At 38.6% G+C, this 50,887-nt stretch overlaps 2 protein-coding genes across 3 annotated transcripts; one reads left to right on the plus strand and one right to left on the minus strand.

Annotated features, from left to right (window-relative positions):
* Positions 1–13,104: 13,104 nt before the first annotated feature.
* CCDC15 (coiled-coil domain containing 15) lies at positions 13,105–26,762 on the minus strand. The gene is made up of 11 exons (XM_081961483.1): positions 26,643–26,762; positions 24,773–24,977; positions 24,001–24,150; positions 23,305–23,487; positions 23,080–23,196; positions 21,992–22,132; positions 20,532–20,633; positions 19,328–19,431; positions 17,049–17,249; positions 15,342–15,490; positions 13,105–14,118 (listed from the first exon to the last, which is right to left on the minus strand). Exons 2-11 carry the CDS (start codon positions 24,944–24,946, stop codon positions 14,000–14,002), a joined length of 1,440 nt encoding a protein of 479 aa, XP_081817609.1. The 5' UTR covers positions 24,947–24,977; positions 26,643–26,762; the 3' UTR covers positions 13,105–13,999.
* A 3,166-nt stretch (positions 26,763–29,928) lies between these two features.
* HEPACAM (hepatic and glial cell adhesion molecule) lies at positions 29,929–50,123 on the plus strand. Of its 2 annotated transcripts, none has more exons than XM_081961404.1 (7): positions 29,929–30,069; positions 38,388–38,729; positions 40,960–41,241; positions 44,840–44,933; positions 47,019–47,092; positions 47,743–47,813; positions 48,960–50,123. In XM_081961404.1, the coding sequence occupies exons 1-7, from the start codon at positions 29,982–29,984 to the stop codon at positions 49,263–49,265; spliced, it is 1,257 nt and encodes a 418-aa protein (XP_081817530.1). In that variant the 5' UTR covers positions 29,929–29,981; the 3' UTR covers positions 49,266–50,123. The 2 variants fall into 2 exon arrangements, with proteins under 2 accessions (XP_081817530.1, XP_081817531.1); XM_081961405.1 differs by lacking the exon at positions 29,929–30,069 and adding an exon at positions 30,334–30,411.
* The last annotated feature ends 764 nt before the right edge of the window (positions 50,124–50,887 follow it).

Raw genomic sequence — 50,887 nt, forward strand, 5'->3', positions numbered from 1 at the left:
CCATGAAAGGCCCTCCCCAAAGAACCCCAGATGGGGGTTTGATTTCAGCACTAGCAGAAGCCATTTGATTCATCCAAGCCATTTCAGTCATTCGTGCAAGTCTTTTTTTTTTTTTTTTGGTTTAATTATGTCGTTGCATTTTTTTAAAATTTGGAGAAACAGGGTGAGACCAACTCAGCACTGGTGCCATTCATGCTACAGGAAGGGGTCACTTTTGTGGTTTCTGTGGTAGCCCCATAGCCCTTTGAAAAAAATTGCTCTGGAATCCTAAAGGACCCTTGAGAGAAGCCTGTGAGATAATTTGGGTGCTGAAGGAGTAGGAAATGTATTGGTGACAATGACTTCTCTGCTTCTTTTCTCCATAAGTGAGCTTCTAATGAAATACGGAGATTTCTGTGATGTGGGGTCTTTGGTGCTCTCTGAGCTTGATGGTTTTCTTGCAGATGTTTCATTACCAAAGTAGATAATATCATCATTGCCATAAGAGAGAGGGGTTTGATTTTATTTTTATATACTAACTAATGGCTTGCCCTTTTAGTGTTGGTGGGACTGTTCTTGGTGGTTCCTTGATTGGCTCTTTTGAATGGTCTATAGGTGTTTCTCTCTTTGTGCCTGTGGATGGCTGATTTGTCTGAATGTCAAGTCTCCAGGAATTCTCTGTGGTTTTGGAACGTGGCTTGATCTAAGATGCTCACAAAAAGTTAGAATATTTTGGACATGTGATGCGACACCCGGAAAAATACGCCATACTTCACTTAATCCTCCAAGGAAAGATTGAAGGCAAATGAGCTCCAAGCAGAAGGAGAATACCGTGGCTTCAAAATTTAAGGGACTGGTTTGGACAAAACTCAGCAACACTTTTTGTGCGGTTGTTGACAAAAAGAGGATTGCCAACATGATCGCCAATGTCCAATGATGGATACAGCAGAAGAAGTAGTTTCCCAATTGAAAATATGGTTGAGTCTGTCCATGTGTTATGAAATTAAAGAGTTTAACAGTGAAGGACTTCTGTGATGGGAAGCAATCCTTTAAATTCTTGCAATGTCCAATCTGGACAGTACCAATATATTTTAACTTTTGTGTGTGCTGCTAAGTTCCCTAGGAAGAGATATTGTGTACCCTGCCTGAATTCAGCAAATGTGAATACCATCACATACTAAGTATCTACACAACATAGTTTTTTTTCCCCCTGGCTCCATACTGAACATTTTCAGTTTTTCTAACTTCTTTCACTATCACGTTTTGTTTATAATTCTAATGCACATGCTGTCTTCCATGTCCTAACTTCTTCTCCAATAGCCTAGAAGCATTCCATTCAAATCTTGATAAAGCTACCTGGAGATAAAGGAACTGCACTTCATTCTGTTCCTGATAAGCTATCTGCAAATATTTAGTCAGTCCTGCAGAAAGGTGGGAATAAAGGACAGGTTTAATACATCTGACCACCTTGGAGGACCTTGGTGCATTCCTTAGTTTTCCATAGGAGCACTCATCAGAAGGTGAATTGGCAGATTAATTAGCTAACATTAATTTGTCCCTCAAGCAATTGAATATGCTTTTGTCATCTCGTGATTGGATTACTGTCATGTGGTCTACATGGGGCTGCCCTTGAAGTCCACTCAGAAGTTATGTGGTCTACAGTACAGTAATGAGAACAGCGAGATGTTGTATTGCACCCAGAACAGAACTTTATGAGATGTACTCAATACCAACTTCTGGGTGCAATCAAAGGTGCTGCTAATCATCGATAACTTCTTTGCAGAATCTGATATGACTTTGAGGGACCACTTGTTACTAGTTTGCCACTCATCAGTGAGGTCAGAGTGGACACACTTTCTGTCCTATTAATCAAACACTGTCTTCTGGTAGCCAAGAGCTTAGTAGCAGCTCCTGCCCTCTGGGATGACATCCTCTGCCAGAGGTTGTACTGCTCCTTCTTTATTGACTATCTGTAAACTTTAAAAAAAATCGCTCTCCCAAATCTTGGGATGATCAAATCTGTATAGTGGGTTGTGTTTTGGAGGCGGGAGGGATTTAATTGCAAGCTATCTAGAGTAATTAATTAGCCTCAAAGCTGAATGAAATAAATTCACACAAAGGTTTCTTATTTAGAAGCAACACACCCACACATACACACGGATGCGTATGCAATTGTACTAACAATTCTTTATATTTTTATAACAAGGGTTTTATGACTGTTTTTGTTGTGATTTTATTTGACTGTTGCACACTGCCCAGAATCACTTTTGCAGAGATAGGAAGCTATATGCATTTGATTAATTAAGAAATAAAAATGAATAAAATGTGGATGTTACCCCAGGTGCAATTGGTTTTAGTTTCTTGTTTGTTTGTTTGTTTTATTGGATATATATGCCGCCCTTCTCCCAAAGGACTTGTTGATTTGATCAATTTGTTCGTCTCCACCCAGAGTTGTAGGTCAAGGGGATAGCCATACAACTTGAATTAATACAGGTGGTCCTCGACATACAAGTTTGTTTAATGACTGCTTGAATGTTATAATGGCACTGAAAAAAGTGACATGACCACTTATGTCCATTGCAGCATCCTCAGGATCACATGCCCAAAATTAGGATGCTTGGCAAATGATTCATATTTAGGATGGTCGCAATGTCCTGAGGTCATGCAATCCTCTTTTGTGACCTTCTGACAAGCAAAGTCAATGGGGAAACCATTTTAGTAACTTAAAACCAAATGACTAACTAATTTCATTTAATAACTGTGGCAAGAAAGGTTATAAAGTGAGGCAAAATTCACATAACAAATGTTTTGGTTAGCCACAGAAATTTTGGGCTCAATTGTGGTCATAAGTCAAAGACTACCTGTAAAGTAGTCACATTTCCATTAGGCATGTTTATTTTCAAAATGAATCATGGGGGGAAAGTTAAGCAGAATTCCCATACTTGGACAGAATGGTTCCTTCTCTTTTTACAGATAAAGTTCTGCAGACTGGTTTATTTTTGTCCCAGTTTTTTTCAACAAGTGCAGACATCAGCAGAATAAGTCAAAGAGCTTAAAAGAGTCTTGAGAAAGTTCTTGTTTTTTTGTTCAAGTGTAGAGTAAATAACTCAAATGCTCGTGAAGCAAAGTAATCCAGGATTATTATGTAAACATGCCTCTCAAAGTTGACTTATGTTTTTACTTGCTGAAAAAAACCTGGACTTTTAATTGGATATATTTAAAATTCCATCAAAAACTGCAATATAGCATTTGAAAAGTCGCAATTTGAAAAAAAAAAAAGGTCCTCACAGAGTTACCTTTGGGGGAAAAAAAAGAAAGTATTTTCTTCTGGAGAACAAACAAAGAAACCACAGCTCACTGAACTGTCTTTTTAAAATTAAAAATTGAATACAAATCTATGCATTGGGTCTGTTCATAAACATGCTTAGGGATGTTCTGAGCATTTAAAGATATACAAATTGATCACAATCTAAGTTAAGACAGTTCTCTCTTTCAAATAAGTGAAATCGATGAATTAGCCCACCCCTCAGATTTCGCAATTGATTCTAGAATGACTTGCTGGATGGCAGTTCCCAGCTAACCTTGGCCAAATGACTTACAATTTTTGAGATTCTTTCCAATCAATATTCCACAACCTGGTGTTTTCTACAGGCTGTTGTGTGGCTGGTGATTCTGGAAGGTAGTGTAGGAGATAACCAGGCTGAGCCTTAGAGAGGGGTCAAATGTGTCATCAGTCATGAATCTCTTTGCGCCCACAAGAGATCTAAGTCTATCCCACCTTGAATTCCTTTCTATTCTTAGCCCCTACTATTTTCCCTTGACCGTTATTAGGTCAGATTCTTGTAGAGAACTTAAGTTGGCAACAAAACTTTATACACATCTGAACTGCCTGAATCTACTGATTTCCCTGGTGCTTGATATTAATTTGAACTATTAATGGTCAAAGCAAATTGGTGGTAGATAAGAGTCAATGGAATTCAAACTGGGCTGGATTTATAATCTCTTGTGGGCATGAAGGGATTTATGATTAATGATGTGCTTGATCCCGCCCTTGAGCTCAGCCTGGTCATCTACAGGTAGATCAATAAATCTGCCAAAAATTGAACTTGGGAGGGCACAGCTGGGGGTTGCAGCCCAATATTATTTCTTGCAGAAAAGGGGATGATCACACCAGAAAAGAAATCAGTCCTCTTCTGGCGTGAAATCAGTAAAATGATTTCTCATCATCCCTGAAGCTGGGTCCTTTTGACCTTGACGAAATTGTTTTTGAGTGATGAGGATGCTATCCATTTAATTCTAAGGGATTCTATAACCAGTTATCTCTACATTTTCCGATCTTGTACGGCTTCTTTCAGTTGCTTTATGCTCTGGCTGGTGTTGGCTTTGATGGTGTCTAGTGACTATTGCTTTTGGTGGCCTTATTCCCTTTTACTAACCCAAATAAGTCAGAAATTTGTGATTTTGCTTCCCTATGATATGTCTGGTTTTATATGCTCCGGTACTTTCTTGTTTGTCACCTTAGCTGTCCAATAAATATGCAAAAGCCTTCTCCAACATCATAGCTCAAATAAATTGATTTTCCTCCTATTTTTTTTTCTGGTTCAACTTTTGCAACATAGGTAGCTATGGGAAACATGGACTAATCTGTATATAATTGCCAGGCTATTTTTCTTCCTTTTCCATATTTCATTCATCCTTATCAATGTTGAGGTTCCTTTTTGATTTTGAGTAGAAATGCATTAATTGATAGACTACATCTATCAATATCACTGAGAATTAAGAACCTGTGTTTACTTTTTGCAGCTAGATTCAGGAATTTTGGAGATATTATAGAAAAATAAAATGTAGAAGTTGAACTGATGAGAATTTGATCAAATGTTCTTAACATGAATAGAAAAAAGAGAAGTAATTGCACAATATTTTACAAATCTTCACCTGCCTAGAAATCTAATTGAATGATCCAGATATAATATAGGAAAGTATAAAGTGAATAAAAGCAATCATTTTCCCCTTATACCTAGCTGACAGGAAACATTACTAAGTGGAGAATTACTAAAATTCTACAGTTTGTAGCTAATAAAGTGATATTCAGTAACCTTGAGAATTTATAAAACTAACGAATATGTCTCTTAAGCAAAGACTATACAAATACATGTTCTATGTATTAATACTGAAGAGAAAAAAGGGAAGAATAACTAAAAGGGCTTAGATTCCTTGGGAACACCAGTTCTGCAGCAAGCTTATAGAACATTTCTTATCTGTGCAAAATTGATGAGTACATATATATGTGTAAATAACCTGTTTTTCTCTCCAACTTTCAATAGATATGTTTGTTTGCAAGCTGATTCAACAAAGAAAAGGAAAGTATAACTCTCCTGTTTTAACCAAATGGCAATTTCCCTTTTTACTGATAATAATTATTTTGCAGACTGGTTTATTTTATCTCTGAGTTTTCAAGAAATAAACCCAGTAGCAGATTATAGAGGCTTGAGGGATTTTCCATTTTATTTAAGTGGCGATTAAAGAATCAGGTGCACAGCAGAACAAAGTAATTAGAGTTGTGCAGACACTTCAAAAACTTCATAAACATTTTTTTCTTATTTCAGAAATGAATGTTTAGCTCACGGGTACTGAGGATAAAAAAACAATTAATGTGAGGAGGTTTAAAATTCCATCAAGATTGGCAACACAGATGTTGAGATTAAACGATTCAGTATCATTTGATTCAACACCATGCAGTGAAGCACTAGCCCATCTGCCATTGTAGAAAAATATATTTTGAATGTTTTGCCATTCAAAAAGTTTTGCTAATTTTGAAAATACCAGAATTCTCATCAGGAAAGTTTTATTTCAGCTATGTGTTTGTAAAATATTAACAGCACTTGTATTTTAAGCTGATCTCTTACGACTAGTTGTTCATCAAGTACCAGTCAATAGCATTTCTGAAGGTTCTTAGAGTATCTTAATATACATTTAATTCTAAAAAAAACATTTGCTCTGGATGTTGAGGTTACCTTTTTTTGATGCTTCCTTTACATGTGTGAAAGAGCTGATTAGTACAACATTCAACACAGAAATTATTTTGTTTGGTTCCTATGAACCCTTTTCTGTGGCATTTTATGTAGTATTTAATTTTGGTTAACGTGCGTTAAGTACTCCATGTTTCTTTGCTAATTATCAAAATTAATTTGGACCTTTGACTATTGTTCAGAATTAGAAACTATCCTGTAGGAAGTCAGCACCTACCGCCATTCTAGAAGAATGAACCATTCTAGGAAATATTAAAAAGGCAGAATATTATACTTCCCTGGATAAGAAAAGGAGAAACATGTTTTTAAAGACAAAGCAGCTCCCTGCTCCACACTTCAGCTCCAGGGTGATGGGATTAAGACATGGCCCTCAGGACATGATGGGATTAGCCCTCTACCCATTTCACTACATGGCACCTGGGAAGATTACATCACCTGGCAAACCAAAAAGCTACCCCATGGGAGTCTGGCAATCAATCAGGATACATTTCTTACACAAGAACAGGAAGCTCCAAGGCAGGGCCCAAGAGAGGGTATAAATCTATCTCCCTCTCTCTCATGTGCTTTTTCTTTTGCCCAGGATCTCAAACCATGTGGTCCTGTCCACCATTAAACCATCTTTCCAAGCGGTCTCCATGTTTCCAGTGTCTTTCTTTCCACTTGGAACGGAACCCAGAAGGACATTCTTCCAACAATCCTATTAGAAAGCTTCCTAATTATAAGTAGACAGTTCAAAGTCCAGATAGGGTAGTAACAGTAAGTAAATGAAATATTTCATATTAGAAATTTCATTGATGGTGTTTCTTGCAAAAAGTGGCAAAAATGGGATTTGATTTTAGTAAGTCTGAAGCACTTTGTCATTAGAAATCAAGGAATGCATTAATTTTTTTCTAGGCTACTATATTATATTATGTTTTCAATTCAGTAAGATAATTCTTTTTTTCCAAACATTTCAGAGAGGCGTTATGCCAGAAATTTATAATTAACCATGAATGCTACTTTTCTCATTCTAGGAAACCTAGTCAATGACCCTTGACTTAGATTGCCCAGTAAGTCATTAAATGATAATTTTCAATACTGCTGATAAAAATAGTTTGGTTCTAAAGATACATTAGATTTATATTACCAATAGCTATGGCAACATTAAAGCAACATCAGCTAACTGTCAACAAATTAAAAAGTCATCTTCTAGTTCCAGTTTCTAATTTACTATATTCTTGTCACCCCAGGAGTTAAATCAGTTGATTTGATAATGAATGCTTTACCACCGACATTTGTTTAAAGAAGATATACAAGAAAAATAACTCTCAAACTTATCTGGAATCATAATTTGTTATTTTTTTAAAAAGTTATTTATACGCAATTATTAAAAAATAAATAGAACACCTCATAATAGTAACTGTTTTTGGAAGAGTATTAGAGATTTCTTGGAATTCAAGAAAAGATGAAATTGTGATTTTTACTACGTAGTTAGACAACAGATTTTTGCAATTTTTTATAAACACACAAACAAGCACACACATGTAAGGAGAAGAGATGCTTTTTCACCTTCAAAAATATGCAGAAAAAAACAATTGTATGTTCATTGCCTGTTAAAATATACCCTCTGGTATAAAGGCTTTGAATATTAGAACTGGTGAAAAAAATGTAATTTTATAGTGTTTATTCAGTCAAATAAAATTATGTGCATTGCATTTTGTAACTATACTTTCCTCCAGCTCTGCAACTCTTTAAATAAACCAGTTGTTGTGATGGCAAAAAGTTATATAATGCAATGAAACTTGTTACTCATTGCCCCTGAGATCTAAAAGAATCACGGTCATAAAATCCATTCGCATAAATCTCAGTAACATTATGAAGATAATATAATTTGGCCATGGGTTTTTCTTCCCACCAGCGCAGGTATTCAGAGTTTCTTCAAATTGGAGCTACTGCACAATTTGATTAATGTTTATTCCCTCTCCTGCCATGTCTGAATCAAAGAAAACAGTACATGTTAAAAGATTTATATGAAACGTTGCAGAAGATGGCTTCACAAGCACCTTCCTTATATTTTAAGCCTTGTATTGGTGATATGAACGTGCAATCCAACCCTTTGTATTGAATGTGTAAATGTCACAGAAAATGTACAGTAAAATCACAGTAAATGTGATTATACCTCATAGAGAAAACTAATGATTTCCTTCTGTCTGGATCAGGACCTGGTCAGTATTATGGTGAAAGATGAATCTTTGGTCTACCAATTGTAAATGGTCAACAAGTTTCAAGTAAGGCCTTTTGTTTTTTCCTATGAGCAAAACAAAGAGTATAATTACTGCCTGTAGGACAGCAGATGGTTTCTAAGATTGGGTAAGTCTAGGAGTAATCACTCTTATTTAGCCCTGGCAAGTTTAAAATGGATGGCCTTCAGCTCCTGTTGGAAGCCATGTTTCATGTTGGGATTTGAAGTTCACCCATCTTAAACTTTCCAAGAAAAATGCAACACAAAGTCAGGGGGGGAAGCTGGATTTGCTTAATGAGTGCATGATTTACTTAACAACTTCAGTGAATTGGGCTGTTAAATAGGGCACAGCTCATTTAACTGCCTTGCTTAACAATGGAAATTCTACTCCCAGTTGTGATCATAAGTCAAGGACAACTATTAGATGTGCCAAACAACACTGTATACAACATACAACACCGTATATACTCTTTTTCCCTCGTGCCATCACTCTGCTGAACATCTAACTCCCACAGGACTGTTTTATGTCTAAGGATACTTACCCTTGTAATATAGCTGTATCTGTTATCATTCTCACCTTTTCTAAAACTTTCTCTTATTGATATCATTATTATTTATATTACTTTGTTGTTTTTTATGTACACTGAGTTTCTGCACCTGAGACAAATTCCTTGCGTGTCTAATCACACTTGGCCAATAAAGTATTATGTTGTTCTGTTCTGCATTGGAAATATGAATTCATTATTTTTCCCTTCTTGTGTAAGTCCGCAGCCATAGTAAAAATCATCCGTCGATTGTACAGTCTCTGATTTGTCTAACTATGCCTCCTGGTGGCTAATAGGTGGTTATCTTAAAAAGAAACCAGAGAAAAAGAGTGGGGCAACATTTGAGGAGCTGTTTGCCCCACGACCCTTGATTTATGGTGTCAAAGTCAGCGAGAACCCACTTACTCACTCCCACTCAGAAAGGTCTGTAGGACCAATTACTGGGATATCTTACGCCAAACTTATGCTAATGATGGTGACCTCTTAGAACATTATAGATTCCTCATTACTTTTCATTAAAAGTTGAGCCTGTTCCAATCCGCAGCAAAGGTCATTTTCTTTTGTTATCTAGGTATTGGTTACTACTCTAGAAAGAAGTGTATGACTTGCAAAGGGCGAGACCCTATGTAAAAAGTATCATGACATGCCTTAAATGCTTTATTGGGGGTTTGTTGTTTTTGCTGACGCAAATAACTCATGTGTTATCAGGTAATAATTAGCATTAAAGAATACCATTAGAGTTACAAATGCTTTTTTGGTTTGCGTTGGGCAAGACACAGGTACAAGTCAACAGAACATCAGTTTCATAAAGCCGTGGGGGAAAACTTGCATTGTAATTGTTTTTTTTAAAAAAAAAAAATTAGATGCAGTTAGTTAAAGGAGTATTTTCCCAATATTATGCAAAGGCGAACAAATTTTAGATTCCTGCTTCCTGGACTAACAATGAACACAGGGTTGCATTAGGGTAATGGGATGTACAAGTGAAACTTGAAAAATTAGAATACCATGCAAAAGTTCATTTATTTCAGTAATGCACCTTAAAAGGTGAAACTAATATATGAGATAAGACTCATTACATGCAAAGCAAGATAGTCCAAGCCGTGATTTGTCATAGCAAATGACAGAGCAACTTCTGCATCTCATTTGGAAACCAAGGACCCAGAGTATGGAGGAAGAATGGAGAGGCCAATCAAGCACAGTAATCCCACGGTCATTGAACCAGTTTTTGGTGCTTTTGGCAAAAGTTGCTCTCATCAGAAAAGAGGACTTTGGATCACTGCTTCATTAAGACCAGGGTCAAGGCAGCAGTCTACCAGGAGATTTTGGAGCACTTCATGCTTCCTTCCGCAGACGAGCTTTATGGGGATGCTGACTTCATTTTCCAGCTGCCCACACTGCCAAAAGGACCAAAACCTGGTTCAATGACTGTGGGATTACTGGGCTTGATTGGCCAGCAAACTCGCCTGACCTGAACCCCATAGAAAATTTATGGGGCATTGCCAAGAGAAAGATGAGAGACATGAACAATGCAGAAGAGCTGAAGGTCTCTATTGAAGTATCCTGGTCTTCCATAACCACCTCAGCAGTGCCACAGGCTGATAGCTTCCAAGCCATGCTGCATTGAGGCAGTAATTGCTGCAAAAGGGGCCCAAACCAAGTACTGAGTATATATGCATGCTTATACTTTTCAGACATCCGATATTGTTCTATGTACAATCCTTGTTTTATTGATTGCATGTAATATTCTAATTTTCTGAGATGGTGGATTTGGGGTTTTCATGAGTTGTACGTCATAATCATCACAATTATGACAAATCATGGCTTGAACTATCTTGCTTTGCATGTAATGAGTCTTATCTCATATATTACTTTCACCTTTTAAGTTGCATTACTGAAATAAATGAACTTTTGCACACTATTCTAATTTTTCGAGTTTCACCTGTATTCTTACCCCTATGGAACATTTCTATAGATGTATGGCTGCACTTCATTCTCATTAGCAAATTAAAACCTAACTTTTATCAGCAGCAGCATACAATTCAGTGACCCTCTGCACAGTTGGAGAAAAATGCAGGTTGCTATGGCCCTACCTAGCAAGGTTACTTCAGGTGAGACACAGAAGAGGCCCATTTACTTGCGGTGGGGGGGTGGGGACACCAACCAGCCAATAAATTCCACACTTTATAGCATAAACTCTGCAGATCCAATATAGTATTATTGGCATAATCCATTATGTTGTACAGGCAGTGGATTTTTCAGTATGGCTTTGAGCCAAACCTAAGAGTATATTTATTTAACAGTTCTTCCATTTCTTGAATTCTGGGATTTTATTTTTCTTACCCTTGCTACTACCTGTATCCATCTAATAGCATGCAACCAACATTTAAACCTGTTATTTATATGGAAACCCATCTCACGAAAGTGTCACTGAGTGGCTGACCAAGATAAAAATACAATGTGGATACATTTTTAAAAAGTTCATCCAAAACATACCATTAAAAAAAATGTCTGGATTCACAGAACACATCCAACCCTATTGTTTTGCTTCCTGTGTCAACCAGCTCATGTTTTCAAGGCAGTTTAGCATTATGGTTGGCCTTATCTGAATTCATATTGCACATTCTGGGTCAGAATGAGTGGTGCATTGAAGTTCAATCCTAGGTAGAGGGGATATTTCTCTCTCTGGGCACACTGAGAATTCTGTATATCTGCTAAACAAAACTCTGCATTGGTGACAGGAAGGGCATCCGGCCTTTAAAACACTTTGCTAGCTCCATTCAGTTGCCCAGACTCCAACCTGCAAGGGATTATGGGATCATTATGATTCTGGGTTCAGGCTCCATAGCAGTCTGAATGAAATTGGATCCCAGGTGTAGAATTTATTGCCTTGTTGACCAGGCAGAGAAACACTAGCAATACAATTGGCAAACCTGGCATATCGTGATTACCAAGGTCTATAGCCGGGGACAGAGTTGCTTTAGCACAACACACTCTTGCTCTCCAGTTCCACAAAATCTCTAGTAAAATGATAGTAATAACATTAGAAAAGTCATTGCTCTTTCTTTCACTTACCATTTCTTAAATGGAAATTCAGATAAAGGGGAAAATTTGCTTATTAAATAAGCAGTTTCTAAGAGCCAGTTTTTAAAAAGATTTTTTTTTACATATATAAAAATCAAACTTAATAACTCATCTCCCTCACAGAGAGGCTATGGGCAGTGTACAATTTAATTAATAAATTAAAATATTAAAACCTGAATAATTTAGGATTAAAAAAATTAAAAAATGTAAATAATAAAATTACAAAAAAAAAAAAATGAAGAGTTCCGAATGGGGAGACTAGGAGTCTCAGCTAATATCACATTCTTGTTTTACCTTGTCTTTGCTTGTTATTGCACCTAAAATGTAGTTGTTTCATAATTTTTTACACCCTTACTCTCTAACATACAAAGAATGCAATTTAGAGAAATGACACAGCAGACTAATTCTATGATAGAAATATAGGTGAAGATAAGTTTCCAATACAGCTTTGTAAAATACTAATGTATACCAGAGTGGAGACTTTTAGTAGGAAAAAGCCAAGATAATTAAGTACAGATGTAATTTTTTTCCACCCATTTAGAAAGTTATTGAGCTTTAAAATGGTGCTAAAGTTACAAGACAAGACTGTCCTTGGAAATGAACTATCAGAAAATACGTAAAGACTTGCTATAACCATTAACTAGACTCAAGCAAGATTTTTAACTTCTATATTTACATGTTTAAGAATCCTGTTTAATGCTACCCTTTAAAGAAAATCCAAGGATAAAGTTTATATGCCCAGATTCATAGGGATTTAAAAATTTACATCATTTTCCTATTCTGTCAGTGGAAAATGTTCTGAATATTTAAGAAATCATAAGCCTGCATAGTAACACTACTACATCTGCTGAAGAAAAAAGAACAGCAACAAGCATTTTCTCTATTGAGGATTTAATACTTATTTTGTTTCTTCAAGAGTCTAGTAACCAACATTACCAACCTTAGTGGTAATTAGAGTATAATGGGACCAGTTTACTCACCTGTAATGCAACTTGGAACACACTTAGGTCAATATCATTTTGTTATTTAAAAATCTTGGTTAAAGAGTGAACGAATATACTATCATGTGTTGCAGGGAAGACACATAAACATTAAAAATGTAATTATGTTATAATCTCCTCACTTTCTATTGCAACATTTTTATAACCAATTTAAAAGAAGCAGACATGGTTTAGTAGAAAATTCTTTTCATATGTTGTTATTCCCAGAATTCACCACAGATAAGCAGAATTGACAGTAGACAGTTGGATATAAAACATAAAACATTTTTATTGGAGTATGTCGGGAGCAAATAACTCTTTGTCTGCACGTTACCTAACAGATCTACAAAGCTTGAAAATTGGATAAGCCAACAATCTCTTCAGTCAACAACTACCAAAACCTGTTTTAAAGTTTCACTTTTTAAATATAGTTCAGAGGCATTCCTTGTTCAAAAAATATATATCCAAATAATAATAACAATGCCTAGAAATATGTATTACTTCAAGACTCTTAGTTCTCCTATGTCAAATGTGCAAATCACAAACAAGAGACTCCCAGCCTCAAATTAAAAACAAATCCTGTACAAGACACCCATTCATTTTATTCTAGAAACTGGGTTACATTCTCAATTTCTTCAATGTGAATATTTCTTCATCTTGTCTTGATGCTGACTAAGCATGTCATGATTAGTAGCAGTTCTGTTCTTTTGGAGTAATCCCTTTCAAAAGTTTCCCCAAAGACCAAGGTTTACATTTTACAATTTGCACTTCCAAATCTTGGAGGAAGCAGGTATCGTGGTTTGAAATCCAACGTGAGACAGAATGTATCTTAATAATATATCCCACCCTCAAAGCACAAAATCCACCTAAACCTTCGGCACAAGTCTTGCAGGATGACAGATACAGATCTGACTGGGCACAAAATTGATCTAAGAACATTTTCCACCCACGAACAAATAAAGAATTTATAGTGTTTGACAAATTATCCTTAGAAAATAAAACACAGAGTATTACTTTCAGAAAGGTAAAGAAATGTGAGAAGACTTCTCTTCTAAATCTATTTATTTTAATCCAACCCAGGAGAAAATTCAGAAGTGATGTGTTTGTAGTCACCTACTTTCACAGACAAGGTTGGGAAGGAGGCCCCAATTGCACACTTTTCTGTCAGGAATTTTTAGAAGGAGCATGTGCAACAGCAAATGTATGGACGGAAAGTCTTGTGTTTGAGCCCCTGTCCAAAATATCGCAAGATGAGATGACATTTTGCAGAGCTTGAGCATACGCTGAAAGAGAAAGGAGCTTTATTGGGATACATACACTTTTGAAGGCAAAGACAAGGGAAAGAACGATTATGTGCTACTTGGAAAATAAAACATTTTTCCTCTACAATAGTAGAGGCTATACAATCAATGTAGTAGTTCAAACAATGTTTATGGATTTAACTATAAGGTATAATCACCGATTTAATCATTTAAAAAAAAATAGTGAAGGAAAATGAATTTAGGGAATGTCTTTTCTAAATGTCAATGTACCAAATTTTTAGGAAGGCAGCAGTTGGGGTGGGACTTCCATTTTCATGGCTTTGGTTTTTATTAAGAAAATTTATATGGCCACTCAACTCAGTCATCCTGACTCTAAGGCACTTTAGAGAATTTCTTATCTAACTGCAAGGCTGTGAGTTTTATCAGTTTGATACAGCAAAATGGTTTCTTTCTTTACGCTGCATTGCTTGTCCGTAAGAATCAGTTCAAAGTCTTTGCATTATACACAAAGTCAGGAATTAAAACCTCCACAAAGGACTTTCTTCAAAGGAGAGAACAATAACTGAAAATAATTACTACAGCATGAAGCAGCAGGGATTTTGTGTGACCAAAGAGAATGGACAGGTGTGGATATAGGCAAAAAAGAAAGTTAAGTTTGAGTAACTTCTATTGTGAAATACATTATCCCACCTTCTTCACTTCCTTTATTTCATGAGTTTGAAAAGAAATATTGCTTTAAGTTCTGAATGAACAATACCTAATCACAGCAGGCAATCTTGGGACCTATCTTTGTTTATAGCGTACACCTACATATTTAGAATCTGTCTGTTCAATTCTTTATGTGGTATTTAGTTGCTAATGTTTTTTTTAGCTGGTTACTACAACTGTAACTTAGTTTCAGAGCTCTCTCTTTCACAGAACTGAAATGCTCTCAAACTGAGGCAGAACAGAAGCCGAATTTGTTTCAAATGTTACCGTATATCAACAACTGCAAGAGAAAAGTGTGGAAGAAGATATTCCACTCAAAGTGTAATTAACAATACTTTCCCAGAGTTATGGCAATTAGAAACATTGTCTCACTCAATGTCAGTTTGCACATCTGTCATGGACAGTGACATCACTGGTGGTGTACTGAGTAAGGCAACTCTATTGCACCAGCTGTTTTAGAACACACTGAATCAAATCCAAATGAGGAGGATGGGTACTGAAAGTAATGGAGCAAGAGGGACTTCCAAATACGATACCTTTGTGGTTTTTGTAGAACATACAGTTGTTGGCACAGCTATCGGGATGAGTGTCCCAGAAATCTGACCCACAAAAACACAAGGGAGGCAAATGTATATTGTACATGTCGATCTTCTCTCGCATCTGGGCTCGTAATGCTTCCACATATCTGCAAAACACATTTCCCCCACTGTTCAGCAACAATTTTAAAGCCTTAGTGCTAGAAGCAAATTTCCTGGCTGAAATCTGCTCAACAGATTTCACCTATTTTTCTTCTGCAACAAACAAGCAAACCAAACAAAACAAGGAGCTATAGGGTTTAGGTTTCCTGGGATACAAGCTTTTATAGACTAGGATCAAGTTTGCAAGATCCATAAAGTGTCGCTTTCAAACGGTGGGCAAATTAACATAAGCTCTTGAAATGTTTAAGGATTACAAGTGAAGTAATAAACATATTAAAATTAGATAATTTAATTTTAATTGCTTTAAAAATACTCTACATCATTACATAGGACATCTTCAATCACATAGTTATAGAAAAGGTATTGAAATCTAATAGAAGTATAGTTAAGTTCAAAATACAAACCTCAGATAAGAATTGGCAATATAATGAAGCCTGGATTTAATAGTTTAGGAAGATGAGACTTATCGTATTTTCATCCAATGTTATATGCAATTTAATGGGCATTCAGCAATAAGGGACATTCCCTCTCCCCTACTGTGATTTTTTAAACCAGGGTATACTGCATATCTGAAATACTTGAAAAAATTTGTGGAACATCATCCACAATTAGGCCTAAACGTCTACACGTCCTCTCATTTTCTAATCATCCGGATGCCCACAGCAGAGGGCTGCAAATAAATGGATGGGCTCACAGAGACAAGTGCTTCTTGTATTCATGTTCTACAGTGGATGTGGGGCCTTAGGTGGCCTCTGGTCATTCAGCTTGCCCATAATTACATGCTGCTGCTGCTGCGCCTGACCAAAGGGATCTACAACTGTCAATCCTACAACTATCACCAACTTATTATAATATCCTGGAGCAGGATAGCCAAGTGAAAAGGTTGGCTGGAGGCATCTGCAAGTATTTTGACCAGGCTGTGTTTGTTGGTTTAGCAACTTGATATAACTCTTAGAAATATAGGTAGTCCTCGGCTTACAAGTTTATTGAGTGACCGTTACAATGCCGCTGAAAAAAGTGACTTATGACCGTTTTTCATACTTACAACCACGGTGGCATCCCTGTGGTCACGTGATCAAAATTCAGACGCTTGGCAACTGACTCATATTTATGACGGTTGCAGTGGTCAGGAGTCACGTGGTCACCCGTTTGTGACCTTCTGACAAACAAAGTCAATGGGGAAACCAGTGTCACTCAACAGCCATACTACTAATTTACCAGGAACAGTGATTCACTGAGCAACTGTGGCAACCAATGTTGTAAAATGGAGCAAAGCTCACTTAACAAATGTTTCACTTAGTGACAGAAATTTGGGTTCAACCGTGGTCATAAGTTGAGGACTGCCTGTACTCAACCCCTGGAGAAGTTCAGCTGCCCTTGGCTGTGCTGGTGGGGCTCCCCATCATTCATCTCCTGAATAGATGCCAGCGACTAAGAAAGGCCTTGGCCTTTAGGCTTCGTCAGGAGACTAGACTAGGTGAAGGTGTCTTCTGGTCCGGCAGTGCTTGCAAATGCCTGTTTATTGGATTCCAAACTTTAACTCACCTAGCATATTCTTTGTTTTTTTGTTTTTTCTTTTCTTCTGGGTCTTCCAGTTTCAGCTGTTGCAGTTTTTCACAGGTTTTCCCCCTGGGGTGAGCACTTTTTTGTGAAGCTATCTCCTGGGTCCCTTTCTCCTTTGCTCGCTGTGCCTCCTGTATCCTCTGTTCCTCTGCACGGCGCTGATACTCCTTATCTTTCCTAATTCTGTGGCAGACAAAAATTCCAATCATTCAGAATTAGTTATTGGAGCACAGAATCAAATGTTAGAGGGACACAGCTGTCCATTCTGTTCTGCTACCAAATCTCTACATGAAATAAAGGGAAGATTATAAAACCTGGCTAAAGGCATATTATTGTTACTTTAGTTTCAGCAGACTGAAAACATAGCTATCAGCTTTGCATCTTATTTAGCATGTTTCTGCATGGTATACTTACTTGACTATGTGTTCCACGTTACAACTTTTTCCCCTTTACCTGCAAATGTTTGGTTTCTAACCAACTATATATTAGAACAACAAAAAAGTAGCTCCAAGCAATAGTTAATATAAAAGAGCTAGGGAATAGTGCAAAAGAAAACTAAAGAGAAATAAGAGGTTGCTAACAAAAATATTGACGAAAAGAGTATTTCAGCTAGATAATTCTGTATGCAGGCAGTCCTCAACTTACAACAGTTCATTTAGTGACTGTTCAAAGTTACAATGGCACTGGAAAAAGTGACTTATGACAACTTTTCACACATGACAGTTGCAGTATCCCCATGGTCACATGATTTACATTCAGATGCTTGACAACTGGTTCATATTTATGATGGTTGCAATGTCTCAGAATCATATAATCAACTTTTGTAACCTTCTGTCAAGCAAAGTTCATGGGGAGACCAGATTCACTTAACAACTGGGTTACTAATTTAACAACTGCAGTGATTCATTTAACAAATGTGACAAGAAAAGCCCTAAAAGGGGGCAAAACTCACTTAACAAATTTCTCACTTAGCAACATAAATTCTGGGCTCTGTTATGGTTGTACGTCAAGGACTACATGTACAAGAATAGTACAACAGAGAGCTTTCATTATAAAATCATAAAAGTCCAATCAAATTCAGTCTCTCACAACAGTCTTCAGTAACACAATTAATGGAAATAGCCATATTCAGAAGATATTCCCAAATATTAGTCAATAGGGCACAAAACAACTTATTGTGTTTATGCCATATCTAGACTTCCTAGAGGGGTCTGGATAGTCACTGCATGAAAACAGACTGGTGGGTGAAATCAACCTTCAGCCCAAATCATCAGAGGGTAATTGTGTAGCTGCTGCTAGCTTAATAAATCAAAATTACTCTTCAAATCAATGGAAAAATACAAGAATTTAAAAGGAAAAATATTTGTTTTAGAAAATCATGCTGATTAAGAAAACACAGCCATTTAACTCTGTTGTTTTTCCCCCTTGGGCAATCTCTTTAAAACTCAATATTTGTCTAGACTTTACTGCATCATTGTAAAGTTTTCACTAGTAAAACACGATGGGAGCAAGGGTAATTTAACCAAATGCTTACAATAAAAGACAGCATTTCCTCCTGTATAAAAAGGCTCTGCAAATAAGAATTTATAAGAGAAGATTCCTCAGATGCAATGAAAAAGCGAATCTCTGCTTCAATGTACAACTTGCCCAGGTGACCTCTCTTTTACCACTTTATTTTTTAAAAAATATATCCAATAAAAGACATTTCCTCTGGAGCCCAGATATGCTTTTAAAAAATGACAATGGCATAGCTTGGCACCATTTTTTAAACTTCATTTTACTACAGTTCAAGTGAGATACTATTGCACCAAGGCCCCATAACTATGACAGGAAAGGGAAAGCTATAGGTCAGAAGAGCTGTGTTGCCAGCTGACCGTTATTTCTGATACTCCTCTGGGCACTAAAATTAATGAAATGAGAAGCTGGTTTGCTGAACAGTAAAATACCAGTCTCATCTTTATTTTTGAGCTACCTAGAGACATTTTTAGAAACCAAAAAAGAGTGGCTACCGCCCAGTAGTTTGTTAGACTTTTTTCTTTCAAAAGTATAGAGCAGGGGTGTCCAAACTTGGCAACTTTAAGACTTGTGGATTTCAACTCCCAGAAAGCTCTGCTGGCTGGGGAATTCTGGGAGTTGAAGTCCACAAGTCTTAAAGTTGCCAAGTTTGGACACCCCTGGTATAGAGCAATGTTAGCAATCTTTTGTTTTTTATATGCAAGAGATTACAGGCAAAAAAGAATGGTCATCTACTGAGTGTGTACTTGTCCATTTTCCTCTGCCACTCCTTCTGTCTTTGCTGCTCCTTCACTTGCTCTCTTTCGATATCCATGAAGAGGCGCCGATACCTCAGATACTGGCTTTGGTGCTACAGAAAAAGAAGAGTTTCAGTTGGATCCTAATGCTGGACCGTGCTATTCCATGTACCACCGAGGAAATGTTTACTCTGTTCTTCTTCCTAACCACATCAAAGGCAAATAAATACAGCATGAGCCATGCCAGTGATTTAACCTGGACCATCTATCATTTGTTTGTGTTCCCAATGGTTGCATATAGAGTATATTCTCATGAAATAATTAGATGAAGAATACATGATGAACCAGTATATTTTTCTGCTCCTTCGAATCTTATCTGAATCCTATTAGATTGCAAGTCAGTGGACATGAACTATGTTTTTAATTTTTTGCGAGGTTTCTCAAATATATCATTAAACTCAGCACATATTATTTATCTCTAGCTTGAGATAAATTTATCTCAATTTATCTCTAGCTTTATTAACACAAAAATGTAAAAAATTATCTCTTTTTCACTCCAACCAAGGAACCTGGGGAATTTCATATGTGTGAGAAAATCTGGAATTTAAATCTGGCACACATTCAAAAATAGTCTATTGATATTGCTTGGATTTATTTTTCACATATCTGCTCACACATGCATGAATTGGGACATTAGCTATCTCTGTGTTATCTTACAGTTTTAAAAAAACTTTCTAGTGCTTGCTGTTTTTCCATAATTAGGGAGTTTCATTGTTACATATTGCAAGGTTATGCGGTATTGTTATAATTTATTGGAGAAGTTCACCAAATATATCTCTTCAGTGAGACTTCATACTGCTGGCTAGTAATTAGCCCACAATTAAATAAAGATACCCACAAATCTACTGCTAAGCAACTGCACCCAGGAACTGTTACAAAAAATTTGTCACTGCCATTTTCATAGATATATATTAAATCTTCACTATCCAGCCTTGGAATTCTCAGACAGCCTATCCAAGTTGATCTATGCTGATTTTGGTAACATCTGGGATCAGATCAAGCTGCCTAGTGCTGCCACCTATAGATAGAAACAATAATTCAAATTTTTACTCAGGGATCAGAAATGAGATGCATTAATAGGTATCTGATCAAAAAAATCTCCCTTTCAGTCATGATAGCACTGAATAAGGTGGATTCATGTAAGATTATATACCTGCTTCTTTGATTGTTCCTCCTCTACTCCAGGCCACAATATATGAACAGCATGAGCCTCAATATCTGCTGGATTATTATCTTTCAAGGTATCACTATTTACCTGGAAGAAAAAATAAAGAGATTAAACCTTTGAAATAATCATACATGTGGTCATAAAAGGCCACCGTTGAAACTTGGATAGCTTTTTTTCATAATTTTTTCAAAATGTTTCTTCTTGTCTGTTATGCAACAGGCAAACTTTAACATACCCACACTATCAAGCAAAGAATAAGATCCCATATCCTATTACTATTATTGGTTACTGAAAATAGCTTTTTCTGGTTTTGATAAAGAGCTATACAGAACTGTACAAAATCCCTAATCTCCGGACAACAGCCTATATATATATATAAGAAATAGCATGGAGAGCAAAATAGAATGCTCTTCCGCATCCCACCAGATTAGCTTTTCCCTGAAAAGTATCTTTATTTGTGAAGAACACAACTATAGAAACTTTGGTGGCAATCCCATTATATATGAAGGATCAATTCAGAAAATTTCTTATAACCTTCAGCCCTAACCATGGTGTATTTCACTATTGCAAAATTGTCCATGCAAAGAAAACCAGAAACACAATATTTACCTAATACTTACCATATAAAAATATTGCATTATATCAGCAATATGCAATTATTCATTGTTATAGGGAAAAAGAACAATTAGTGCACAGGAAACTTCTGCAATACATCAATAAATGTCTAAATCACATTTCTTGGACCTGTTTTGTTAGGACTAAAACAATTAAAATGTTTTTTTAAATTATAGCTAAGCTATAATAAAGCCATACATTGCTTGAATCTTGAGTTACTTGTCTGTACTAAAATAGAAACCATTTTAATGTTCAGTACAAGAATTTACAGGCAAATAAGAAGAGTAGTTTTTCATTTCAATAATATAGTCTCTCAAGGAAGGTAACAAGAATAATAAGGCAAATATTTTGCCAAAAGTGTTTAACATAATTGAGGTTATTTATTCAAATTTACATGGCTTCCCATCTCACAAGAAATGTAAACAGTCAAATAAAAGAAATATATCAATGCTATTATACAAATAAAACATATATTATGTTTTATAATAGATAATAATATTAAATATTATTAAAATTAAAATATACATTTTAATGGTATTTACTTATTATGTGATGGAGAGTGATCATATCAACTTTAATAGTAGAGTCATTTTAGAATGTGACTGGTTGCCTGAGACTCCCAAGCCTGGTGATAACCAGATATTGAGGGATTTTTGGAATATTAACAGGGATGGAAGCTAACTTTGGGGGTGGGGGGGAGAATGTTTTTGCATAAGGCAGATGGCATGGCAGAGGAGGCCCACTTTCTTGGAACTATCAAATGTAAAGCCCCAGTAGATGGTTAGTTGAACTAGATGTTAGTTACAAATCTCATACTTGAGAAGTCTTACTTTTTGAAATTCTATGTTGTCCCAATTCCGTCCCTCTTGTTCTTGAAGTTCTGCTGGAAGATCATGGTGTCCCTTCAGAGGAAATTCTCCCATATCACCCTCTTCTGGGCTTAGAGTAGTTGTGTTGTAAGGTTCTATGTTCTAAAAAAAGACATTGCAGCCAAAGTATTTTTTTATAAATTAATATAAAAGCTAGCCGCCAGCAATAACCCTAAATTGCAACTGTGGTCTTCAAAAATTATAAAAATGTTGAACAAACCACAAGATAGACACATCTAGCAAGAACAGTGAAGAGTCTGTCCTGGACAAGGTTTCTTTTAAAGTTGGAGGTAGCCAGGTAATTATAAATAATGCTTGGCAAATGAAAATAATGCTAACTCAGCTTTATGAGAGAAGCCTGCTGTTAAAAAGCAGAATATAGATATCTAAACATTCAGATTCAGTAAGAAACTCATTTGAATCCTGTCTAGGTTTGGGCATCATGAAAGCAAACCAAGCGTAAAGTCTAATGACAGACCTCTGTTCGTTGCGTCATTTTTGCAAATCATGTGGAGATGTGTTCCTCCAACATAAGTACGTGAGTACTTTGGTGCAAGGAAGATCCTCCTCTAACTTAAACTTTCAATTGATTGGCAGCTGCTAGAATTCTCAACCAGAATATCTACTCCTATATTTAGGAACCATAGTGGTGTAGTAGTTAGAATGCAGTATTGCAGGCTAAGTCTGCCCACAGCCAGGAGTTTGATCCTCAATGGCTCAAGGTTGACCCAGCCTTCCAACCTTCTGAGGTCAGTAAAATGAGCATCCAGATTGTTGGAGGAAATCTGCTGACTGTAAGGTTTGCTTAGAGAGAGCTTTAAAGCACTATGAAGCGATATATAAGTCTAAGTGCTATTCAAAAGTAGGTGGAAGGTTCAGTGTGGTAACCAGAGCTTGCAGCTGCCCAAATGTCCCATTTTCCTGCCATGCCTTGATTGACTGTTTTAAGGAAAACTTAGCAAATGGAAATTTAATTCCCTGATTCACAGCCAAACAAATACTACAGTTCTTAGCATGCATGGCATTGTAAGCATTTCTGTGCTAATAACCTGTCTTCCTGGCGAATTCCGATGAGCACCTCCTGAGTGTTCTGGAGGTTCATTTCCTTCTGGAACAGCTTTTCGAGAAGCCAGTTTGTGACGAACCTGTTGCACTGTTTTCCTTACCTGAAAGAAGAGATTTATACAAAGAAGCAGATAGCACACATTATAAACAGGGTTTGCCTGTCATTAGTGTATTAAGTCAGAGAACTGAAAACAGGAAAAAACATTTACAGTTTTGGCTAGCTCTGAGAACTGCTCCGGCATGTAATCAGCTTGTTGTACATAGGTGACTTTGTCATTAGACTTGCCAATGGCAGAATCTCTGGTATATCTGTAGAGACATGTATTTTTCTTAGGGGTCAACCGCAACGCAGAATCTGAAAATCCTATAATAACAGAGCTTTCTTTCAGGGCCTGTCAAAAGAGAAAAAAAGTGTGAGAATGAGCTGCAGACAAGCTTAAAATGACAATGAGAAAGAAGTAGGTATCAAATGATGGGAAAGCGAAAATGCACTGTATGAAGAGATCAGTAGTTTTAAACTCAGATGCATATGATTAAAAATAATCCTTGAAATATTGCTTTATTCACAAATGGATGCTATTGTTTTCTAAAAATTTGGAAAAAAAGATATCTGAGAGTTAGATTGCAGTAAATATGAACTAAAATAATCTCAAAAAGGCTTAACAGCAATAGTTAAAATATGTAATTAAGTAGCCTGTGGAACTAAGAAGTGGTGTCTTTTAAAATTCAAAAACCAAGATCACCCAACAATTTTATGTTATTTATGTTAAAATAATTTCATTTATAAGAAAATAAACAGGCAGATTACAATAGCTACTCTCCAAACTAAATTGATGCTTTTTTATTGCACAGAAATTCCATTTTCAAGAAATTCACATACATATTTAAAAGAAATAGAACCTTACAGCTTCGTAAGATGTCTTCAACTGTTGTTTCCTCTTTAGATTAACACATTGGTTCACCCTGCGTTTTACCTCCTGCTGAAAATGTTTTAATGTTCTCTCTTTTTCTTTTTGTTGTTCTTTGTATTCTTTTTCAGTCTGAATAGCTGTAGCCTGTAGAAATAATTAGATAAACAGATAACAAGGGAACCATGCTTCAGAAGAGCATCAAGCTTGCTGTTAATGCTCACTAAGTTTTCCTAATACAAAACGCTTGTCTTGATGAAAGCATTCTTAGTATCACTTTGTATAGGTAGGTGCTGTTGATACTGAAGACATATATTAAGTTTATACTTTTGATTTGTACCACTAACACAATGAACAACATGGGTTCTAATTAAAACATGATAGCAATTAGTAGCCTTCCAGATGTTAAGATTCCAATATCTCTGGGTCCTAACCAGAACGGCCTATTATCAGAGATGACAGGAATTGGAGTCTAACAGCAATTGGGGAGCCACAGGCACTTCATTTAGCTTAATTAATAGGAAAGGAGTAAATCACAGCCTAAAAGCTATAAGTTGTTCTGATGTTCACCATTCAAAAGTATACTACCATTACAGAATCCCTCAGAATAGAAATAGTTGATAGATAACTACTACAACCTGAAGAAGTTTTAGATTTCATCTCTAAGACCTCAGGAACACATGGCATTTCAGTGAACCACTGCCAGTTGGGAGTAGAAATAGTCTGAATTTTTGATATTGGTTTAGGTAACTTGACACTTAATACTCACAAAAACTGGGCTCTCTTCTCCATCATCTTGGGCGCTCTCCACCCAGGCCCCAACAGGTGCTATGCACTGAGTTCTTCCTGCTAGTACATTCCAGTTGATTGATGGAGGCCTCAAATTAGTCTGGGCAATTTTCTGGGAACCGTGTCGTTGTAGCCCCTTCCTGAGTGGTACCATCTTAGCAACAGGACAGTAAGGCCAGGGTTTCCTATGGAAGACACCATCATGCTTAATAAGCATTAGTTTATAAGAAAAAAAACCCTAGCTCTATTATGTGCCAGAATCATCCTTTAAAGATAGCTGCTGCTAATTTAACTGGAAATACAAGCTTACTTTAAAAAAAAGCTATCTTTCCCTGTTTCTGTCAAAGCCAGCAAGCAAAACTTCTTGTGACATTTTCTGAGATAAAGTAGCTCTACAATGCTGAGATTCCCAGAGTCCCCTTATTGCCCTAAGATCATTTTCCTCCTTGCCAATTTTAACCTTTCTTGCATAATCATTACAAATATCTCCATATCCACACAAGCCCTTGTTTGCTTAGTATCACCTATCAATAACGTCTGTCTCATTATATGAATTCCCCTTAAAAGGTTTAATCAAAACAGAATTAGGTCTAACTGGTTTGGACAAAAAAAATGGGAGGTGAGAAGAAGATATTTTAGTTTTCTCCTGAGTTTTCACCAGAGATTTAAAGACTATGGGCTTTATGGAACTAGAGCTAAATACAATTCTTTTCTTTGTTTGGGGGTCTATGTATGCACAGTGTGTCCGTTTCCCACGTTGCGCTCTAGGGCAAAAAGATGGGATGTAACAATTAAAAATAATATAAATGCATTGCTCATTTGCTTGAACGTCTGCAGGCCTGTCCATACACCTGCAAACAATACAGATCTGAACAATTCTTAGCATTAAAGGTGACTTTTTCTGCAAGGAACTTTTTTTGGTAACTTTTTTAATTATTATTTTTAAACATAAAGAAAAAAAAACAACATAAAATTTCTCATCCATTACGTACAGCATGTCGTTTGGTTACAAGCTTTGTGCATCCATATTTTCAGTAACATACACAGTGACAAATTTTTCATCTAATATGAATAGGTACCTTACTTTCATTTTACATCATATGTTCAATTACAATTCATATTTCTTTCCTTTCAGCAAGGCTAAATCCCTTGCATTCTTAATTATCTATTTAATAACAATATACCTTTATGTAACCGCTTATCTCATTCTAATTGTTTTTACAATGCAATTTTTCCCCCAACTATTTGTTTGTACATCACTGCTTTCAATTATGCATAGTCCCATTGATCACCCATCAAGTATGTTTATGTTCATTGTTGCCCTTGTACACCATACATTCCAACAAAAATATTGTTCCTGCAAGGAACTTTATTAAAGGTGGGGCAGAGTCTAGGTAAGGACAAGCAGGTGCGGTTGTCACGTGAAATCACTGCATTGGGGCTTCATACTGTTCTGGAACCCCTCGATTACCTCCTTTTGGCCCCCACAACACCCACCCGAAGTTCTTAAATATGCTTCCTTCCCCCAAACGTTTTAATACCGTAAGGCCATTTTTGCGAGACTGTGGAAGAGTCGCCATCACCAGCCACGGCACCCTCCGCCCGGAGAACCCACTGGGGAGCCCCTCATTCCGGTCTCGGGCCCTCGGGGAACCTTCCCACCTGTTGGCAACAGCCCCCGCAGGGTTCACACCATCCCAGAGGCCGACCTCCGTCCCGCGCCTTCCCCGCTTGGCTAGGATTCGGACTCAACCGCTACCATGGCAACCCCCTCCTCCCGCGAGATTTGGCACTCGTACGGCTTGGCCTTATGGCGCCGCTGCCATGGCAACCAGCCCCCCCCCACTTACCCCCGCGCGCTCGCGTCTCTTTCCTCACCCTCAGAAGGAGCCCGCTGGGCTTCTCTCGCCAACCGTCGTTTTAAAACCTCGCGCCGCTTCCGCCTCAACCGCGCGATGGCTCCTCCCCGTCTTTCGCCGGGAACCAATCCGGGCGTAGAAGCGGCAGTGATGTCATCGTAAGGCAGGGTTGGCCGTGTGATTAGTCGGTATTCTTAGCGCTTTGGAAGGAGGGTCCGTTTGAAGTTTGACCCCGCCCTTCAACCCAAGGCCGTTCCTACTAAGTATTGGTTGCGCCAATCAGCTGCCTGCGTTTAAATTAAAGGCTTCATCCCACTTTCGCTGTAAAAACTGTTATAGTGGAGCTGATAGGCTCAGAACCCCGAACGGGTAGAGAATTGGGAATGCCTTAGGAAGGTTTGCAAAAATACACGCGGCCGCTAGAGGGGACTAGAGAGAGTCAGGAAACGTCTCTTGGTCGCCCTCTAGGCGTGATTTGGAGTTTTGCAATGTAGCCCACATTTATTTGTCCTTGGTATACATCATAATTATAACTCTGAATCAATCTGCTACAGAATGCAAATCTCAAGGGGTGTTTCAACTGCTTGGACATCTTGGAAAAATATCCCAACTAATATCTTTGAACTGAATGACATCATATGCCCAGCATTGCCTGGGACTTTTAAGATCACTTGGTATCTAATGGAGAATTGATGTCCAGTGTTGATCTGTTGTGCAATGAATGGGTGCATTGCCATTTCCTTGAATCTTTTGCTTCATTATGTGACATGCTCCTATAGGGAATCTATAAATGTAAATCCTTATATTTCTATATTTCTTTTCTTGTCATGTTTCCTGAACCTAATTCTGTCAGGCGTGCGTAATTGATTTTATTCTGTTATCTATTGCGTCTAGCCTGCCTTTCTTAATGGACCTATATTGTTTCCACTTTTCTCAATGAATGGGGTTAAGGTCCTGATCTGTCCTTAATCCCATCACTTGGAGATGAAGTGGTTTTGTTTGTGAATAGGCACATTAAGAAGACGGGGGGGGGGCTGCTTTCTGCCTGTTTTTCCATTTCTTCTTTGGGGAAATAAAATGTTCTGCCTCTTTTAATATTCCCCAAAATATTTCATTCTTCTAGGGGGAGAGGCTTTCCACAGTATGATATTTCTAAGGCATTGTTCAGAGGCAATCTTGTTATTACTTTAGGACACTTATAAGGGAACAGCAGTTAAGCAGATTAAACTCATAGATCAAGATATAATTTTAAAGCATTTGTTCATGCTGAGTGGCACGCTTATTATTTGGACCAAAGCTTTAGTTACGGTATTTACATCCTCTATTTCTATCCATTTGTACTAACTGGTTCCTTCCACCCTTTCAATCATAATATCTATGAGATGTGTCAAAGTAGGAGATGACCGTGCCAAATTGTCTCACTGGAGGAGACAAAATCTGAAAGCAGCTTCATTGTAATCCTCTAAATCTATGCTACATCACGTGCGGTGTTTCCATTTCTACATTGTGCTTTCCTTCTTAGTTCTGGGAATGGGATTTAGTTCATTATACAATCCAGAAATACTTTTACCAAAAATATTGATAAGCTAGTTGAATGCAACTTTCAACAGGATGCAGTATTGTCTTCCTTTTCTATAGACTATGAGTTCCTGACTCTGTGGAGGTATGGTTGCAAATTTCAGTTGGATAAGGCGACTGTTTCTACAGAAACCTCTGGATAAAATTAGAAAAAAAAAATTTCTTCAAACAGCCTCTCATAGATCAAAACATTTGGAAATGGGTTCAGCATCTTTTAAAAGGAAAGAGACCTTTTACTGCTGGAATTTGGAAGATGTACACAATAAACAATGTTAAGTCACATGAAGGACATTTCTACCCCCTTTCTCTTTCCTTTTTTCTTTTCTTTTCATCAGCCATTTTTGAAGAATTGGTATTTTTGCTGGAGCATTAAATATTGAATGTCATTAATGTCAACAAAGCTGCAATCAGCTTTCAGTTCATTTCAGCCATTGGCACTATCTGCTAACCAGGCCTTATTCAAAAGTTTGGGGATAACAAAAGGAGTCTAATTGGCACCCCAAATCTGGAATGCTGGCCTTCTTAGGAAGATGTAGGATTAAGGACCATGCAAGCAGAGCTGGCAATAGAAAAAGCTTAAGGGAGAAAACAACTATATTAAGATGGCCTTTGTGGCTAGCTAGACTGCAAAACATTGAAATCTGGAATTTGGCACATGTTGCTTCTAATAACTTCTCAAAGGCAGCTGTTTTTATTTTGTTCATATGAAAATTGTCTTCTTTTTAAGATACTTCTAGAATCAATTAGCTAGTGAGAGTGGAAATGGGTTTTAGTGCTGGAAAACATTATCTTTTCTTATGCCAAATCCACTTTTGTGGGGTGAATCCTTTGAAATAAAGACCAAGATAAACCAAGTTTTCCTCACCCTCATTCTGGGCTATGTATGCAAAACATTGAAGGCTGAACTGAGGCTGTAACAAATATGCCTACATTTTAAAGCCACAAAATCCAAGCAATTATTTGTTACGTCACGTATTGTATTTGTTAGATTGGGTAATGGATAGGCACACACAGGCTTAACGGTAACAACAGCTCTTTATTAAGTGCAACAAGTGAGAACAATCCAACAAAGGTTGTGTCTGACAGCAGCTCTTTTATAGGGAGTTGTCAGACCCTTCGACCAATAGGATTAAACCTCTGTTCCCGCAAGAACAGAGGACCTTGGTGGAAACCACTGTAGTTAGACCAAGTATCTAACAGTATTGTTGGTACAATGTGACATGCATTTTAATACTTTTGAAATTTAAACTAGGATAGTCTTCTCTGATGTGATTGAATCTAGTACTTCTCAACGTATGTGGGATTGTGTAACTTCATCTTTGTTGAAATGGTTGAGGGCTTTATTCCAGAAGAATGTGAACTGGGAAAATCTGCTACTGCAGTAATAGGAAATCTTGAATTCCTGGGTCTTTCCACAATTTGAAATCAGGAATTTCCCATGAAGCTGCCTTTGAAAGTCAGAAATGCAGTCTGTGTTGTTTTTTAAATATGATTAGCTAATCCTTTGGCACGAAGAATCTCAGCTCATCAAGTCTTAGGTCTGACCCAGAGGAAAGAAAAAAGGGTAAAAACATAAAATCCAACAAACCCTTCCACAACAATCCACAACAACACACAGGGCTCTGTCTATTGAAAGGGGACTTGGCAGAGTTCAGTGGTAGCAGAACAAACTCCAGGCCGTACTAAGGGACGTGCTTGGAGTGGACAAAACATGCTAATTGTGTGTGAGAAGGATCTAAAGCTAAACCCAAAATGAAGACAGAAAGAGAAGCTTTGTCCAGAGTTCTCAGCACTCCGGGTTTCGTACATATCGTTTGCCTTTTTGTAATCTACTATGCAGGTAGGAAACTAGCCTTCTTAAAAACATTTGGGCGAAAGGTATTTGAGTTATGGATTGAGCAATTGCTCCTGTGAAAGCAAGGAAGGTTCTCTTTGGAAGCTGCAAAACCAGGGTGTGAACTGCTCAGCTTCTAGGCAGAGACGTCAGAATGGTCCAAATACCTACTCTGTCCCTTCACAGCTCTGTCCCTGAAACGAGATGGCTTTAAATGCACTTCAGTGTCTGCTTTAAAGAATGAGTTGTTATTACACTGTTTTTTTATAAAATAGTTTCCAGATTTGTGCCTCTCTAAATCTAGGGAAGTCTTTGAAGGAATGCATCTTGAATACTGGTTCTGCTCAGGTATGTTTTTAAAACAAGGCAGTTTCGACTTTCAAACAACGCTGGGAATATTTACAGAAAAAGGACTGATAAAGGCATAAATAAAAGGATGGATCTTAGCAGTATTTAAATTTCCTATGTGTGAATACAACTTGACGTTTCAGTGAATTTAGTAGAATTTTCTCTTGAATCAATATGTGGATAAACTGTCTACTTGCTTATTTGGATGTTAGGTTTATTGAGTTCTGTGGGAGTTCTACTTCTGAGCAATTGTACACAGTGTTGCATTGCTGATTTTGTGATTTGCACTTCCTGGATTATGGAATATGTTAAGACTAAGTTGCTGAAGAGTGGATAACTATAAGATTCCCAAATGTATAGTAAAGATACTTTTTCAGTAGTTTTCCAAGTAGACTAGTTAGAATTGATATGTCAAAGATTATCATGGAGATAATAACTACTACATAATTTATGGTAGACTTTCCTGGTCGGGATCATTAGCTGGAGAGGATGTGAATATGTAGGACACTAGCCTGGAAAAGCTGGTAGATAGGTGGGTGTATGGATAGATAGATCATTTAAAGGTAATTGCAGGTATGTCACACTATAACATATTATGTCAATCTGTAATTTAGAATGTCACCTATCCTGGACACAGAAAAAACATTGCACCAGATTGTTTAATCCACATTACCTTCCTTCCATGCTTATGTATTTCTCTATTCTTTCTATTTGCGATATTTAGGAAAGGAATTTGAAAGAAAGTTTATTCAAACTTAACATGGTTGTATCAGGTGAACTCTAGGTACCACTAGCCATGATTAGTCAACGAATTATATTTTTTCAAAAAGTGTCAGTATTTATTAAGCCATCCTTTGTTGCATTGAAAGTACTAGATTTGTTTGTCCCTTTGTAGTCATCAACAGGTATAGTCGGATGGTCTGTTTCTTGGGAAAGCATCTGGGGGGAGCAAACAAGCTAGGAAATTTTCAAACAGGTCTTAGGTAGGATCACACCTGAAAAAACAAACAAAGTTAGCTTAACAAAGAGTATAAGCCACAAATCCTATGCATTAATTCACGTAAACTAGAAGATCAGGTATGTAACACATGGTTTATGGCTTGGTGTTATGTGAATCCAGAAAATGAAGGCTTAATTAATATTGGGGCTTTCTGAAATAATAGCTACATAGATCCATAGGATCAAGTCTATGCCATTGCATAAGATGTTAAAGAAAAAGGCTTCCTTGATTTAAACTGGATTCCTGACAACTTCATGGACATGCCCATGCCTTTTTTGGGGCAGTGATATGGAGGTCATCTACCATTGTCTTCTGACTTCCTAGACCTTTTGACTTTCCAGTGTAGCTGATAACTCTGGGATTTGCTAGTAGTCCCTCATCCTTGTATGAATCAGGCACAACCCTTCTTAGCTTTTGGGAAGGCTTAGTCAAGGTAAACTAGATATTGCCATCAGCTATGTAGTATATTTCTATTTGAATACAGTAATTATTCCATGCTCGCTAAGACCAAGAAATCAACACATTCATTTTATATAGATTAATGTCTTCTTGTAACCTGGGTTATTGGATTGAATTGTTTGTTTTAATTAATATAATGGGGCATTCGATCTTTTCTTGGCCATTTTTAAATGGCTTCCTTGTTAGGAATCCAACCTTGTTATATTTGACCAGCATATGATTTGGGGAAAATGTGCATATGAAATGTGCCCTAAGGAAAATACATGGAAAGGTAACTTGTCTGGACTGTGTATATTTACTACTAAAATACAGTAATATAGATGGACTAGGATTCTCCAGGTTTGAAGGACATCAATTTGAAAAACCCAGACTTGAAGCGAAGTGGACCTCAACCGTCTAAATGCTCAGAAACCTATATGAGAATTCACACATTCCTAAAATAGTAGATATGATGAGTGGGAAGCTCTAGCCCACGGGTGAAACTCGTCACGTCACGTTGCCGCCTTGTGATGTTTTGTGATTTTTTTCCCCAATCATGGAGCTAGGGAGGGCATGGCCTGCGTGTGACGTATCCGGCCCATGGGCCGCCAGTTTGACGCCCCTTTTCTAGCCCAATGTTTTGTTTTGAACTAGAGCCCCCTTCCCTCTTCAGAAGAGAAAAAAGAATCAAAGAAAATGTTGGCCTTCCAGTCAAGGTGACTTGGTGCAGAACTAGACCTAATTTAGCCACCATTTTGCTCTGACATGCTCTCAAAATTCCAAATGCATTCATTGGATCAAAAAGATTGCCTATTTCTTCAAGATACACTTCATCTGATTTAGTTAATGCTAATTTAGTAAATTTAACACACTCATATTCGCAACAGAGTGGCTGCTAAAAGCCACGAGCAGGTGCATTGCTACGACGAGGGCATTTTGGGGTCTATTGAAGCCAGGCCAAACCAGAAGCATCCCTATCTGAGGCTGCCTCTGCTTTCTTTGTCTGGCTGGTGATGTTGCCAAGCCTTTCATGTAACTTGATGAATCAGAAATGCTGCTGTTCCTTATACTACAGCCTTTTAAATTAGAGCCAGGAAGGAGCTAAGCCCCACAACTGAAACCTTTGTCCTTGGCTCCTGGCAGTCTCGATTCTGCCCCAAAATGTTGGATCCGATGCCTAGGAGACCAGCACGCCCTCCCTGTTTCCAGCAAAGAAGCTCCTTTGCCCAGGATACAAAATGTACTGGAAGTACACAGCTTTCAAAACAGTCAGCTTGAATGACTGCCAACTGTTTCCAAACGTCTTTCAGTGAACAAACACTCCTGATTCTATTCATGGCGTCCCAACCCTAGAAGAATTCCCTCAAAGGAACATCTAGGGGCTAGCTTAGCCCACCTGCAGTGAAGCAGAACCACCCAGTTATTTTGGCCTCCCTTCCTCCAGTCGTCTAAATTAATTTTCTCAACCAGACACTCTCCAGATGGGTTGAGACATCAATTCTCATAACATACAGGCAAATGGAGAGCATCAGATTGGGTGTAATTAATGGAAGACAAAGGATAGATTTTGTTTATTTAGCCTATGGCATCTACAGAAGTCATTCAATCACTGATATACAACTGTAAGTTTAAATAAAGCATCAGGATGGATGGATGGATGGATGGATGGATGGAAAGATAGATAGATAGATAGGCAGCTAGACATACAAACAGACAGACAGACAGACAGATAAACAGATACAGTATCTATCTATCTATCTATCTATCTTTCTTTCTATCTATCTATCTATCTATCTATCTATCTATCTATCTATCTACCTACCTACCTACCTACCTACCTACCTACCTACCTACCTACCTACCTATTGATAGCTACCTAGCTAGCTAGCTAGTTAAATAGCTAAATACAATAGCTAGCTAGGTAGATAGCTATATAGCTAGATATAGTAGCTAGGTAGCTAAATGACAGATGATAGATGACGGCTAGATATAGATAGATAGATAGATGGATAGATAGATAGATAGATAGATAGATGATAGATAGATAGATGATAGGATAGATAGATAGATAGATGGATGGATGGATGGATGGATGGATGGATGGATGGATGGATGGATAGACGGACAGGCAGAGAGATAGACAGACAGACAGACAAGACAAGACAAGACAGAGAGAGATCCTCTCCGAGCTGAGGTCCTTGAATGCCATTCGTCCTTCTCACAGGAGCCTTTCACTCTTGGGAAGATCTGCTTTGAGGTCTTTTCTATAGGGACAGAGAAGAAATCTGTCACCAAGATCTTAGAGACTGAGATTGGCCATGCCCCAGGTAAAAGCCACACATCAATTCCACTTCTAATTCTAAACACCTTTAGAAAGTGGTTGGAATGTTGGGAAGGAGGTTAGCCTGAGTTCGAGACCCATGAGCTGCTATGGGGCGGGTTTGAGCTCTCGTCCTTCACTCCAGCTCCTACCAACGACGTGAAAAGAGCCCCTAACTGAGCATCCCCAGGGCCACAGTGATGTCACCAGCTAATCCTTTCAACCCGGAAGCCCCTTGGTATTTTGACACGAGTGCAGTAGAAATAAATAAATAACTTGGTAAAGCAGAGGGCTAGGCCTCTCTTCATGTAAAGAAGGGCAGCTCTCTCTTCAAGGCCCTTTTGAAACAACTATTGTTACATATCAATACGTTATCTATTGTTGTACATTTATGTTCCAGTGGTAGAACATGACTATAAGAGCATAAAGTGTGCTGAAGTTACATACAAACAAGGCAAGATATATGGAGACCATATAGTTCTAAGAAAATAAACCTTAAAAAGCCAATGTTGAGAATGTGGGAAAGTGTCTGGAAAAATATACATACCATTGAGTAATTAAAAGCTAAAGATGTCCTTGAGCTGAACTGAACTCTAGTGAGTTCACCCATTCAGTGGTGGGATTTTTTTTGGAGAGAATGAAGAGAAATGGCTTGGCATTGCCTTAGTATATTTTTAAACTTCCCAATCTGGCACCTAGCTGTCCTTAGCTGATCTTCAAAAGTTATCCGGGGTGAAGCCTAGTAGTTGAATGACCTTACCTCTAGAAGGAATCCCAGATTGTTTTTTTTCCCCCTTCTTCTAAGAAAAGCCCCAAATAGATCCGAATAAAAGGAAAGCCGCATGAATGAGAGGACACTGCTTTGATGTGCTTTTCCTCCACTGTTTGACATTATTTGTTCTCAACCCAATTGCTTTTGTTCCTGTGCTTCTCCCTGATCTGTGCCCCTTCCACATGGGTGCTTTCACAGAAAAGAAAAAAAGGAGATCTCCTCAGAAACGTCCCATCATGCAACAAGGAAGTCAATTTAAATCAGAAATGCTCATTCTTTTTTTAACCATGTTGTTCTCGAGCATAGAGTTGCCTTCTGTTTGCCCCGAACTGAATGCGAGATAAAACAATAGAAGTTTGGGTATCCATAAATCTCATGAGCTTCATTTAGTCCTTCCATGCTGGGTACATAGTTCCTAGTTTAGGACTCGATGGTTCTCCCAAACGATCCATATTTCTATCTGTTACATACAGGCAGTCCTCGACTCACAACAGTTCGAAGTTACGACGGCACTGGAAAAAGTGACTTATGACCAGTTTTTCACACTTATGACCGTTGCAGCATCCCCATGGTTTACATTCAGTTGTTTGACAACTGCTTCGTATTTATGACGGTCGCAGTGTCCCGGGGTCGTATGATCCCCTTTTGTGACCTTCTGACAAACAAAGTCAATGGGGAAGCCAGATTCACTTAACAAGGTTACCAACTTAATAAACGCAGTGGTTCACTTAACAACTATGGCAAGAAAAGTCGTTAAAAAGTCATAAAATGGGGCAAACTCACTTAACACATTTTTCACTCAGCCACAGAAATTTTGGACCGAAATTGTGGTTGTATCTCGAGGACTACCTGCACTGCTCCTTGGGCAGCTGAAACTTTCCAAAAATGACACGTATGACACTAAATGTGTTTTCTGTCTCAACCGTGTCGTCCGATGTATCCTGGTTTCTTGACTCTCCCTCCATTGTATGGACATACAGGTAGTCTTCAACTTACAACCACAGTGGGAGCCCAACATTTCTGTTGCTAAAATGAAACATTTGTTAAGTGAATTTTGACCCACGTTACCACAGTTGTTACATGAATCACTCCAGTTGTTAAATTAGTAACCTGGTTGTTAAGTGATTCTGGCTTCCCCATTGACTTTGCAATGTCAGAAGATCACAAAAGGGGATCATATTGTTTGTTTACTGCTTGTTTATTGGATTTATATGCCGCCCTTCTCCCAAAGGACTCAGGGCTCATATGATCTTGGGACACTGCAACGGTCATAAATATGAGTCAGTTGCCAAGCACCTGCATTTTGATCATATGGCCATGAGGACACCGCAATGGTTGCAAGTGTGAAAAACAGTCATGTCACTTTTTTCAGTGCCGTTGTAACTTTGGTCACTAAACAGACTGTTGTAAGTCAAGGACTACCTGTGTCCTGCATTCCTGATTCCATTTCCTCCAGAAATAAAGTCATAGGAACCAACTCTTCTGAAATCTCAAGATATTCCTACCAAACGATGTTGGACTGAAAAGCTGACTTAAAACAAAAGAATCTCTTTTCTCCCATTCATCTCCCTTTAACATTAAAACATGAGAAACTGGACAAGTTTTGCCTCCTATCAAAAATTTTAGGACAATTTAGGACAGGACTTTCCAGTCCTGCAGTACTCAGGCAAATCAGAATTGACTCTGGTCATGGCTTCTTGCACTTTCAATTAAATGTTTCCTCCTTTTCACCTCTACTTTTAACTTCTTCGGTTTAGTGTTCATAGTGAAGTGTTTCCTTAATTATATCCATATATACACTAAGACTTAGTGACTAAGTGGTATCGAGTAAATGGGATCAAACTTCAAAGTCACCTCTTACATTTCAGGTGATACCAGCAGAAGCCTGGTGAGATCCACCTTCTAAAAAGAGGTTCAGGAAGTGGTGGGGATGGAGAATAGATTTCACAACCAGCTCTTCATTTAGTTTGAAGGACATTCTCCCACTGCTGACTTTGCCCGCAAGGCACACGAAGTGTAATCCAGCTCAATCTTTATCAAAGCCCATTGAAAATGAACGAGAGCTTCAGAAAAGCGTGTATACGATTCGGTATTTCCAAACAACATGGAAAAGTTCAAGGCATACAGAATTTTTGGGGGGTGCTGGATGCAAAACCTCTGAGCAAATGTCTTTTTGTCGTACTTGTGCATCTGTTTGTTATCATTCTGACGCTTAGCCTAAATGTCACTGAACTCATTCTTTTACACAAGAGCACACTTCCGAGCCAAAACGGTGACACTCTCACTGCATTTCACAGTCTCACTCTTCTGGGTGCTAAGGAAAAGAAAGGTCAACCGTGTTATATCTCTGACTCTCTTTAGCTTATATCAATCCCTGAAGCAAAAAAGCGACTTCTGGCAAGTGTCTGAACAGGGTTTAAATTATGTTGCGTTTAGGCACAGTGAATTAATTGTTTGCGCAGCACCCATCAGCACAATCTAACGTTCAGCCCTTCTGGCTCTTTGCAGCAGGGTCTCATTAAGGCCTCTGCTAGGGAGCTGTAGGCACCCCTGTTAATTAGCCAGTTACATTACCAGCCCTGGAATGAAATGTATGGTCTATAATTAAACAAGCATGCCGTAATGAACACATCATGCAATGCCAACCGTATCCTATGGCATTCATTAGTGTTTACACTTGAGCGTGCCCATGACTGCAGCCTAAACCTTGATTTTCTATTGAATTTAATTAATTATCCAATCGACTTGCTAGACCTCATCCTTGCTCTTTTTCTCCTTCGCATCAGTAACACAGATCCTTAAGCCCATCTGGTGACGTTCGCACAACAAAGGATCTATTCATCCAATATTGGTCTCTGTAAGCTTGTAGTTCAATCGGTGCCATGATTTTTAAATGAAACACGAACAATGCGGTACTCCAGTTTTATGTTAGCCTGAACACTAAGATCAAAAGGTGTACACTTACAGGCCAGCAGTGCAATGGGTCCTCACAACTGAACCTTCTTGTCCAAGTGAGTTGCCTTATGGGGTATGTTGGACTGCAGCTCCGTCATCCACATTCGGCATGGTCTTTGTAAACGGGGAGGTCTTGATTATAATCTTAGCGGTTCTGGATATTTTCTTGGCTAGTAAGTATTAATGACTTCAAATAATACATGGAAGCATGTGTTAGTGACTTCAAATGAGTCAGCAATAGCAATAGAACTTGGATTTACATGCCACCCCATAGTGCTTCATAGCACTCTCTGAGTGATTTACAACCTTAGCGTATTGTCCCCAACAATCTGGGTCCTCATTTTCCCCGACCTTGGAAAGATGAAAGGCGGAGTTATCGAACTCCAGACTGCGGGCAGAGTTTGCCTGCAATACTGCATTCGAACCACTGGCACCGTCAGGATTCCTTTTTAATATCAAGTTATATTTTTAAATTTCTTTTTCCCCATTAGAGCTGATAGACGGAGTCAATATCACCAGTCCGGTATTACTGATTCATGGCACAGTCGGGAAGCCTGCCCTGCTCTCCGTGAAGTACACCAGCACAAGCCATGACAAGCCTGTGATCAAATGGCAAGTGAAGCGCCACAAGGCTGCAACAGTGGTGCAGTCCATCGGCACAGGGATCATTGGGAACCTGCGCCCAGAGTATAGAGATCGGATTAAAATATTTGAGAATGGCTCCCTCCTGATCAATGAGTTGCAGTTATCCGACGAAGGGACCTACCAGGTGGAAATCTCCATCACGGACGACACTTTTACGGGCGAGATGAACATCAATCTTACAGTGGACGGTAGGTTGGTCTTAGATTGATTGCTTGGTTGATTTTTATTTGCTTACCTACATCTTGACTTAATATTCCTTGGCCCAAACAATGCATCGATTTGTTTATTTATTAGATTCTCACCAGGTCTTGATGACTTAATAGATAATTCAAGGTGACCAACTTGCCTAACATTCTTCTTTCTGTTTTCCCCAAAGCAACAATCTTGTGAGGTGGGTTGGGCTGAGAGAGAACAGTCTAAGTCACTGATGATGTTACCTACTTGGGTAATGAAATGTCTGCAAGAAAACAACCAAGCTCAAAGAACACCAATGATCCAGGGCTGGGTTCCAGCTGTCACTACTGCCGGTTCGCTCGTGGGTGCAGTGCGTCAGCATGCGCAGCGCAATACAAATTGTTCTGCGCATGCGAAGAAGCAAAAAACTGGGAGAACTGGTTCAGGGGCCTTGGGGGCTGCTGGTTCCAGTGACCCAGGCTGCCAAACCACTACGAAGATGTTGCTTCCAACATCTTTCTCCCAGCTTCAAACTGAACCATCAGATGGATTTTCCTTCCAACAGGTGACTAGGGCACAACTAAATGTCTGAATGTATAGTTCCTTCCTCAGTGCATATGGAGTGGAGGAGTAACGGACTATAGATTTGAGCCAGTAAAAGGGGAGGAAATTCCTGGAAATATATTTGAATCTTTAGAAAGCATAAATGTAAGAAACCTCAAGAAATTCTACCATGATTGCATTAGGTATAAGTCCAGGTCAAAAGAGCCTGTGATAGGCTTTCAAAAGTTTGCTAAAGTACCCTAATTATATTAAAGTACGTTGTAAAAAACTCCTAGAAATTCTCATTTCCTGATCTGGCCTATCTCAAAAAACTGACAAGGAAATGAAACCTTCACCCACATCTCCATATCAGTTCAGATCTGTATTGATATATAACTTCCACTTGCAAATATTTAATTGGAGTCTTCCATCATCAGAGTTGCATGGTTAGGGGATTATGCTGCTTTCTGAATATATTTATCTGAGGAACTGGGACAGTGGAAATATAATGAACATTATTATGCCAGCTGAGAGAAAGGCTGGAGACACCAAGCTACTTTGTCTCCTAAATGTTCTGAACTAGGCTTCACCAAATCACAAAACAGACTCCTTGTCCTGAAAAAAAAAAACCCTTTTTATTTGGCTAATGTGAATTCCTAGCATTCAGATCCAGCAAAGTCCCGGCAAACAGTCTTTCAGGGGTGAATTGCAAACACAGACCTTATCAGTCCTTGGATAGTTGCCAGGCCAGGTGCAACGCTGTACAAGGAAATACTTGGCAAGGAGTCAGCAAATCTTCACTAATTGTCTCCTGCAAACACCACTCCCTTTTGCTCCTATTTATTCCCTATGGGAGGGGCCATTCAGCATCCCCTTATGCCTTGACTCCTGAGTCGACCTCTGTTCCTTAATTGTTCCCTTCTCCTAATGGCTCAGTGCATACGCACATCAGGAACAGACTCCAGCTGTTCTTCAGCCCCACTTATCTCCAACTCCGAAGGTAGTTTATAACTGTAGGACGGCCCTGGTCCCATCTCTGCCTCCGACGCAGAGCACTACCAGAACCTTCTCTAGACTCCAGGACTGGCCCATGTTCCTCCCCAAACTCCTCACTGTCCGAATCTGCTGCCAGCTCTGCTCGGGAGCCCAACACTAGATTAGATCCTGCAGCTGACTTGGGTTTAATTCAGTGGTAGATTTTGGCAGCTGCTACTGCCGGCTCACTCAGGGATGTGCCACACATGCACGTGCGCTTGATGCATGCATACGCAGTACAACAAAAAATGCTCTGTGCATGCGCAGAAGCAAAAAGCAAGATGTCAGTGCCTACGGCGCCACTGGGAGAACCAATTCAGGGGCATGGCAGGCCTGGGTTGCTGCCAGTTCCAGCGACCGAGGTTGCCAAACTACTACCGGTTCAGTCAAACCGGTCCGAACCGGTAGGAACCCACCACTGGTTTAATTGTAAAAGGTCCATCTGGAATCACTTTCTGCTCAGCAGACTATATACAATCAAGGTCAATGAAACAATGGCTTTGTGAATTATTGTCTTTCTCTTGGTGATTGGTGAACAATCTATAACAGAAGCCCAAAAATCCTGAGTGATTTCACTAAACACGTTTCCCATCAACCCTCTTCCTCATCCATCATCTATGTCTTCAAGACCAATGAGATGCCATTTTATTTCTTTGTTGATTCTAGTTCCGGTTTCCAAGCCTCATGTTGCCTTGGCCTCCTCAACTGTGCTGGAGCTGAGTGAATATTTCTCTTTCAATTGTTCCCACGAGAATGGCACTAAGCCCACCTATACATGGATGAAGGACAACAAGCCTCTCAGCAATGACTCTCGGATGATCCTCTCCCATGACCAGAAGATCCTCACCATCACTAGAGTTCTGATGGCCGATGACGACACTTACAGCTGCCTGGTAGAGAACCCCATCAGCAAAGGACAAAGTGTGCCTGTAAAACTGACAGTGTACAGTAAGTATGGCAGTGACGTGCAGTCAGGGGAGGCAGGGGAGGCACAGCCTCATCACTGTCATCATGAAAAGAAAAAAAATGTAAAAGGAAAAAGGCAAGAGCTGAGATCAGGCTGAGCTAGTTGCTGCCTCACCATGGATGACTCTGCTTAACTGTTTAAAAAAGCCTCTAAAAAAGCGCCCTCTACTATGAGGCAGAAGAACTGCATGCCTCATCTAGTCTGACTTTAGGCGTTTTATGATCACTCGAGCAGAGTTAAGCAAGGGTTAAAAGCCTAAAAATTCCTGATGTAGGCGAGGCATGCAGTTCTCCTGCCTCATAGTAGAGGGTGCAAAGGAGAAAAACAAATGCGGTTGCTTTAAATTGGAACTGAGCATGCCTGGCTGTGGAATTCTGGGAGTTGAAGTCCACAAGTCTAAAAAAATTTGAAACCCACCACTGTCTCAGTGCCTCACCAGCCATAAACCTCACCGCACGTCACTGAAGTATGGGATGAACAAATCTATACACATGTCAGTTGCACAAAATCTTGAATTGTAATATTTTTATTCCCATTTTAAATTGTTTTTATTATAATATTTGTGCACCATTTAAATGTTTTTATATATCTATTTGTTCACTGCCCAGAGTCACTCTGTGACTAAGATGGGCAGTAGATAAATGTTATTGAAAAAAATTAGAATATTTTTTTTATTGAGTTTTATGTTAGGATAAAAATTAAACAAATTTAGAAAGAGAAGAAAGAAAGTAGGAAAGAGAGAAAAAAAGGAATGATTTCCAATTTTATTTGGTGCAGTAGATTTCAAAAATAATACAATCTCAACCTTTTGTTACATTTCACCACATTTCAAGCCATTTCTTGTAATGATAAAATCATTCTAATCACCAAAACCTAAAATCAAGGTTTCACTTTTTTTCAGTTCTGAGAAAAATCCAGAAACAGATTCCTAGTAGAAACAAAGCCAGCTAAATTCCTTTCTTTAATTAAAGTACTCAATTTCACCATCTCTCCATCACCTTTATCATCCACTCTTCCATGGTGGGAATGAATGTCTTTCCATCTTCATGTTAACAAATGTTAAGAAAGAAATATAAAGACGAAGATAATGATGATGATGATGATGATGATGATGATGATGACTTAAGGACTTAAAAATTGAAATTCAATTATTATGGCACAAACCAGCAGTGGTAAAAAATCAGCTGCTCTAAAAAAATCACGCAGACTGATTATAAATTGTGGCACAATTCAGTAGCACAAATGATCCACTGGAATTTGTGCAAAAAATATAATATTAAAACAACAACAAACTGGTGGGAACATAAGCCTGAAAAAGTCACCGAAAATCAGATGGTCAAGATCCTGTGGGATTTTCGTATACAAACAGACAAAATACTAGCGCATAACACACCAGACATCACACTGGTTGAGAAAAATAAGGTTACAATCATAGACATCACAATACCAGCTGATAGCAGGGTCGAGGAGAAGGAACATGAAAAAGTCGCGAAATACCAGGACTTAAAAATTGAAATTCAACGATTATGGCACAAACCAGCAGTGGTAATTCCAGTGGTAATCGGCACACTGGGTGCTATTCCAAAAGCACTGGAATTACATTTAAAACAGTTAAAACTTGACAAAATCACCATCAGTCAAATGCAAAAGGCCGCACTGCTTGGATCCACACGTATATTACGAAAATACGTTACGACATCCTAGGCCCCTGGGTGGGGCCCGACTAGTAATCAATGCCAAATCCAGCGAAACAACTGGCCGCTGTGATACAATCGTATAATAATAATGACTTAGAGAATTGGCTAGCTGTTTAGATAAACTCAGATTAATAAAGTGGCTCCTCTTAATGATATTTCAGATGTGGGCTGTGTCTTCTGTTTGTTACTTTTCTCCTCAGTCAGACCTTTTGAATTGAAGTAATGATGATTGTTTAAGTGCTGTTTATTGTTTTGAACTAGAGTCTGACTGTTTTAATAGCTCTGTGTGAGTGTAGTTTTTATGTGTATAGTTTGATCTGTTTGCTACTTGGAAAGCTTTTGAAAAGACATTTGCAAATTGAAAATAATAGAGTAATGAGGAAGGAGATGCCGTGGGAAGAGTAAAGATTATAGTGGGATATAAATCTAAAGAATAAAACAGGGAAAACCTTGAGTTGGAAATCAGCTTTGGCATTAGGAAAGCACTTTGGTACCATTGCCAAGAAAACCAAAGTGTCTGAATGATCAACAGGAATCAAGTCAGATTCAAGGAAGAATTTATTTTATTGCTCATTTTGCCGTCTTCCCAAAGGTGCATTTTCGAAAAGCAACTGGAGTTTTCTTTGCTTTTTTCCCCCTTGAAGAGGTTTTGTCTCTCATCCACGAACTTTCTTCAGAGCTGAAAAATCTTCTCGGATGAGGTGGAAAACATTTTCAAGGAAAAACATAAAAAAAAAAAAATTCAGTTGCCTTTTGAAAAAGCACCTTTGGGACAATCATGGCTTGTATGACTAAGAATCTCCATAAACGTCTTCTCCTGACTCACATCTCATGACCATTCCTACATTCTGTTGTTTTGTGAGCCCTTGTAATCTACATAAATATGTGTAGGAAGAGAATCTCTGTTGGACTTCCATAACTCTTGTTATACAAATAAAATTCCAGTACTTCAGGCAGAGTCTCTTTCCTGACTATCTCAAAGAGTTGATACAAGCATTTGATGGTTGCATTTGCATTACAGCATCACTGCACTGAGACCATCATGTTGGCATCAACCCGATTTGCAACTTCCATGGACAAGTAGCCCACTCAGCTTTCCACAACTTTCTGTTCTTATTCTTTCTCCAGACTTAGGTACCTACTATTCCCCCTACAAGAATATGTAGAGTAATATCTTTAAAATAAAACATTATTTTGGTTCAGAAACTTGACCTGACCCAGGCCTGACCCTCCCCCCCACCTTTCTTGACAGTATCCTACAAAATAAAAGGGATCGCAGAAGAATGGCGATGCTTTGCTGGCCAGTAAGCTGGATTTGGCAGGTAATGCCAAAGAAGGCAGCCAGGTCTCCATGGATTCTCTAAAACAAGAGCGTGAAATATTGCCTCTAAATAAAACTCAGGAGGTACTGTAGTTATAAATCAAGGGTAAGGCCACAGTTGTACAGACTTTAGCCAGATGGTCCTGGATTCCTGCATGTTGTGAACTTCCAGTTCTTCAAGGAAACACATTATTTTTGGCTACCCCTCACTGAGGGACTACTTTGAAAGAATAACAGCTTATAATAGTCATAGGAAGGAAGGAAGGAAGGAAGGAAGGAAGGAAGGAAGGAAGGAAGGAAGGAAGGAAGGAAGGGATTTTGGTTCTCAGAGATTCCAGCCTGCAGTTATAGAAGTGCACGTACAATATGTGTACAAGTATAAAAGTAGAAGCTTTCATCAAACATCTTCTGATAATTTTACCTTTCCCCTCAGAGTTCAGAAATTCAGCAGAAAGCCACAACCTTTTAGTTTAATCCTTGAGGTTTAGGCGAATCTCAAGTGTTACTCTTTTCATTTAATTAATCACATCTCTAATTCAATTTTTGTCTTTTTTTTTCCAGGAAGAAGTTCCCTCTATATAATCCTGTCCACTGGGGGAATTTTCCTTCTGGGTACCTTAGTGACTGTCTGTGCCTGCTGGAAACCGTCCAAGAAGTATGAACCTGAATGCATATTATCTATAACTTAAACATAATGTCCCTATTGGGAAATATAGACCTGCTCATTATGTGCAATTACCAATGTCCTCAGTTTTTCCCCCAAATGAAATGAAACCCATTTTAAGGCAAGCCATCTTCTAATAGCAGATGGTTTAATTTTTGCTTTGTTGTAACCTTGGTGAAACTGTGCTGGGTCTGGTACTGTGGTGGTATCCAAGATGGGCCACTTACTTGAGATCTGAAATAATCCTACTTTCAAAATGATGTATATCATGTTGAAACGCACCCATTTCTCCATTTTCCCCAGCAAAATTGTGAAAGGAAATTATGGATTTGCCTTGGAACCACACTTTATTAAGAAAACCAATCCATGCTTTTAGAAGGCATTTAGCAGTGCAGCCCAAGGTACATTTAATAAATCAATCCTATTAATCAGCCAAACAAGGGAAACAAAACTGGGGTTCAGAGATCCATTCTGCAAAACTCTTTCTTTTCAAATGAAAGTCAATTTTCACTGTTGCTTGCTCTCTTTGTCGCTTCTCATTGCTTATATCTCTTCGGCAGCTTCAAATATGCACAGCTGGGTGCTTTATAAAGTTGTTGTAGATGTAACTGGAGCAAACCTCGCATCTTGAAGTGGAAAGAAATCATTTAGCCCAGGTCTTCCTTTTCCTTGGATTAGAGTAGATGGATGTGAAACTGCTTCCTGATAATGCATGTTAGTGAAATTCTGGATGAAATAAATTCCTTTATGGTGATTACAGATCGGAGCTCTATATTTCAGTTATGAGAGGTAGCCTAACATTTCAAAATAGGAATTGTAAAAATGAAGTTAAAGTTAGCGGAAGAAATCAGCAGTTATCATCTCTTCATTATAGATGGACAATAGATGGCAGCACTCCTTGTTATATCTTGATTAGTATCTGGCAGCAGCAATTTAGTGTAAAATTCATTTAGGTGCTAAGCAGGTTTCTGGAAAGTTTCTGTAATGATCACAACCAAGGACCACATGCTGAACTGTCTTTGTCTCTCCAGAATCAAATAGGCATAGGGATTTTGTTATAAAATCCAGATCCAGTTTATTTCTTCAAAACTCTGGAGAATGGCAAAGCACAGCAGACCACACCCACTCTTGGTTGATCCAGGATAGACGGTTAATTTCTGCACACCATAATTCCTGGATCAATAGTGCTTGAGTTGTCCTTAAAAAGAATCCATAGTTTGTATATACCTCAATTGCTACGGTACAATTTTAGCTTAATGAGTCCTTCTTCATGAGCCTCCAAAAATGTTGACTAAAGACTCTTACACAAAAGAGAGGCCATCGGCACCCTGCATCATGATTTTTGTAATTTTTTCTTTTTCTCCCGTGTTTTCTTTGCAGTAGGGGAGGTACCAGCAGATACAATAATACAATACAATACAATAGTAGAGTTGGAAGGGACCTTGGAGGTCTTCTAGTCCAACCCCCTGCCTAGGCAGGAAACCCTATACCGTTTCAGACAGATGGCTATCCAACATCTTAAAGACTTCCAGTGTTGGGGCATTCACAACTTCTGGAGGCAAGCTGTTCCACTGATTAATTGTTCTAACTGTCAGGAAGTTTCTCCTCAGTTCAAAGTTGCTTCTCTCCTTGATTAGTTTCCACCCATTGCTTCTTGTTCTACCCTCAGGTGCCTTGGAGAATAGTTTGACTCCCTATATATTGGGAACTAGATATTGGGAACTAGTGGAAAATATGTATGTGTATGAGAGAGTTTCTTAATCCCCCCGCCCCTTGTAGTAATTTCTTCCCAAATCTATATTGCTCCATCAAGAAAAAGACTTTTAACATCCATGTTAGTTGCTCTTTCTGGTTGGTGGAACATTGAGCAAATCTGGACAGAGTGCAGCATACAAGTCTGGCATTTTCCACAGGTCATCATGGGACATATTTTGCTCAGCTTTGTTGGAAGGTAGCATTTGAGACTGAAATACCAGCTGTCTATTGAATGTGGTATATACTGTAGAATATCAAGATGGCTTTACCAATAGCAAGCAATATCACTAAGACAAGCTCTTGGGCTCTCTTTCATTGTAGGAACAAAAGGAAACTTGAAAAAGAAAGTTCCTCAGAATACCTGGACCAGAACGAAGAACACTTAAAACATGATGGTAAAATAATTCTCCCTTACTAGACTGGGGTCTCTCTACGACAACCTTTCCCATCTGATGCTCTCCAGATGTGTGGGATCACAATTTCCAGAATTCCTAGTCAGCATATTATTGACATCCCATCTTACTAATGTCCGGCTGGGCCCCAAGTTGTGAGAAGGATTCTTAATTTACAGAAGGTCTTAATGTGGTTTACACAAATGTATAGAGGATGATTTTTATCAATGAGAATGAAAAATGGAACTTTGGTTTAATTTGGAGATATGGGGTTTATGGATGCTGAAAAAGTAGAGGAAGAGAGAGGCTGTTTTAGACAAATTCAATTGAAGTAACCCAGTCAAGAACATCAACAAGAGCACCAGAGGCCAAGGCAAGCTACTTGACTGCAGATTCAGTCTTGGTAAGTAGAGATGCAGATCACCCACAACCATAGATATACAGTATATTAACAGAGATGGACAAAGATGTTGCGGGAAAGATCTACAACCAACAGAGGACTTAATGCAATTATAGAAGTTGGTCTTTTTAGCAACAAGGTTCTTTTAAGCTGCCTATCACTGGCTCATTCCCAACGTGTTCACAGGAATTGTTTTTACACATTAAAAAGACCCTGAAATAATATCAATTTCCATTTTTGCTTTATTATGCAGTTGAGGTCGTTCCTAGAAGCAGCGAACTTGAACGCAAGAATCCAGTGGCCTTGTATATCCTGAAGGACAAGGTACAGTATATCTCATGCTGTGTGGTTTGGGGACTGCTTTTAACTCACATGTCAACAGTTAACCTTCATACAGATGATATCGGCAAGCCTACCGAAAGATTCCACATTATAATGTGAAGACTGATGTGGAGAAGGTTGTGGCTTTGTCTCTCTTTGCTATTGGAGACAGCCTTGTTTTCCTTGGAGGTTTTTAAGAAGAGATTGAACAACCAGTTGTCTGAAATGTTGTAAGGTTTCCTGCTTGAGCAGAGGATTGGATAGAAGACCTCCAAGTTTCCTTCCAATTCTGGTATTCTGGTATTCAATATTAATAATATAACAATTATTCCACTAATAATATTATTTTGTTAATAATATATCAAACCATTCACCTATGGACAGCAAATTTGATTTATTTACTTATTTAAAGAACGGATAGGACCGCCTGAACCAGCTAGTGATCTCATCTAGTAAGCAGCTCAGAACAACCAATAAAAACAGTGGAATAAAAATACCTTTCCCACTTCCAACCAAAACTTCTGATCTCCTAACAGCCCCATCCTAGCCCAACACCAGGGGGAAGAGGCAGGTTTTCACAGCCTCCTGAAAGACTAAAAGAGTGGAGGCCCCTCGAATGCCAGGTGTAAGGCTATTCCATTGGGCTGGGGTGGCTAGAGAGACTCTGTAGATTATGTCCCAAAGGTGCTTCCCCCCCCCAAAAGGCAATTGGACTTTCTTGCTTTGAAAATGTTTTGCTTCTCATCCAAGAAGCTTCTTCAGCTCTCAGTGCATTTCTCTTCAGAACCGAAGAAGCTTCTTGGATGAGAAGAGAAATGTTTTCAAAGCAAGAAAGTCCAGTTGCCTTTTGGAAAAAGCACCTTTGGGACCTGGATAATTCAGAATCTCCATAGATAACTGTAAATTACCCACAGATGATATCGTAGTAGTCGTTCCCTACCGCTTTCCCTCTTAAAGCAAGCTAGTAGTAAAAATTCAGAGGTTAATTTGGGAACCTGGATCATAAATGAATGGTATATGCAATTGCTTAAACACTAATAAATCCATGAATTCAATCTGCTTGTCTAACAGTTGTCAACCTGCACGAGGATGTTAGAGTCTATTCATTGTTTCTGACTGCAGCTACCTGTATTTTCCTGTTTTTCAAAGGATTCTCCTGAAGCTGAAGTGGAATCCATCCCTGACTCCAGAGAAGCTGTTCAACCGTCACCACCCATTTACTCCAGTTCTCCACCTCCTCCTGCAAGATCCCCTGGACTGCCTGTTTGGGCTGCCCGTAGGCACCATCGCTCCCCTGTCAGGTCTCCGGTCACTTCCAGAACACAGAGCTCCCCCACCAGGCCCCCCAGCTCACCTGGACGGGTCCCAAATGCCACTCGCTTGGTTCGGACTGCAGGGCCTCATCTTATCCGAGAGCAACAGGGGGAGCCCAACGCCATGGAAATCAATGCTTAAAGACAGCTGGCAGAGTGTATATATATGTGCCTGTGTATATAGAGACAGCGCCCCTTCCTGTGACTGTTTCCAGAGGTAGCAGTAAGTCAACTCTAGGCATTTTTGCACATGCCAATGGGTTTTTCCTAGTAAACGGAAGAAGTTTGGATCCTGCTTCTAGATTAAAAAGTGAACCCCAGTGTTCCCACTGATTGTCTGGACTTTCTTTATATAATTATGGTAGGTTTGATGCTCCAAAGTTCTGCATGTTTCAAACGGCCACTAACTTGCTATCTGTAACATCCGCCAAACAGCCTACAATTATTGCTTCAGCCTTTTTTATGTGCAAAAAATGGTGATGACCAACGTTGCCATAAAATTTGATGATTCCATCCAAGCCTTGTGAGACTTATGAATGTATTGCTAACAGGTAGGAGAACTGAGAGACTATACTGTTGCTACTTCTAACAGTGAAGAAAGCATGTTTGGAGTACAGTTTTATCTATGTTTATTCTTAGATGTTGCCTTCAATCCAATCTGAGTTCTACCTAGTTAAGAAGTTTCAGGATTACAACCATAAATAATTTTGGTTCTAAAGGACATATTTCATCAACTAGATAGTCATCTACTGCAGCCAACATGATGAAGCATTGTGAGACATCTTAAACATTAACATGTTTTTCTTCACCTGAACCCTTTTCATAAAGCACATTAAATATTTTATAACATTCCTCCTCCTCATCCCTCTTCTTCCTCTTCCTCTTCTTCCTTTTCTTCTTCCTCCTCCTCTTCCTCTTCGTCTTCCTCTTCCTCTTTCTGCTCTTCCTCTCTGTTTCTCAATAAATAAATAGTTCAGCCATTATGCGATACAAAGAGTATCTCTTTAAACACACTAGCCTTCCTTAGCTTAACACTTTCCAGGTTCCTTGGAATCCTCAGTGATAATATGCTGGAAGTTGAAACACAACATGTCTAGAAGAAATGAGATTGTAGAAAATTGTGTAAGAGGTTTAGTGATTTATTCATAACGAGCTTGATTGAAGACGCTAGGTGGCAGTCTTGTATAAACTGACACGGAGCACTGACCAACAACTGTGTTCTGAGATCTTATGCTTCTGGTATGGGTTGCTAACTCTTATGGATAAATTGAAAGTGGAACTGCTGGGCAGACTTGCGATTACGATCCATCAGGTCTTGTCATGTGCTCTGATGTTGCAAGATGGATTTCAAATGAGTGAATCCTACAGTAGGAGCTTGGGTGATGATGACAAAATCTTTGCAAAATCAAAGGTCCTTCAAGCCAGCCAAATCCAAAGTAGAGAAATGCCGATCTGTGATCAGCATTTGTTTAGCATACGTCGCTACACTGTAATTCAGATTTTGACCATAATCAAACTGAGGGATGTGGTGGCTCAGTGGCTAAGATGCTGAGCTTGTTGATTGAAAAATCAGCAGTTTGGCGGTTCGAATCCCTAGTGCCGTGTAACGGGGTGAGTTCCCGTTACTTGTCCCAGCTTCTGCCAACCTAGCAGTTCGAAAGCATGTAAAAATGCAAGTAGAAAAAATAGGGACCCCCTTTGGTGGGAAGGTAGCAGCATTCCGTGCACCTTCAGCATTTAGTCATGCTGGCCACATGACCATGG

Source organism: Natrix helvetica (genome assembly GCF_964273705.1).
Source record: "Natrix helvetica genome assembly, chromosome: 8".
Lineage (NCBI taxonomy): Eukaryota > Metazoa > Chordata > Lepidosauria > Squamata > Natricidae > Natrix > Natrix helvetica.

What these genes read in the sequence shown, in the direction of transcription:
- HEPACAM (XM_081961404.1), top strand. Translation starts at nt 29,982, where the DNA reads ATGAAGACAGAAAGAGAAGCTTTGTCCAGAGTTCTCAGCACTCCGGGT. An exon ending in CATCAATCTTACAGTGGACG is followed by an intron (nt 38,730 to 40,959) that starts GTAGGTTGGTCT and finishes TGTTGATTCTAG; the next exon opens with TTCCGGTTTCCAAGCCTCAT. An exon ending in TGTATATCCTGAAGGACAAG is followed by an intron (nt 47,814 to 48,959) that starts GTACAGTATATC and finishes TGTTTTTCAAAG; the next exon opens with GATTCTCCTGAAGCTGAAGT.
- CCDC15 (XM_081961483.1), bottom strand. Translation starts at nt 24,946, where the DNA reads ATGGTACCACTCAGGAAGGGGCTACAACGACACGGTTCCCAGAAAATT. An exon ending in TGAAGACATCTTACGAAGCT is followed by an intron (nt 23,488 to 24,000) that starts GTAAGGTTCTAT and finishes CTCTTTTGACAG; the next exon opens with GCCCTGAAAGAAAGCTCTGT. An exon ending in GGAATTCGCCAGGAAGACAG is followed by an intron (nt 22,133 to 23,079) that starts GTTATTAGCACA and finishes GTCTTTTTTTAG; the next exon opens with AACATAGAACCTTACAACAC.